General features: G+C 45.0%; 3 protein-coding genes across 3 annotated transcripts; all 3 read left to right on the top strand.

The window, feature by feature from the left end:
- The first annotated feature begins 22,974 nt into the window (after nt 1-22,974).
- Nucleotides 22,975-33,707, top strand: LOC128419624 (arylacetamide deacetylase-like 4). The gene is made up of 4 exons (XM_053400535.1): nt 22,975-23,403; nt 28,637-28,847; nt 31,481-31,544; nt 32,174-33,707. The coding sequence occupies exons 1-4, from the start codon at nt 23,227-23,229 to the stop codon at nt 32,943-32,945; spliced, it is 1,224 nt and encodes a 407-aa protein (XP_053256510.1). The 5' UTR covers nt 22,975-23,226; the 3' UTR covers nt 32,946-33,707.
- A 1,368-nt stretch (nt 33,708-35,075) lies between these two features.
- On the top strand, nt 35,076-48,368 carry LOC128419623 (arylacetamide deacetylase-like 3). Its single transcript, XM_053400534.1, has 4 exons — nt 35,076-35,822; nt 41,410-41,626; nt 42,967-43,030; nt 47,585-48,368. The coding sequence occupies exons 1-4, from the start codon at nt 35,646-35,648 to the stop codon at nt 48,357-48,359; spliced, it is 1,233 nt and encodes a 410-aa protein (XP_053256509.1). The 5' UTR covers nt 35,076-35,645; the 3' UTR covers nt 48,360-48,368.
- A 2,731-nt stretch (nt 48,369-51,099) lies between these two features.
- Nucleotides 51,100-56,051, top strand: CFAP107 (cilia and flagella associated protein 107). Its single transcript, XM_053400533.1, has 4 exons — nt 51,100-51,337; nt 53,337-53,450; nt 53,555-53,732; nt 55,785-56,051. Exons 1-4 carry the CDS (start codon nt 51,227-51,229, stop codon nt 55,979-55,981), a joined length of 600 nt encoding a protein of 199 aa, XP_053256508.1. The 5' UTR covers nt 51,100-51,226; the 3' UTR covers nt 55,982-56,051.
- The last annotated feature ends 11,414 nt before the right edge of the window (nt 56,052-67,465 follow it).

Raw genomic sequence — 67,465 nt, 5'->3', positions numbered from 1 at the left:
GCACATGTACACACACACACACACACACACACACACACGCACACAGCTCAACAAGTTTGTTCTGGCAGTTAGCATTGTCTGCTCCTTAGTTTCCAAAGGCTTCTTGGAACAAGAAGGTCTAAGCCTGCCAGCAGAAGGATAACAATGAGCAAACCGGTCTAAGAGCGTTTCGGGGAGGGAATTCTGCAACACAGGAGCAGCCTCAGAAAAAGCTTTCCTTTGTGTCACCACCCACTGTGCCTCTGATGTTGACTGGACTAAAAAAGGTGATCACCTGGGCAGGTTCATACAGGGAATCTTTAAGGTAGCATGGGATAAGCTATTCATCCATCAGTCCTAAGCCTGCCTTGAGCATCAGAGCCTACCTGCAAACGCTAATGTATAATCCAGTGGTTCTCAAAGTGTGTGGTATACCACACTGGTGTGGCAAGAGAGGATGGCAGGAATAATAATAACAACAATAATTTATTATTTATACCCCGCCCATCTGGCTGGGTTTCCCCAGCCACTCTGGGCGGCTTCCAACAAAATATTAAAATACAATAGTTTGTTAAACATTAAAAGCTTCCCTAAACAGGACTGCCTTCAGATGTCTTCTAAAAGTCTGGTAGCTGTTTTTCTCTTTGACATCTGGTGGGAGGGCGTTCCACAGGGCGAGTGCCTCTACCGAGAAGGCCCTCTGCCTGGTTCCCTGTAACTTGGCTTCTCGCAGTGAGGGAACCGCCAGAAGGCCCTCGGTGCTGGACCTCAGTGTCCGGGCAGAAGAAGGGGGTTGAAGAACGATCAAATAAACATTTAAATATTTCAGTGTAGTATAGTGTAGTATCAAAATAATTTTGTTTAGCTGAAGAATATGGAGAGATGCTGTATCTTTTCGAAATCAAACACTGCTAGGAGATTTTTCTTTTTGTTTCCAGGATATTTCTTACCAATAAAAAAATTGGTTTTGCATGAGCAAATTCTTATTCTGAAAGTGCGACCAACAGAAAAATGTTTGAGGACCACTGGTATAATCCTTTCATTCCTGCATTACAGGGACTTGGACTAGATGACTCTCAGGGTCTGCAATTCTGTGAACCTTTCTGCTTTCAGACAACAGTGTGAAGAAACAAATGCCTGCCTTTGCGAATTAAATTAAATTAGTTGCACCATTGTTTGGGAAACATATGTGGGACTAGCATTGGGAAATGCAATTTAAACCAGTGATTAATAGGATGAGTAAGATTGCTACTTTGTGGGAACTGTGGGTTCTTAACTGCTGCAACAAATGCAGCAAATGAATGGACTAATTTGCTTGTATATCCATAAACTCTTTATAATTCTTTAAACTGATCTTTTATCTTGCTTGATTTTATTTGTTTGTTTGTTTGTTTCCTGCTTTTTGTCTGGGATAGCTCAGTCAGTAGGGCATGAGACTTCATCTCAGGGTCACAGAATCGAGCCCCACGCTGGGCAAAAGATTCCTGCATTACAGGAGGTTGGACTAGATGACCTTGATGGTCCCTTCCGACTCAATGATTGTAAAATAATCCCAAAGTGGGTTACAATAAAGCAAAACGGGCCATATCCAACTCAGTCCTACTCAAACTGGACCCATCGCAATTACTCAAATGTGTTAAGCCAACGTGTATTTTCAAGTGTTAGGGATGCGGTTGGTGCTGTGGGTTAAACCACAGAGCCTAGGACTTGCTGATCAGAAGGTCGGTGGTTCGAATCCCCATGACGGGGTGAGCTTCCGTTGCTCGGTGCCTGCTCCTGCCAACCTAGCAGCTCAAAGTGCAAGTAGATAAATAGGTACCACTCCGGCAGGAAGGTAAACGGTATTTCCGTGTGCTGCTCTGGTTCGCCAGAAGGGGCTTAGTCATGCTGGCCACATGACCCGGAAGCTGTATGCCGGCTCCCTCGGCCAATAAAGCGAGATGAGTGCCACAACCCCAGAGTCGGCCACGACCGGACCTAATGGTCAGCGGTCCCTTTAGCTTTACTATTTTCAAGTGTTATTTTCTTCTTTGGATAATGTATATTTTTAACTACTGGTTTTCTTTATCTTTTTAAAAAAATGTTTTTATTAACAATTTCAACATAACAAATTATCAAAACATATCATATTCATTATTTTTCCCCTTTTTCCCACCCTTCTTCAAACCCCCCTCCCTCCCAATACTACCCTCAGCTTCTCTCTCTGATTTCTGAACACATATTATTCTCTGCATGTTATAAAATTATACATATCCTTACTGTTATCAACCAATAAATTTGTGTATGTTTATTCAAAACCTGCCAAGGAGTGCAATTCATTTTGTTGTCTTTTTAGATAAATTATAAAAAGCTCCCATTCTTACTTAAAGTCACAATTGTCCTTGTCCCACAATTTGTATGTCAATTTAGCCGGCTTTGAGTAGCTCATCAACTTTTCTTGCCACTGTTCTTTCATTGGGATTTCCTCATTCTTCCATCCTTGGGCTATCAAGACTCTTGCTGCTGTTGTCGCATACATAAATAAGTTATTTGTTTTTCTTGGGAGGTTTTGTCCTACAATCCCTAACAGATATGCTTCGGGGTTTTTTAACAAATGCCATTTTAAACATTTTTTTCCAACTCAAGCTACTGGTTTTCTTCATATTTGGAATCAGCTTGCTTTTAGCTTCTTGTGAGATATAATTTCCAAGTGTATTTTATGCTTAATGTAAAATATGCTTAGTGGTTTCAACAATCAAGCATGGTACAAATATTGTTAAATAGATAGCTGAACTTAAGTTACATGTGTCCATTCCTTTCAGTGGGTTGAAAGCATTTCTCTATAAGCAGGCCTTTGGGTAGTTAACATTCAATGGCCTTTTCAAATGCGGGGGGGGGGGGAGGAGAGAGAAGGATATTGGTTTGTTTTAGTTTTGGTTTTATTATGTATTTTGTGTTCTCGTTTTGTATTTTTATGTTGTGAACCACCCAGTGACCTTCAGATGAAGGACGACATACACATCATAATCGTAATCATAATCACAAACACAATCATAATCATATACAGTGGTACCTCGGGTTAAGTACTTAATTCGTTCCGGAGGTCTGTACTTAACCTGAAACTGTACTTAACCTGAAGCACCACTTTAGCTAATGGGGCCTCCTGCTGCCACCGCGCCGCCGGAGCACGATTTCTGTTCTCATCCTGAAGCAAAGTTCTTAACCCGAAGTACTATTTCTGGGCTAGCAGAGGCTGTAACCTGAAGCATATTGTCAGCGCTGCCCAAGGTCCCAGCTCACACAAGACCAACGCTGCTTCTTCCTCAAGTAAAAAAGTCTTTATTGAAGTTCAGTTTCATTTCCAGACGCGCAGCGTGCAACGCTACGTCTATACCTTAGACCGTCGAAGTCCCATCTGAATCTCCTCCCCCCTGACACCAGTTTAAGATTCTAGCCTTACTCCACCTCTTCCTCTGTTCCTTCCTTCTCTGGGCCCTCCTGCTAGTCGGAGTCTCAGCTCTCCTAGACTCCTCTGACGCTGAGTCCCCTGACTCTTCCCCCTCCCTCCTTCGGGCTTTAGGACCTGGCTCCCAATCCGGGTTTTCTGCTGTCCCGCGCTCCTCCACATTTGAACTTGGCGCGCGCGCGCAGCCTCCCACTTTCGTTACACTTGTGTCACTGCTCCCTCTTTCAGGGAGGCTAGCTGGACCTGGCCTTCCCTCCGTTTCCCTACTTCCCGATGGGGGCGTGGTTACCTCTGACTCATCTTCTCTCCCCACTGGAGGAGAAGCTGGTCCTGACTCATGTGACTCTTCCCCCCCACTGTGCTCTGGTGGGGGAACTGGTCCTGATCCTCTGCTGCTCCCTTGGGAGTCCCCTCTGGTCCCTTGTTTATGGAGCGTCCCCCCTGGGACCCCCCTCGCCCTTACCATAGGCGCCCCCTTCTGGGAATCTTCTGATTCGCTGGAGAAGCTCATGGAATCTCTCGGGTCACTGTCATATTCCCCTACGCTCCCCTCTGATTCCTCTCCTCCGCTCTCTATTTGTTCTCTCCCCTGCTCTTCTGCTCCTGAGCCTCTGACACATATGTAACCTGAAGCGTCTGTACCCCGAGGTACCACTGTAGATGATTTAATGCTCAGGTCTGTGTGATAGTACAATGCACCTCCAAACTTGGCAGCTAGTAAAAGTGTGCATGGTCAAACAGCCAGTTTGCCCTGTGCGGAGCTTCCTGTATACAGTGGTACCTCGGGTTAAGTACTTAATTCATTCCGGAGGTCCGTACTTAACCTGAAACTGTTCTTAACCTGAAGCACCACTTTAGCTAATGGGGCCTCCTGCTGCTGTTGCGCCACCGGAGCACGATTTCTGTTCTCATCCTGAAGCAAAGTTCTTAACCTGAAGCACTATTTCTGGGTTAGCGGAGTCTGTAACCTGAAGCGTATGTAACCTGAAGCGTATGTAACCTGAGGTACTACTGTATTTGAAAGTCTGGAGACAAAGAAATATTTGCCACTAGGTGCCGCTCCTTATATTCCGCCTACAAGCAAGCACGTGTGGGAACTACATTCTCATATTCAGGAAATGCAGAAATACAACACATGAATGGAGCCTGCGTTAATGACCACCTGGGGTCTACTCCCTCTCCTTTTCCACTGCCCTCCACAAGTTGGAGAACAACTGTAATGATAGTGTTTGTAGCTTATTGACACTCCCTTAGTGTTAAGGACTTGGAAATTTGGGGACTTCCCTTGCATCAACATGACCGGGCCAGTTCCTTAGGCAGTTAGCTTCCATTCTTGCAGAAGGTCTTTGAGGCTCCTCTGAATAAAGCTCTCTTTATAAACCTATTCCTCATTCTTGGTGCCTGTTATTGGACCCATGAACATTTGTTGGTACTAAAGGGTTAAGAGGTAACAAGTCGCTCTAATCACTGAGCAGCTGGAAGTCATTAAGCATCCAGGAATGTGAGTTAGTTTGTATAAATAGTCACTCAGTTTGTGGCCGGTGGGCTGATATGAGTTAGGTTTAGAGTAAAGTTTTCTTTATGCCGGAGATAAAAAGCATGTGTGCTTTATCGCCAGGGTTTTTTCTTTTGTAAATAAAGTTTTTTTCCTGAGTTCCAAAGTGCTTGCTCCAGGATTCTTCATTGAAAGGTACTGACTCTCCTGCCTTCTTAAACCGCTGCACGAAATTCTCTGCTGAGATAAAATTTATACTAAAAAGAATATACCAAGAGCTCAGGCCACAAGTTTCAATATAAGGAATAATTCCTACTCGAGAGTTGAAAAGAAAAACGTGTATATTCTGCTAAGAATAACAGTTTGAAGCTAATAGTAAATGTGGTGGGATGATGAGCTGCTTGTGCATAAAGTCCTAGTCCCTCAGAGTTTGGCTAAGTCCACAAACCTCTGTCTGTGACGGAGCTCCTTAAGCATGGCTCCATCAGTCACTCGTAGAATCGGACAGTGGGCGTTTACGGAACTTCTTCCAGCATAAAAGTTCCTTAACGGAAACGCGTCTTCTGGACTCTCGGCGTGACAGTTTCCGGCGAGGAGTGGGTGTCCCTATGGGAGGTCCTGAAACCTCCCCACTATTTTCGCTGGAAGTGTCTCTGAGCCCTCCCTCCGACTCACTTTCCCTTGGAACTCCTCCTCTCCCCCTGCTGGTTCCCTCCTCAGCTGATAAGTCTCTCTCAGCCTCTGTGAGCCCTTTCACCTCCTGCTTCTCCGATGGCAGTTCCCTGACAGTAAATTTAAACACAACGTGTAAGTACGATAGTTTTAAGGTAAAACGTTTAAGTACAGAAATAATGTAGTTTCAAATATGCAGTGATATAGTATAAAGGTACATAAAATACCAGTACACAACAATTATTTTATACAAGTCTCAATGGCAGTCAAAAGGAGTCCATATTATATAGAATCAGAATAAAGAATAAAGAATCAAATAGGGCCGAAAAGGAGTATCCGGAGTGTGAATCAGATGTACGACTCAGTAGTGGTGACCAGGACAGGGCCCTGTTTCGGAGTAAACGCCTTCTTCAGCTGGTAATATCAAATAATATGTCAAAATAAATCAGATTCTTCAATACCATAGATCATAAATATAATAAAGTATATACATTCTAAAGTGTATTAACACATATCATGATATTTGGTTCCATACCTCGGTTTTTTGAGGACTATAAATCTGTTGGAAGTCTGTATCATTTAATTCTTTTATGTTTCTTTTTTGACATGAGTCTAGAGATAAGGATTTACAAGAGTTATTATTTCCAGTCAAATTGTTTGTGAAAAACGGACATCAAATGGGTGTTTTCTCACCTTAGATAATGGAATGCTTCCAAGTTTTCTTGCGTTTCTCTGTGCGTTTTCCATTAGGGGGTGAGATAATTGTCTTATATGTGTGTCTGTGGAGGAGGAGGAGGATAGACCCTCCCTTCTTAAAGGTGTAAACAGAGAAGGGATTTAAAGTCCAAGGTTATCTATAGTGGTTTTTAAAGGAAAGAATTGTAGTCTTGATGTTCATTCAAGCCCTTGGGGAACATCGTTTCAAACAAATGAATATATCGTGCTTCCTGTTGTAACAATAGTCTATCAATATTTCTCCTGGTATATAAATCTACTTTAGGTTTCCAGATAATGAAGAAAACAAAATCATCCTCCGTATGTTTTTGCTGTATATAATGTTCCACCATTGGGGCTTCTAGCACTCTGTTACGGATCCGTGATCGATGTTCATTTGTGCGTAGTTTAATTGGTCTGGTGCTTTTGCCTATATATATCTTGTGGCATGGGCACATCCATGCATACACGCTATTCTTCGTGTTACAATTACTAAAATGTTCAATCTGAAACTTGAAGCCGGTCTGTATGTTGGTAAACTCCTTTACTTGTAGTGCGTATTTGCATACATTGCAACTACCACATTTGTAGTGGCCTTTAGTTGATACTTCCGGGTATGGAAGTTGGTCCGATTTCACCAAATAATTCCTCAGTGATTTTGTTCTTTTTAGACCAATTATAAGTGGTTTTTGGCATCCTGGGATGTTGGATAACAAATGCCAATGTTTATATATGAGTTTCTTAATGCTAGAAGTATGTGGTGTAAATTGCAGTGATGTGCAGATACGATCTTCTCTGGGTTTATCCGAGGTTTTTAAAGTAAGCAGGTATTTCCTGTTTTTCACTTCCGCTCTATCTTGAGCTGCAGCAAGAGTCCGTGATGTGTATCCTCGTTGTAATAAAGACTGTGTGAGTTGATAAGATTTATGGCGTTGGAAGCACACTGGACGTTTACTTAACATTAAACTAATTAAAGTTTAATGGACAGGTTATGGGTGTTTGTACGTCAAGAAGGAGATAAGGAGTGCAGTTCAGAGTGATTTATGAAAGGACTGGAGCGAAGGCAGAAGCGGTTGCCGACAACGAAAGCCTTCAAAGCAGCTTGAGTCCTGCAACGTGCCTAGAAAAAGTTTTAAACAGGCACTGCGCAGTTTGTACTCGCTGGAAGACGTCTTATTCCTCAAGGAGCCACCTCAGCAGCTGGGAGACGGTCTACAGGTGTGTGAGTATCGTTCCTAAGCCCCAGGGAGGATGGCAGAGTCCCAGGAAAGTTTTGCTGTCCCGTTTACGCGACTCAATGGGAAAAATTGGCAAGATTGGAAGGCAAGAGTAAGGGTTTGGTTGCAAGCAAAAGAGTTGTGGAGTTGTACTGAAGCACCGCCTTTGCAGGCAGCTGCAGACACGTCTGCAGAAGACAAAGCAGCAGCAGCAGCTTCACAGAAACGCGACAGGAAAGCCCAAGGTCTATTAGTTTTGGCAGTGGGACCAGAGCAAATGCCTTATGTTTCTGAGTTAAAGAACACGCATGAGGTCTGGACGGTTCTGCAGCGGCTAAATTCCAGAAACACTGCGGGGGCCAAGATCCATGCTACAAGATGTTTGTTTGATTTACGTCTCCAACCGGGAGCGTGTGTGAAAGAACATATTGCCAAAATGGTGTCTGCCTTTAATCAACTAAGACAGCTGGGCATTCCTTTCTCTATGGAGCAGCAGTCATACATATTGTTGTCTTCTCTTGATAAAAGCTATGAGACTCTGGCTTTGACTTTGGAGGCTATGCCTTCAGCTGAATTAACCCTTGAATACATTTCTTCTTGGCTTGCAGATGAACAGGATAAAAGGCAAAGAGAAAGAGGTTTGTCTTCAAAGGGGAGTTGTGCTGTGCCTAAGAGTGGGGATGCTGAGTTTGAGAACACAGTAAATGCTTTTGCAGCTAGACACTGTTTTCGCTGTGGTTCCTCTTCCCATTTAATCAGGAACTGCACACGTGAACCTGGTCAAGACAGCACCAAGGCCGTTACCCCTAGTTACCAGACAAGGAGTTCCAGGGGACGTCGAAGAAGAGGAGGAGGTCGTGGCTACTCCCACAGCACACAGCACATGGCTTCAGCAATGGCGTTGATGCAAGGGCGTGGCCAAGGCAGCAATCTATGCTGGTTGATCGACAGTGGTGCATCTCACCACCTGGTGGCGCCATCTAGTGTCCGTTTGCAGAATTGCAGACATTTGCAAACCCTTAAAGTTGTGACAATGGCAGATTCAACTAAACGTTCCTTAGAGACCGTAGGCACAGTGTTCTTGAATTATTTGCATACAGAAATTGATGCCTATGTGCTAAAGGGAATGAAGGGGTGTATTTTGTCTGTGTCAGAACTTGATAGAGATGGGTTTAAAACTGTGTTTGAAAATGGGATTTGCACTATTTCAAAGAATAACGTATCTCTTTTGCAGGTGGAATGCAGAAATGGGTTATATTATTTTGAGACAAGTCCAGATGAAGTTGAACAGGTTCATGCTGGTTGTGTGAACTCGCCTACCCATAATTCTTGTGTTCATTTATGGCACCGCTGTTTGGGACATATTAATTTTCAGTATGTTAAAAGGCAACCTGAATTATCAGAAGGGTGCAAAATGAACAAATGTACTAAGTATTTAGATTGTACTGCATGCAAAAGGGCGAAGGTTCATAGATGCAGCTATCCCAGTTCAGATAGGAAATCTGACAAAGTATTCCAACTTGTGCATATGGACCTATGTGGCCCAATGCCTGTTGCTAGCATGGGAGGTTCGAGGTATTCACTGTGTCTCTCGGATGACAAAGCAAAAGTCACATGGTTTTTTCCTCTCAAAACAAAAGCAGATACTGCAGAAACAGTTAAAAAATGGGTTCATGCAGTAGAACTTGAATTCGGTACTAGAGTACTTGCTTTTCAGACAGAGGGTCAGAATTTACCGGGTCTGTGTTGCAGAATTTCTTTAAGAAAAAGGGAATTAAGCATCGTCTGTCTACACCTTATTCCCCCCAAGAAGGAGGCGTAGCCGAATGTAAAAACAGGGTTCTGCAAGAGTTGGCAAACTCTATGTTGTTTGATTCTAAACTCCCTCAAAGTTACTGGGCGGAAGCCTGGCAGACGGCTACTCATATTCTGAACCGAGTATATAATTCGGTAATTGATACTACGCCATATTTTGCTTTATACGGGAAGAAGCCCAAAGTTAATTACTTTCGGGTGTTTGGATCTCAAGCCTATGTACTTATCCCAAAAGCGTTAAGGAAAAAGGGAAGTCCAAGGGCTAGGAAACTCATCTTTTGTGGGTACGAACCACACGCCAAATCTTGGAGGTTCGTGAACCCAGATGGGGATACTACAAGAGTGGTCATCAGTAGGAGCGCTGAATTTTGTGAGCAATCCGGATGGACTCACTTACATGCTAACCCTGACATTTTGAGAGATGATTTAGGCATTTATGCTGAGAATGAAAGTCCAGAGGGTGGTGAGCCAGAAGGGGATGGTGCACATGGTTCAGATGCAGATTCTGACCAGGCACAAGGTTCTTCTCCTAAGGTAGGAAAGCCAGAATCTAGGAGTGTTCCAACATCGCCAGTCAGTAGGCCTAGCAGACAGCAAAAGCGAAGCAGGTCACCTGCAACACCAAGCCCAAGGGAGGTATCTAAACAGAGGTCTTTATCCCTAGGGGCGCACCCAGATATAAAGTCTGAAACAGATTCTGACAGCCAACGGTCAGAGGGGGCACAAGAGGAACAATTGCGCAGATCAAAACGTGCCACAAAGGGCAAACCACCAGAGCGGTTTAAGGTGACAAGTGTATACGTAAATATGGCACAGTGTGAGCTAGATAGCTATATAGAGGTACAACAGCTTCCAAGCTCAGAAGCCGTAAAGTGGCAGGAAGCAATGGAAAAGGTGATGGCTTCAATGAAGTCTCTTGGTGTGTTTACAAGTACAGAGCTTCCAAAAGGGCAACAAGCTGTAGGTTGTCGATGGGTATATCGTTTAAAGCCCACAACTACTGAGGAGTTGCAATATAAAGCCCGACTAGTTGCAAAAGGATTTTCGCAGCGCAAAGGTGTTCACTATTCTCAAATCTATGCCCCTACTTCAAGACCAGAGTCATTAAGAATGCTTTTAGCCTCTTCAGCTAAGAAGGGAAATAAGCTGTTTCATTTTGATGTCAATGTGGCTTATTTAAATGCAGACTTACAGGAGGAAGTCTACATGACACCACCACCAGGTTTTGAAGGAGACAAGCCAAACCAGGTCTGGCGCCTACACAAATCCATTTATGGGTTGAAACAGTCCGCCCGTAATTGGAATTCCTGCTTAAACGATGCTCTAGAGAGCATGGGGTTCAGAAAGAGCGCAGCAGATGCGTGTCTTTATCTAAAAGACTCTGGATGTGAACAAGAAGCAGTTTTGATATTTGTTGACGATTTATTATACAGTGGAAAGAACGATAAACTTGCACAACATTTTGCCACAAAGCTTGGAGAAAAGTTTCAGATAAAATCACTAGGCACTGTATCTGTTTATCTAGGAGTTAAAATTCAGCAAGATGAAAATGGGAACTATTGGCTCAGCCAAGAAGCTAAGATCCAGCAGTTGCTGGAAAGGTTTAAAATGGACGACTGTGCTGGTGTTAAAACCCCAATGGAGTTAAGTTACACAAAGGATGCTCAAGCCGAGCAACAGGCAGAGTTCAGTAATCCCGGGGTTTACCAGTCAGCGATAGGCAGTCTACTCCACATTGCACAGTGGACTCAGCCCGATATAACATATGCTGTCAACATGCTGTGTAGACAAGCTGAAAAACCATCAATGCATGCTTGGCAAGGAGTAAAAAGAGTTTTAAGGTATCTCCAAACTACCAAAAGGTTTTGCTTAAAACTATCAGCAGAGGGCAGCACACAACTTGAATGTTGGGCCGACAGCAGTTGGGCAGATGCTGGACCAGATAGAAAATCAGTGTCAGGAATGGCGATAAAATTTGGAAATGCACTAATTGGTTGGAGATCAAGAAAGCAATCACTTATAGCTTTAAGTTCAACTGAATCTGAGTTCAATGCATTATCAGATGTATGTAGAGAACTGGAATTTTATAAGTAACTGGTACAAGAATTGTTTGGAGAATGTTCCCTACCTATCAGAGTGTGGGAAGACAATCAACCTTGTATTAAACTAGCTAAATCAGGTCAATTCAAGGCACTCACAAAACACTTGGATATCCGTTATCAAAATGTATGCCGAAGTGTAAAACAAGGTTTAATTGAACTAAAGTATTGTCCAAGCAAAGAAAATCTCGCAGACGGTTTTACAAAAGCTTTGAGTCCGCAATCTCATAAATATTTCTGTTCAGGTTTAAATTTGAATTAAGGTTGGTACAGCTCAGTGTTACGAGCGAGAGGGGGTGTTGGTACTAAAGGGTTAAGAGGTAACAAGTCGCTCTAATCACTGAGCAGCTGGAAGTCATTAAGCATCCAGGAATGTGAGTTAGTTTGTATAAATAGTCAGTTCACTCAGTTTGTGGCCGGTGGGCTGATATGAGTTAGGTTTAGAGTAAAGTTTTCTTTATGCCGGAGATAAAAGCATGTGTGCTTTATCGCCAGGGTTTTCTTTTGTAAATAAAGTTTTTTCCTGAGTTCCAAAGTGCTTGCTCCAGGATTCTTCATTGAAAGGTACTGACTCTCCTGCCTTCTTAAACCGCTGCACGAAATTCTCTGCTGAGATAAGATTTATGGCGTTGGAAGCGCACTGGACATTTACTTAACATTAAACTAATTAAAGTTTAATGGACATAATTTCCAAGTGTATTTTATGCTTAATGTAAAATATGCTTAGTGGTTTCAACAATCAAGCATGGTACAAATCTTGTTAAATAGATAGCTGAACTTAAGTTACATGTGTCCATTCCTTTCAGTGGGTTGAAAGCATTTCTCTATAAGCAGGCCTTTGGGTAGTTAACATTCAATGGCCTTTTCAAATGCGGGGGGGGGGGAGGAGAGAGAAGGATATTGGTTTGTTTTAGTTTTGGTTTTATTATGTATTTTGTGTTCTCGTTTTGTATATTTATGTTGTGAACCACCCAGTGACCTTCAGATGAAGGACGACATACACATCATAATCGTAATCATAATCACAAACACTATCATAATCATATACAGTGGTACCTCGGGTTAAGTACTTAATTCGTTCCGGAGGTCTGTACTTAACCTGAAACTGTACTTAACCTGAAGCACCACTTTAGCTAATGGGGCCTCCTGCTGCCGCCGCGCTGCCGGAGCATGATTTCTGTTCTCATCTTGAAGCAAAGTTCTTAACCTAAAGTACTATTTCTGGGTTAGCGGAGGCTGTAACCTGAAGCACATGTAACCTGAAGCGTCTGTACCCTGAGGTACCACTGTAGATGATTTAATGCTCAGGTCTGTGTGATAGTACAATGCACCTCCAAACTTGGCAGCTAGTAAAAGTGTGCATGGTCAAACAGCCAGTTTGCCCTGTGCGGAGCTTCCTGTATACAGTGGTACCTCAGGTTAAGTACTTAATTCATTCCGGAGGTCCGTACTTAACCTGAAACTGTTCTTAACCTGAAGCACCACTTTAGCTAATGGGGCCTCCTGCTGCTGTTGCGCCACCGGAGCACGATTTCTGTTCTCATCCTGAAGCAAAGTTCTTAACCTGAAGCACTATTTCTGGGTTAGCGGAGTCTGTAACCTGAAGCGTATGTAACCTGAAGCGTATGTAACCTGAGGTACTACTGTATTTGAAAGTCTGGAGACAAAGAAATATTTGCCACTAGGTGCCGCTCCTTATATTCCGCCTACAAGCAAGCACGTGTGGGAACTACATTCTCATATTCAGGAAATGCAGAAATACAACACATGAATGGAGCCTTCGTTAATGACCACCTGGGGTCTACTCCCTCTCCTTTTCCACTGCCCTCCACAAGTTGGAGAACAACTGTAATGATAGTGTTCGTAACTTACTGACACTCCCTTAGTGTTAAGGAGTTGGAAATTTGGGGACTTCCCTTGCATCAACATGACCGGGCCAGTTCCTTAGGCAGTTAGCTTCCATTCTTGCAGAAGGTCTTTGAGGCTCCTCTGAATAAAGCTCTCTTTATAAACCTATTCCTCATTCTTGGTGCCTGTTATTGGACCCATGAACATTCCATGGTGTCAGAAGGTGGAGAATAAGGGTTGCATTAACCGGCAGCCAGTTTCTGGTTGCAGAGCTACAAATAGAAGATAAGAAGCTGCAGCAGCCATGCCCAGTAATAAAGCATTCATAGATACTGTCAGGTCTTTGCAAACATGGGAATATTGTAGCCTTGCTCCAGCCTACAAGTTTCAAGGGCTATTGGACATAACTGGAAAAAGTCTGGACAAAGGTTTGAACTGCACCTGGCAGCAGCAAAATGGTTGAGACCATATCCTTCATGTGGTGGGAGAGGAGGCTCTAAACATCTATCAAAAGGTCTATCAAAACTGAGACCAGCAAATATCAAAGTTACTGGTTATTGTGCAACACATATTCCAATACTGGCGAGATGCATTGCAAGTACAAAAATGCCACATACAACTTGTTCCTTATTGTACTGAAGAAAGTGATACCCATCCTAGGTCCAGCAGCCTGTGGAAGATTAAATGTGGAAAAACACGTATTTGCATTACAGGACCATACTGAGCAAGGGTATGAGATTCTTATAGCTGAATACCAGGACTTGTTTGTTGGTTAGGCTGCTTGCCAGGTGAACACTCCACCCAGATTAATAAGGCATTGCGCTCCAGTTGCCCAGCCATGCAGGAAAGTGCTATTTGCTCTTCAAGACAAAACTACAAACTGAGATGGTTGTTGTTGTTGTTGTTAAAATTTGTATACCGCCCTTCATCCATAGAGCTCAGGGCAGTTCACAGGGTAAGAGAACTTGGAAGTAATTAAGAAAATAAATGAACCAATTGGCTGGTTGAGACTTGTGGGAAAAGCATAATGGCCACATGTGCATTTGCTGAGATTCAAGAGATCTCAACAAGGCAATCGTAAGAGAACTCTTTGAACTGCCAACTAGAGAGGAGATAATGATGCAGTTTGCAAATGCACTTTTTTAAAAATGCAAACTGGGTGCCTTTTCAGGATCCTGGCAACTGAAGTTAACAGCTCATAATTATGGGCAGTATAGATTTTTATTATTGTCATTTGGATTTGCACCCAAAGTCTATCATAAAACCATACATATTCTCTATGAGCACATCACTGGGGTGGCTATCTTTGTGGAGGCCATTATCATTTGGAGTGCAATTAAGGAAGAGCATGATCAACAGCTCTAGGTAAAGGTAAAGGGACCCCTGGCCATTAGGTCCAGTCGTGGCCGACTCTGGGGTTGCGGCGCTCATCTCGCTTTATTGGCTGAGGGAGCCGGCATACAGCTTCTGGGTCATGTGGCCAGCATGACTAAGCCGCTTCTGGCAAAGCAGAGCAGCGCACGGAAACGCCGTTTACCTTCCCACTGGAGCGGTACCTATTTATCTACTTGCACTTTGACATGCTTTCAAACTGTTAGGTTGGCAGGAGCAGGGACCGAGCAACGGGAGCTCACCCCGTCGCAGGGATTCAAACCGCCGACCTTCTGATCGGCAAGTCCTAGGCTTTGTGGTTTAACCCACGTCCCTGCAACTAAGTACAACTAATGAAGAGCATGATGTTTGGCAACCAGTAGGTGCTGAAACTCAATATGCACAGATTGAGAAAGAGCTACTTAGTATATTGTTTTCCTGTGAAAGATTTACTGGATATATATTAATGCCCAGCGACTGTGGAAACAGATCACAATTCTCTCACAGCTTTCTTCCACAATCCCTTGAATACTGTCCACTATGGATCCAACAAATGATGCTCAAGCTGCAGAAGTATCACTTAGAGGTGACTTGCACAGCAGGGGGGGAAATTGCTCACTGCAGGCGCACTTCCAAGAGAAGAAGAGTTTGGATTTGATATCCCGCTTTATCACTACCCAAAGGAGTCTCAAAGCGGCTAACATTCTCCTTTCCCTTCCTCCCCCACAACAAACACTCTGTGAGTTGAGTGAGGCTGAGAGAATTCAGAGAAGAGTGACTAGCCCAAGGTCACCCAGCAGCTGCATGTGGAGGAGCAGGGAAGCGAACCCGGTTCACCACATTATGTGTCCACTGCTCTTAACCACTACACCACACTGGCTCAGGTACGGTCACACAGCCTACCATACGGCAGTGATGAAATTCAGAGAAGAGTGACTAGCCCAAGCTCACCCAGCAGCTGCATGTGGAGGAGTGGAGACGCAAACCCGGTTCCCCAGATTACGAGACTACCACTCTTAACCACTACATCACACTGGCTGTGCCTTCCACTGAACTAGTAGAAAACAAGAGGCAGGAATGGGAGCTCATGTAGATATGTTTATTGCTTCCCTTCCTGTGGCAAATGAAAAATTATAACAACTCAATGAGGAAACCGATAAAGACCCATCACTGTAGATCCGGAAACATGTGCGATTTGAGATTCCTCAAATTGCGGCCATGAACTCACAGTGATAGATGACATTGTCTTCAATTGAAACTTAAGTGGTGATAACTAGTAGCTTGTGTAAAGAAATGTTACAACTAATCCGTGAGAGTCATTGTGGCATTAGGAGGTGCACGAGAGGTGATGTATTAGCCTAGGATTAAGAAGGAAATAGCAGCCATTGTAGGAGGTTGTTCCACCTGCTTAAAGTGCAACTCACAGCAACAAGCAGAGATAGATGATGAATTGGGGCCTACTAGAAGATAGGAACTGACTTATTCTCATGGTATTCCAAGGACTACCTGATAGTCACAGATCTCTCCAGAAATATGCACACTGCAAAGTACCAGCACTTAATCAGTGAATGCCAGCCAACCAGATGCATGCCCTCCGACATTTCTCCAAAGAAAATAGGAATGTCCTATTCCATAATAATTCCACTCTGGGTGACTTCCAACATATATAAAAACATAATAAAACATTAAACATTTTTTTTAAAAAAACTTCCCTATACAGGGCTGCTTTCAGATGGCTTCAAAATGTTGTATAGTTATGTATCTCCATGACTCGGGGGTCACATAACTCCATACCCTCCAGTGAAAATAGGGATGTCCTACCATACCCTCCACCATTTCTCTGATGAAAATAAGGATGCCCTAAGGCAAAGGGGAACATTCCAGTATCAAATGAGAAGCCAGGACAGCTTTTGTAAATCCAAGAGTGACCCTGGAAAATAAGGACACTTGGAGGGTCTGCAGTTGCCTTCTTGACAGCATGAAAGCAAGACATCAGCTCTATGCGCAATGTAAGCTCTGTGCTTCTGTAGTTTGGAAGGAGAACAGGAAAAAACGCACATCTGGCAACCAATGCGCCCCTTTGGTTTCCAATAGTACACGGGTACCAATGTTTACGTGATTCTGACCAAACTAAACCCCCTAGAGCACAGTATATGGCAGGAGGCTTAGTCTGGTCAGAACTGAGTACAGTGGTTCCTTGGTTGTCAAACGGTTTGGCTCCCGAACAAACTGGCTCCTGAACGTCGCAAACCCGGAAGTGAGTGTTCCAGTTTGCGATTGTTTTTTGGAAGCCAAACATCCGACGCAGCTTCCATGGCTTCCGATTGAGTGTAGGAAGCTCCTGCAGCCAATCAGAAGCTGCACCTTGGTTTTTGAACAGTTCGGGGAGTCAAACGGATTAAGTTTGACAACCAAAGTTCCACTGTATACTTTTAGAGTTAACACTAAATACATTACTTCTAGTAAATGAACCTCCATTGCTGCTAGAGGGCTGTGAACATTTGTGCCCTGGGCTTCTTAGACTCGTCTATCCATGTACCATTTGAAACCAAAGGGGCACATTGATTGCCAGATGTGAAATATGCAGTATACTGTCTCCGATAGTAAAAGTAGTACCCTTGTCCAGTAGGCGGCAGTCATTGTCGCTACTAGCCACTCATCCTATCACTTATTTCCCCTTTATCTTTCCTTTTCTCCCCATCAGCCCATTGCTTTAAGTTTTGTATGACTGTATTTTTTTCATTGACGGAATAGGCTTGTTTTGTTTTGGTTTGTTTTCAAAGAAAATCTGTGGATCCTTATTATTAACAGGCTGTTGAAGGATGATTGCTCAAACTATACAGATATAGAAGGAAAGGTTTTTCAAATTCAAATTTTATTAAACGGTCACAGACCAGATTAACTCGTACAGCTAGTCAGCAAAGCATAACACCGGAAAAAACAAAGGACAATTTCAATACAGATTAGGCCATAACAGCAATTTAAAATTTGACAGCATAAATAAAATTAAGTATTTGCCTTCGTCTGCATATTGGCATTGGAAAGCTCTTGTTCCTGCGCCTAATAGCGGCTACACAGAATTTGGCAACATTGATCGTAATTTCAGGAACCTTATCTTCTACCAAGGCTCTCATACGTTGGAGTTCTGGTTCATTTTTAAGCTTTTGTAGAACTGGGGCAATAAGGGTCAGGCGTAGATCCTCGTAGTAACTACAGTGCAGCAATACATGCAGACTTGTTTCCACTTCCGATGAGCCACATGGGCAAACACGTGACTCATATGGTTTGCCCTCATATCTGCCTAGCAGCAGGGCAGAGGGCAAAACGTTAAATCTGGCCAGGGTAAAGGAGTGTCTGTACTTAGGTATTTGTAAATCAGCCAGATAATTTGCGGGTGAGAACCCTCTCCCAAAGTCTCTAATTGTGGCATGTTTCTCCATTTTGCCCATATGACATTGCAGCTCTATGTCCCTAATGCGTTGAAGCACTTGACTTCTGGGAAGGAAAGGTTTGATAAGAGAATATACGGATACTGAAGACTGGAGGAGGATCGCAGAGGATCAACTGTAGGGGGAGCTCTTTGTGCTGCACCAAGGTCCAACTTGGACCCTGAAGTCCAAGGCTCAGATGGTGTGGGCCTCCCAGATGCATCAGGTAGGACACTGTGGGAAGCAGGATGCCTATGTAGTTTGGTCTTTGATGTTATTAAGCAGGGTAGCTCTTGGACTCATAAGTCATCTGCACTAAGCCTTTGAGAAAATGCCCTTAGGTGGCTCCTTGAACAGTTGCATAATTGGAAGCTAAACCTGCTGGGGCTCATTTGGAGGTGAGTGATGGCGGATGTGCATTGTATTCTTCCATTCACTCCCAACGTCCCTGCAATGTCACTGAAATGCATGTATATTCCGGCATCACAAAGATTATAAACACTAATATTAATTATTACAATTTTATGAATGCAGGAATCATGTTTCAGACAAGTCCCGAGGCAACCTGCAAGCATGCAATAAAAACAACTTAAATAAGTTTAAGAATAGTATGAACAAAATCTAAGATTGGCTTTAAAAAACAACACAAGGAAACACTCAAGGCAGAGACCTAATCTCTCTCTCTCTCTCTCTCTCTCTCTCTCTCTCTCTCTCTCTCTCACACACACACACACACACACACACACACACACACACACCACACTGATGGAAAAGATAAATGATCTACATTTGTTTCCAGAAAGATCAGATAGTGGATCTCGAGAAGGATGCTGTTCCATTAGGGTTGTCAGGTCATGATCATCCTGAGAATTCAGGGCCTAAACCTGAAACCTGGGAGTTGCTGTGGGCAACAGAGGCAGCAGAACCTAACTCCTGCTGCCGCTCTTCACATATTCTGCTCACTTCTGCCACCCTGCCCTAGATGCACAGTCAGACTCATAACCCCATCCTCGCTTTGAGCCTAGCTCAGTTCTTTTCCTTTCTCTGCACTCCCTCTGAGCCCTAGAGTCAGAGGTTAATTGGGAAAAGGGAGGAGGGCAGACTCCCTGGAGTATCTATGCAATAATTTGCAGAGGCGGAGGTTAATTGGGAAAGAGAGTCTATGCAGTAATCTGCAGTTGACGCCTGCCAGGCTGAAGCTACATGCACAGTCTACTTATTTTTTTTAAAATGGCATTATCATCCACTTGGAGAGTCAAGCCCTCCACCTGCGACCTGGAAAGGGACAGGCTAATTTTGAGACTTCAGCTCAGTCCTGGAGGTCTGGCAACCCTATGTTCCATAACACAGAGGAATGGGAGTGGTTGTGGCGTGGACTTTTTCTATTTAAGGGACTGTGTTACAAGCATATGCTTTTGGGGACCACAGTCCACTTTCTCAGTTAACACTAAATACATTACTTCTGGGCTTCTTAGACTCGTCTATCCATGTACCATTTGAAACCAAAGGGGCACATTGATTGCCAGATGTGAAATATGCAGTATACTGTCTCCGATAGTAAAAGTAGTACCCTTGTCCAGTAGGCGGCAGTCATTGTCGCTACTAGCCACTCATCCTATCACTTATTTCCCCTTTATCTTTCCTTTTCTCCCCATCAGCCCATTGCTTTAAGTTTTGTATGACTGTATTTTTTTCATTGACGGAATAGGCTTGTTTTGTTTTGGTTTGTTTTCAAAGAAAATCTGTGGATCCTTATTATTAACAGGCTGTTGAAGGATGATTGCTCAAACTATACAGATATAGAAGGAAAGGTTTTTCAAATTCAAATTTTATTAAACGGTCACAGACCAGATTAACTCGTACAGCTAGTCAGCAAAGCATAACACCGGAAAAAACAAAGGACAATTTCAATACAGATTAGGCCATAACAGCAATTTAAAATTTGACAGCATAAATAAAATTAAGTATTTGCCTTCGTCTGCATATTGGCATTGGAAAGCTCTTGTTCCTGCGCCTAATAGCGGCTACACAGAATTTGGCAACATTGATCGTAATTTCAGGAACCTTATCTTCTACCAAGGCTCTCATACGTTGGAGTTCTGGTTCATTTTTAAGCTTTTGTAGAACTGGGGCAATAAGGGTCAGGCGTAGATCCTCGTAGTAACTACAGTGCAGCAATACATGCAGACTTGTTTCCACTTCCGATGAGCCACATGGGCAAACACGTGACTCATATGGTTTGCCCTCATATCTGCCTAGCAGCAGGGCAGAGGGCAAAACGTTAAATCTGGCCAGGGTAAAGGAGTGTCTGTACTTAGGTATTTGTAAATCAGCCAGATAATTTGCGGGTGAGAACCCTCTCCCAAAGTCTCTAATTGTGGCATGTTTCTCCATTTTGCCCATATGACATTGCAGCTCTATGTCCCTAATGCGTTGAAGCACTTGACTTCTGGGAAGGAAAGGTTTGATAAGAGAATATACGGATACTGAAGACTGGAGGAGGATCGCAGAGGATCAACTGTAGGGGGAGCTCTTTGTGCTGCACCAAGGTCCAACTTGGACCCTGAAGTCCAAGGCTCAGATGGTGTGGGCCTCCCAGATGCATCAGGTAGGACACTGTGGGAAGCAGGATGCCTATGTAGTTTGGTCTTTGATGTTATTAAGCAGGGTAGCTCTTGGACTCATAAGTCATCTGCACTAAGCCTTTGAGAAAATGCCCTTAGGTGGCTCCTTGAACAGTTGCATAATTGGAAGCTAAACCTGCTGGGGCTCATTTGGAGGTGAGTGATGGCGGATGTGCATTGTATTCTTCCATTCACTCCCAACGTCCCTGCAATGTCACTGAAATGCATGTATATTCCGGCATCACAAAGATTATAAACACTAATATTAATTATTACAATTTTATGAATGCAGGAATCATGTTTCAGACAAGTCCCGAGGCAACCTGCAAGCATGCAATAAAAACAACTTAAATAAGTTTAAGAATAGTATGAACAAAATCTAAGATTGGCTTTAAAAAACAACACAAGGAAACACTCAAGGCAGAGACCTAATCTCTCTCTCTCTCTCTCTCTCTCTCTCTCTCTCTCTCTCTCTCTCACACACACACACACACACACACACACACACACACACACACCACACTGATGGAAAAGATAAATGATCTACATTTGTTTCCAGAAAGATCAGATAGTGGATCTCGAGAAGGATGCTGTTCCATTAGGGTTGTCAGGTCATGATCATCCTGAGAATTCAGGGCCTAAACCTGAAACCTGGGAGTTGCTGTGGGCAACAGAGGCAGCAGAACCTAACTCCTGCTGCCGCTCTTCACATATTCTGCTCACTTCTGCCACCCTGCCCTAGATGCACAGTCAGACTCATAACCCCATCCTCGCTTTGAGCCTAGCTCAGTTCTTTTCCTTTCTCTGCACTCCCTCTGAGCCCTAGAGTCAGAGGTTAATTGGGAAAAGGGAGGAGGGCAGACTCCCTGGAGTATCTATGCAATAATTTGCAGAGGCGGAGGTTAATTGGGAAAGAGAGTCTATGCAGTAATCTGCAGTTGACGCCTGCCAGGCTGAAGCTACATGCACAGTCTACTTATTTTTTTTAAAATGGCATTATCATCCACTTGGAGAGTCAAGCCCTCCACCTGCGACCTGGAAAGGGACAGGCTAATTTTGAGACTTCAGCTCAGTCCTGGAGGTCTGGCAACCCTATGTTCCATAACACAGAGGAATGGGAGTGGTTGTGGCGTGGACTTTTTCTATTTAAGGGACTGTGTTACAAGCATATGCTTTTGGGGACCACAGTCCACTTTCTCAGATCCATAGAATGCCATCCTAAATTGGCAAGTACATGAATGTGGCCCTCTTGGCTTCTCTGTGTGGCCCTTCAAACTTTCTCCAGACCACACATCTCACCAGCTCTGTTCCAGGTCCTCCATGAGTGACTAAACTATGTCTCTGTACTGTGGAAATTCCTCTTCCATTTGTTTGTTTGTTTGTTTTCTGTCCTTTGCCCTAACATCAGAGGGCGGTTTACAGCATAAAATGTAATATTATCTTCTCAAACAAGGTTGCAAGTCCTTGCCTTTCCCCATAATCTAAATTACCCCTGGAGCTGGTTCTAGCTCGGTTCATGCCAAAAAGGCAGGCATAAACTGCTGTTAGCTCCAAGAGGGTGGAGAGATTGCAGCTGTGCAGCTCAAACTCTAATTTGGACCCAAAACATGAAAACAAAGAGGTGCATGCTCTGTTGGGTGCTATAAAACTTGAGGGATCTAAAGGAGCCTTCCTCAGAGGCAACATTAGACACAGGTTATATTTGGAAATTTAATAAATTGTTATTTTTAAAATGCATTTAAATACATTTTAAGTTTAATATTTTTTAAAAAAGATATTTATTGGAATTTTCAAAAAACAAAGAAAAAAAAACAATTAAACACACATACAATTTACATTTCTTACTTTCAATAACAAATTTCCTTGACTTCCCCACACCTCCCCTTCTTGTATTCCAATTCCAATTTTTAGCTCAGCTAAAAATTTTAGACACAGATCCCCTACCGTGTACTTCAGCCACATAAATCCAGGTGTTGGTTGTCTTGCTCATTACAGAAATTAGGAGAGGGTTCTGCCCCTTTGCACCACTTGCTCCACCCTTCCGCATCCATTTCTGCAATCGCCCTTGGCATTGCGATGCCTTTGAGGTGAGTAACCTGGAGACATGCTTGTGTTTAGCAAGGTGTTCCTGGACCACTTCCATTGGCAGAGAGGCACTGGAATTTGCTCTTTCCCAAAAGAAAGCAACAGCACATGGATCACAGGACACGTGAGCCGGGATCAAAACAGTCATGTTTTCCTAACCTTCCTCAGTTGCCCATTTCTTCGACAGGGCTTGCACAACCTTAAAAGAACTCTAGCGGCTCGTTGGCCAACTTCTATTTTCAGACGCTCTTGGGCTTCCTGTGTGTTTGCTGCAACTGGAGCCTAAAAAAAGCCCAGCCACCCTCAGATACTACTACAGTGTTCCAAACAGTATGCAGCTTATAACATTGGGAAACTGCAGACACCGGAGATAACAAGCATCTGGAACCAGGAGATAACAAACAACTGGAAGCACCCGACCAACATTGGAGAACATGCTGCTAATCTTCAACTTTTTTGTGATTCTCCTGCAAATACTGATCATTTCCTTTGCCCTGCTGATCACTTGGGCCATTTACTGTGATCTCTCCAAGTCTGAGATTCCTCCTGGCATTGACCAGCCTATGAAGCTTCGCATTCTTAACTGGTTCTTGATCCTTGCATCATTCCTGGTAAGTTTTTCGTGTGTTTTTTAACGATGGAACCTTTTTGTTTTTAAATTGCCTCTGTGATTAGGAATATAGCAAGCTGCCTTAGAATCACAGAATTGTAGAGCTGGAAGGGACCCCAAGGGCCATCTAGTCCACCCCCTGCAATGCAGGAATAGTGAGTCAGACCATTGGACTATTTTGCTCGGTATGCTCCACATTGACTGGAAGGGTCTCTTCCAGGTTTCAGGCAGGAATCTTTCTCAGCCCTACCTGGAAGCGCCAGGGATTGAACTTGGGACTTCCTGCACACAAGGGTGATGCTTTAACACTAAGCTATAGTCTGACTGAAGCTCGCATCCATTAGGATATCAGGGTTGCATGTTATATGGAACAGGAATGGACCTTTAAAGCCCTAAAAGGCCTCGGTCCAGTATATCTGAAGAAGCGTCTCCACCCCATCGTTCTACCCGGACACTGAGGTCCAGCACTGAGGGCCTTCTGGTGGTTCCCTCACTGCGAGAAGCCAGGTTACAGGGAACCAGGCAGAGGGCCTTCTCAGTAGTGGCGCCCGCCCTGTGGAACACCCTCCCATCAGATGTCAACTACCAGACTTTTAGAAGACATCTGAAGGCAGCCCTGTTTAGGGAAGCTTTTAATGTTTGATGTATTACAGTATTTTAATATATATTTTTGGAAGCCGACCAGAGTGGCTGGGGAAGCCCAGCCAGATGGGTGGGGTATAAATAATAAATTATTGATGATGATGATGATGATGATGATGATGATGATGATGATGATGGACTCCAGCTCCCACGAGAGCCAGCGGAGAACATGGGCACTGAAGCCCAACAACAGGTGGAGGTCTCAAGCCCCCCATCCCTAATACACGACAACTCTTTTAACTTCTTGCAAGTCAGTTTGGAAAGAGAGATGGTTTGGTATGAAGCTGTTTCCTATGTCTATAGAATACCCATAGCCCAGTAGCTCAACAACTGCTTTGCATGCAGAAGGTCCCAAGTTCAATCCCAACCATCCCCAGGTTGGACTGGGCTTGGGAATGTCCCCTGCCTGGAGAGCCACCACCAATCAGTGTAGATACTGATGAGCCAGATAGACCAGTGGTCCGACTTAGTATAACAGAGCTTCCTGTTTTCAGATGGAATTAAATATGATAGGAAGAGGAAGTATGTAGGCTGAATGAAATAAATATGTAAATACAGTTGTGCATGCGATCTTCCCTGGCATAATCTTGCAACTCATTGTAGAGTATTTGTGCTGCACAAAGAAGGTCCCAGATTCATACCCCAGCTTCTCCCACGGCCAAAACAGGTGCAGGCAATAGTGAACTAGGTCACAAAAGCAGCATCCCATGTGTCAATAGGAGGTCATAAAAATTGCATGGCGCAGAGAAAGCGGATAGGGGAAAGATTTATCCCCTTCTCCCATAACACTAGAACTCATGGACCTCCAAGAAAGCTGAATGTTAGGAGATTCTGGACAGATAAAGGAAAGCACTTCTTCACGCAGTGTATAGTTAAGCTATGATACTGCCTCCCACAGGAGGCAGTGATGGCTACTAACTTGGATGGCTTTAGAATAAGATTAGACAGATTCATGGAGGATAAGACTGTCACTGGCTACTAGCCACAGTGTCTATGTTTTGCCTCAATGGCCAGAGGCAATAATGCTTCTGAGTACCAGTTTCTGGAAACCACAGGAGGGGAGGATGCTCTTGAATGCTCCTGTGTGTTCAAGTTTCCTTCAGGTCCACCATGGTGAGGCCAAGGTGCCGGACTAGATGGGCTCTTCTTATGTATGCCTGTTGACGATGTGGCTTTCTGGGCTCCATCAAGCGGGGAAAAGGGTGACGTATGAGTTCAAAGAATCCATCCTTCCTGATTATACCCCAGCACAAAGGACCATGGCAGGGACTGTGGAGCAGATGGAAGGTTTGGTTCAGAAAGAAGCTACGGAGGAAACGGCAGCCCTAGCAAGGACTGCAGTGGGCAGTCTTGCTTTCCTAGGTTGATGGTTCCCTTGAGCCAGAGAGGAAACTACTGATGAAAGAGGTAGTGGTGGCAGGAAGAGAGCATGGCTGGAGAGCTGGAAGGTTGGAGAGGCTACGGCCGAAGGGGTGCTACAAAGGCCAGCCCTGTTCCATATATAGTGGTACCTCGGGTTACAGACGCTTCAGGTTACAGACTCCGCTAACCCGGAAGTAGTACCTCAGGTTAAGAACTTTGCTTCAGGATGAGAACAGAAATCGCGCAGCGGCAGCGGGAGGCCCCATTAGCTAAAGTGGTACCTCAGGTTAAGAAGAGTTTCAGGTTAAGAACGGACCTTCAGAATGAATTAAGTTCTTAACCAGAGGTACCACTGTAGAGAAGCCAACTAGACTCAACGGCCTTGGTCCTGTATACCTGAAGGAGCGTCTCCACCCCCATCGTTCAACCCGGACACTGATATCCAGTGCTGAGGACCTTCTGGTGGTTCCCTCATTGCGAGAAGTGAGGTTACAGGGAACCAGACAGAGGGCCTTCTCAGTAGTGGCGCCCGCCCTGTGGAATGCCCTCCCTTCAGATGTGAAGGAAATAAGCAGCTATCTTATCTTTAAAAGATATCTGAAGGCAGCCCTGTTTAGGGAAGTTTTTAATATTTAATGCTGTATTGTTTTTAACACTCAATTGGAAGCCACCCAGAGTGGCTTGGGAAACTCAGCCAGATGGGCTTGGTATAAATAATAATTATTATTATTATTATTATTATTATTATTATTATTATTATTATTATTATTATATAACAGGGACAACGTGACAGTGTCCTCCATGGGACTTGGGGGCCACCCCCAAACACAGCACTTTTGGGGGCAATAGTAGATTATGGTTCACATTGTGTTTTTGCGTCTTCCCTGCTTCTTCAGTCGTGTTCTTGTGGGTGCTTTCAGGAACTACAGCCCCAGGAGATATAAGGCTTTCACCAAAGTACTGACCAGCACAAACAGAGCTTCCAGTGCAGCACAGTCTAAACAAACCAAGTTTACACATAGGGAGGCAGTGTGTGTCCACACACCAGAAGTAAGGGAAAGGTCAATATCACAGGGTGCCACGCAAGGTATAACACACCAGAGCAGAGTGACTAGACTCGGAAATGAGACAGAGACCCGTGTTGCTTCCAGAACCAGGAAGGCATTATATACCCCGGCCTCCTGACAGGATAACAAAAGAAGAGCCTGATGGAACAGGCCAATGGTCTAGCATCCTGTACACCCAGATGCCTGTGGGAAACCAGCAAGTGACATTCGAGCACAAGAGCCTCTGCCCTTCTTTCGCTTCCCAGCAATTGGTATTCAGAAGCTTTGCTGCCTCCAACTGTGGTGGCAGAGCATAGCCATTGACAGATTTATCCTCCATGAATTTGTCTAATCCTCTTTGAGAGCCACCCATGGCTGCTTGCAGTGCAGAAGTATCAGGTAGGCCTGGGGCCTGGGCGATGTACTGATATATGAAGGGCAGACCATGAAGGCTGCTTCACCCGGTGGTATATTGCAGGCGAAACCGCCTCCACTCCTGAGTCCCTCAGCTACCAGTGTCACTTTCAACACCGGGCCGCTGGTAGCAGAGGGACTCAGGAGCAGCGGCTGCTTCACCTGAAAGTTACGGCCGGGTGAAGCCGCCATCGTTCTGCCCCTCACACCGCAGAGGGAGGAGCAAGCTGTATCGCCAGGCTGATACAGCTTGTTCCTCCCTCCGCTGTTTTAAACTGCTCTCACCTGCCAGCTAAGCAAGCCCTGTGTGGTGTAGTGGTTAAGAGCAGTAGACTCGTAGTCTGGTGAACCGGATTCGCGACTCTGCTCCTTCACATGCAGCTGCTGGGTGACCTTGGGCCAGTCACACTTCTCTGAAGTCTCTCAGCCTCACTCACCTCACAGAGTGTTTGCTGTGGGGGAGGAAGGGAAAGGAGAATGTTAGCCGCTTTGAGACTCCTTCAGGTAGTGATAATGTTGGCTATCAAAGCCAAACTCTTCTTCTTCTGATGCCTCGCATGCAAGCTGGAGAGGCATGGGGCATGCTCAGTTGGGGGGTGAAACCAGTTTCATGCTCAGCTGGGGGGCAGGAGCCTTCCCTCCCCCTAGCTGAGCCTCAGAAAGAAGTCCCGAGGTCCCTGCGGGGGACTCGCTTAGCTGGGAGGAGTGAGCCCTCCCACTCCCCAGCTGAACCTCGCAAACAAGTTGCATTGTCCCGGCCCACGAGGCACTGTGGTGAAAAGTGCCTCAGCTCCCATAGTGAGAGCTGTGGCAGTTTCACCTAGCACCTCTTGGGCTGGGGCCATTGCAGCTTGTAGTTTCAGCCTCGCAGTGTATCACCAGACCACAATGCTTGGCTGATGATACATCATGATGTTGAAAACCTGACATCTCCCAGCCCTAGTGTCAGGGATTGCTTACTTACGAAGAGACACCTCACTCACAAGTAGACTCAGTGTTGGCCTCAGGGGGCCCTACCTGCTCCTCAGTATCCTCAGACTGTGAGGTGTCTTGTTCATCCGCTAAGAACTCAGAATCTGGCACTCTGCTAGGGCTATACATGACAATGATAGAAATAGGGAATATAATCATCATCATAATAAATTTTATTTGTATCCTGCCCTCCCCAGCCAAAGCCAGGCTCAGAGCAGCTAGCATCATATAAAGAAGAAGAAGAAGAGTTTGGATTTGATACCCCGCCTTTCACTCCCTTTAAGGAGTCTCAAAGCGGCTAACATTCTCCTTTCCCTTCCTCCCCCACAACAAACACTCTGTGAGGTGAGTGGGGCTGAGAGACTTCAAAGAAGCGTGACTGGCCCAAGGTCACCCAGCAGCTGCATGTGGAGGAGCGGAGACGCGAACAAGACAAGACAATATGCATAATACAATATGCAATATGCAAATAAAACAACATTTATTAAAATAATATAGAATAGCATTAAATATTAGCATGTCAAGATTTAACAGAAATCCACTCCTAACAGTTACAATAATGGGAGAATGATAGCAGTTGCTGGAAACCCCAGGAGGGGAGAGGGCTCTTGTGCTCAGTTACCTCTTGAGGGCTTCCCAGAAGAGACATCTGGTTGGCCACTATGAGAACAGGATGCTGTGCTAGATGGTGCCGTTGGACTCTTCTTAGGAGAATGGAAACATCCAGCACAGGAGAGAACACGCTCTTTGGAATTCATATCACCTCCTCTCCTCTCACTGTATTTTTCTTCCAAACAGGGGAAGATTCTGGAGACTCTCCACCTGTGCACTGAGATTCACTTCTACCGCTACATCCTAGAAGGAAAGAGAATGGGGGAGGACCCCAAGCTTGACATGAGGGACCTGGTGTTTGAGGACATCCCAGTAAGGGTTTACCAGCCACGGGGCCCAAGAGAAAGAAGAGGAGTCATCTACTTCCATGGAGGATCTTGGATGTTCGGCAGCATCAGTAAGACATCCTGAAAAGTCAGCCACTTCCTCTTGAGGAAGGCATGGAGCAGAGGTGTTGATGGGTGTGGCCTGGGGAAGAGGGTATCTCACCTGAGATAGCCAAGGGTCAAATAGAAAGGACTTGAGGGCTTCATTTTGTCCATGGACCTGAGGATCCATAACTCCATCTCCCTGAAATGCAACATTATAATAGTTCTCATCCTTATTAGACAGTCTTCATTTATTTCTATTTAGGATGATAGATGATGATGGTAATAATAACTAATTATTTATTTTTATTCATAATTATATTGTAACATGGGGACAATTTTCAAGGCTAGGGAGGAAATGGTTAAACTTCTCTTTCCCCACATGCTGTGGGATGGCATTTTTTGTATTACTTAAAAAGAAGCTAGTCATGGTTACTAATAATGAAATAAATGTAATACCTAGATCGTCACCAAGATAAATACTGTCTGTAGCATTGAGAAACAACTGAATTTGTCATGGATCAAATTTGCTTTTCCTATTTGATTTGCTATTCAGGTCAAAATCAGATCTCTGAAATCTGATGCTCTGCCCCCGGCCCCATCAGTAATCTAAAAAAAAAGCTATATTTTTTTCCTGCAGAAGTGAATGAAAGTTGCAGGCAAATTTGCCCTTATAGACTGAAACTGGATAAACTGCAAGCAAATCCATCCTGGTTTTTTATTTTTATTTTTTTAGCAGTTTTTCTACAAGGAAAGATTTGACCATTTTGGTGTGGGCAGTCAGTCAAAAAAACCGGAGACATGAAGCCAAAGAACAAGGGAGATGGTCCTCCAATGGATGAGAAAAGGAGCAGGTGGAAATAATTTTCAGCAGGGGAAATGGCTCAACAGGAAAGAAGTTACTCCACTGTGTTGGTTGTTGACGTCAAAAAGTAACCTTAGCCAGGGAATCAGTAGTACATACAGCTGGTTCCACATGTCAACAACATCATTGTTTATCAGTACCAGTTTGAACTGCTTGTTTTTTAGCAAATAAGATAGAACCACCTACACAACTGCCCACCTAACAGTTCAAAAGCACGTCAAAGTTCAAGTAGATAAATAGGTACCGCTCCAGCGGGAAGGTAAATGGCATTTCCGTGCACAGCTCTGGTTTGCCAGTAGCGGCTTAGTCATGCTGGCCACATGACCCGGAAGCTGTACGCTGGCTCCCTCGGCCAGTAAAGCGAGATGAGCGCCGCAACCCCAGAGTCGTCTGTGACTGGACCTAACAGTCAGAGGTCCCTTTACCTACACAGAACTTTAAAAAACAACAACAACAACACAACCTCACATTTGACCTTAAGCTTTGAGCTGCAACCTTAAGGGACAAAAATCAAGTCTGGGGCTCTACCTCTGGGACCAACCTCTGATTTGTCTGTGGCAATTTCCTCTGCAGCACTTGAGGGAGGATAGAGCAGTTGGGCTAGATGAAATGAGAAAGATTTTTGTAGTAATTGAGGGATGAATGCTGTTCTGGTTGTGGATTTCTGTCCATCTAACTCAGTGTTGGTACCTGTGATGGTTGGTGTCTATTGGGACTGGTACGGTGGAAAGCAGGGAGGCCAACAGTAGCCAAAGCCAATGACAGGCAGACTCAACTAATTCTAGTTTTGTCTCCATCCTCCTCCTCCTCTTCCTCCTTGCAAGGGAAACAATGAGACCAAGAAGGAGAAAGGTGATAGTCAGCGCTACTGGCTGAGATCAGACTGAGGATGAGTTTCTCATGCTACACACACACACACACACAGAGAGAGAGAGAGAGAGAGAGAGAGAGAGAGAGAGCGAGAGCGCTGTCCTTATGGATGATTAGAGGGGGGAAAGTCTTCATGCCTTCAGATCCCAGAAGAGCTACAAGTGTTGTTTGTCTGTTTCCCCTTCTTCTTCTTAACTTTATTTTTCAGTTTCTACAAATACATATAACAGATCATCTCCATATACCCCTATGCAACAAGTAACATTCCAGGTGTATATGATGTAAATAATGCAACCAAACATTCAGCTTGCAAATAGTTTAGAACAGATTACATCAGTTGGGTATCTTCCTACTCTCCATCTTAACAGATTGTCCCAGAGTGAGCTGGGAATAGCTGGTGGTGAGGAGCTCACCTTGTCCTTTCAGGTGTACTGAAAAATGCATAACATATAGTTAGGGGTGGGGGTGGGGAGCCTGGAATGGTCCTTGTGTCTCTGAGCATTCTAAGATGCTTTGTTGGTTTCCTCATAAAGGGCTATAAATGAATAATCTTGAAGTGCTCAGGTGCACAAAGACCAAAGGTGAATCATATTTAGCTCATTTGGCAGATCATTAAATTCTTAACCTTAGAGTTGTGAGCAGGGCCATCTTAAGTATATCTATGGGCAAGACACCCCTGGTTGAACAAAATGTTGAAGAAAAGATTCCTGCATTGCAGGGCTTGGACTAGACGAGCCTCGTGGTCCTTTCTAACTCTACCATTCTATGATTCTACTATTTTGAAACTGTATGGAACATGTTTGTTGCTTTGGTTGTTCTAATTGGAATCATTTGCCTTCATAACACCTGTATTAATCCCAACTTTCTGCTAGGATGAGACGGCCTCCAGAACTCTTCTAACATGGCCCACACATCTTGTCTTTCCAGATTCCTATGACCACCTTTGCCGCTACATTGCCAAAGAAAGTGATTCGGTGGTGCTTTCTGTTGGGTAAGTAAACAGACCCTGGGAACTGACTAATAGCGTTATACTGCTGAATTTGCTAAATGCTGCAGGGATTCCACCACTGGCACCTGCCTGGTCACACATTCAGTGGACAGAATGTGGAGTTCCCAACTGGCATCACTTAATGGTGGACCCCAGCAGAAGGCTATCTCTTCCCAACTAAAACACACCCAGCCCAATGCAAAGTAAATTCAGATTGCAGTGCCTGATGGGGAAATGGCTATGAGTTTGGGGTTGGATCCTATTCAGAGTAGGCCCATTAATGTTAATGACCATGAGTAATTTAGACTTATTAATTGTAATAGGTCTACTCAGAGCGGAACCTAGCTGGCTACAACCTTTCATTATGAGCAGGCATAGGCAAACTCAGCCCTCCAGGTGTTTTGGGACTACAATTCCCATCACCCCTGACCACTGGTCCTGATAGCTAGGGATCATGGGAGTTGTAGTCCCAAAACATCTGGAGGGCCGAGTTTGCCTATGCCTGATTATGAGCCACGTATGGTTGAAATCATGTGAGTTAAATGTGTGTAAGAAGTGATCCTATCGTGCTGTTATTTTGGTTTGTTTATTCTGGCCAGATTTGTCTTATATACAAATAAATCATATCCCAGGTATCATTTGGCCCCTGAGGAGAAATATCCATCCCAGTATAAGGACTGCCTAACTGCCAGCATACATTTTATGAAAACCGCCAAAGATTATGGAGTCGACCCGGCCTGCATCGTCATCAGTGGAGACAGCGCCGGAGGGAATATTGCCGCCTCTGTCTGCCAGGCATTAGTGACCAGATCTGGTATCCCAAGGCCATTTGCTCAGATTCTGATCTATCCTGGCCTCCAAGCGATAGATTTCAACCTGCCTTCGTACCAGCAAAACCGAGCCGTCCCCATCTTGTACCGGGAGAACGTCATTGGCGCAGCCTTGCAGTATCTCAATAAGGACTTGTCAGTGGTAGAAAGAATTATGCAGGGCTGCCATGTTCCCAGAGACATAAGAATGAGATTTGGGAAGTGGATCAGCTCGGAAAACATCCCCAGTGAGTTTAAGGTCAGAGGCTACAAGCCACCTACAGCCGTTTCCTATGAGGACAACCTCTACGAAGTGGTGAAACAAGCTCTAGAGCCAACTTTCTCTCCGCTCATGGTAGATGACGTTGTGGTCGGCCAACTTCCAAAAACATGCATCGTAACTTGTGAGTATGATGTTCTACGGGACGATGGCATCCTCTACAAGAAACGACTGGAGGACAATAGGGTACCGGTCACCTGGTACCACATTGAAAATGGATTTCATGGGGTGATAAGTCTATTTGATGGATTTCTATCATTTCCTTCTGGGAAAAAGGGGGTAGACAACATTATAACATTTCTAAAAGACTTATGAGCATTAAAAAAAAAAATCATGATTTGTGTCTCTGACTGCTTATGATCAACAGCAACTATCTTATTTATCTTTGAATAGAGATGAAAGGATCTGCTCATTTTGGCTTCTCCCATATTTTTAACTGCACTTCACACCATTTCTGCTTCAGGTGGTGGTTTTAAACAATGGCAGAAGTTATGAGGAACGCAGAGATGCAGGGATACTTTTCTTATTGTAAAACGTGCTCTACAGATATTTAAAAATAAGACAGCTCCTGCTTGCAGGCTTGCAACCTTAAAAAAGTGATATAAAAGGATAAAGGAATGAGGAGGGAAGAGGAAAGCAAGCACTGGGAGCAGCTCTCCCTTCACTGCCCAGTGGATGCAAGAAGGGTTGGTTTCTACTGTGCCCTGATGTTTTTCTGGGAAGAAGAGGCTCAGCTGTTCACCTCCAGCCCGAAGAACCTTTTGGACAGCCTTGCTGCCATGGGCATTATGTGAACTTGCCTTTTAATGAACCAAATGAAAGATTTTGAATCATGGGGATGGGGAGTGTGTGTGTACGAATTTGGCAGCACTTGGTTGTTATTTTGTTAATGCGGTTGGCGTTGTTTCATAGATGATGAATGCCATAGTACTTTGTGAATCCTATAATTTGACTTTTTACAATTGCGCTGTTTAGCTTATTTTTTTGTTGTTGTTTCGTCGATGGTGTTCTATGGGAGGCAATTGCTTTACTCATGCCGTTAATTGTGCTGTATTTGTGTTGTTATTGTTATTTATTGTTTGTAAGCTGCTTTGTGATTCATTGGAATGAGAAGCATATAACAAACAAATAAATAAAAGAAATCAGTGCCCCTGGGTCACCAGGCTGTTGGTACCAGGGTCCAGAATATGTCTCCCTGAATTTCAGCAGCCCTGGGGAACTCGTATGCTATGATAAGACTTTTTGAGAGAACTTATGGAGTGGTTTACTAAACACACATATAGGGGGCAGGACTGTGCCCACTAGTCTCCCCCTCCTTCAACACACATTTGTGCCAGTGGCAGACTTTGTTCTTTAACATTTCAGCAGCACCTTGTGCAAAGCTAAAATTCAGCACCCCGATGCCTCTAGTCTTCTGTTCTGCTCCATTCACTGCATTATAGCTGTGAAGCCCTGCAGCGCCCTCTAGTGTTGGATCCCAGTACAGCAGAGCCAGTCGCACCAAAACCTGCTTCTGTTTGTGCATAAAGGTAAAGGTAAAGGTACCCCTGCCCGTACGGGCCAGTCTTGGCAGACTCTAGGGTTGTGCGCTCATCTCACTCTAAAGGCCGGGAGCCAGCGCTGTCCACAGACACTTCCGGGTCACGTGGCCAGCTTGACAAAGCTGCTCTGGCGAGCCAGCGCAGCACACAGAAACGCCGTTTACCTTCCCGCTAGTAAGCGGTCCCTATTTATCTACTTGCACCCGGGAGTGCTTTCGAACTGCTAGGTTGGCAGGCGCTGGGACCGAGCAGCGGGAGCGCACCCCGCTGCGGGGATTCGAACCGCCGACCATGCGATCGGCAAGTCCTAGGCGCTGAGGTTTTACCCACAGCGCCACCCGCGTCTGTTTGTGCATACCTTCTTAAAAAAACCCTACACACATTCTGAAAGTACTGAGGGCTTGACCAGTGACTGTGATCCTGTCTTCCTACACACAGAGAGAGAGACAGAGAGAGAGAGTGTGTGTGTTTAGTTTCAGAAAATGATTGTGTAGCATCTACATGGTTCTTGGTTCAAAACCCACCCACAACTCCAAATTTGTTGCATGTGTTTTTGTACATTTCAAGCATTCCAAAAAGTTGATGCGATGAACTTTGGAGAAGCTGTACCAGTTCTTCTACTACAACAAGGCATCCTTTATGACAGGAGTGGGCAACCTGGACTCCAACTCCCATCAGCCCCAGCAAGAGGGCTTTATTTAGCAGGGGTCAAAGACCCAGTTTGGCACCCCACCCCATGCGCATTTACGCGCGCGCGCACACACAAACACAGGTTGGGAGCGTCAATGGCGCCCCTCTGGAGCCTTCGTCCGGGACAAAAAATCAGGGTAACCCTCCCCCCCCTCGCCCCGGCCCTCCCCGCAGGTACGGCTCCGCCAGCAAGTATGGCCAACCGTCAGGGATGGTGGGAGTTGTGGTCCAATTGCACTTGGAGAGCCACAGGTTTTCCACCTCCGCTGGAGCTGTGTGGAGACTCCTAGATTTAATCATTCTCTCCACCCAATGAGGTGCAACAGAGACGAAATACTTGGCCCGGCCAGCTCCTGAGCCTAAGTTAGTTTCACTTCGCCGTGCCTTCTGCTGCGCTTCCTGTTCGAGTGTCTCAATAGTCTGTTAACCTGTTCAGCAACCTTGAGGACGCGAAAACCTTTCGCTGGTTCTTTCTTTGCATGCGCAACAACACTTAAAACCTGCTCGGCTTGCTTGGGAAAGGGGAGGGGGCGTTTGAATTTCTGGGGGTGGCAATCGAATCCTGCGAGGCTTCGGTCGGTCTCTCTGCTGCTCTGAAGGAACCCGGGCTCGCCTTTCGTTCCCTCTCGCGCGTGGGAGGGGATTAGGGACGCTCCTTCCAGCTGCCTGCAACCTGAGTATCGCAGCCACGGGAGAAAGCAGGAAATAAGCTACAGCCCAAGCCAAGTTCGGTGAGAAGGAAAATCCAAGGGCGAAAGCAGGCGCTCTTCCGAGCCGCAGCGACATGGGCTTCCTGCACGCGTTTCTGGTGCTCCTGGTGGCTGCCCTCTTGGCAGCGTTCCTCTTGCTGGCTCTGGGAAGCATTTATTTCGATTACGCCAACTCGGAGATCCCTCCCGGAGTCGAGCACCCGGCCAAGTTGCGAATCATTCACGCCACGCTGATTGGGGCGTCTGTCCTGGTGAGTGGATCGCAGCGCCCCATCCAAAGGCGAGGTTGTAACTTGCGGGAAACCCACGAACTTAAACGCCTCCCCATTCGCCACGCGCCATTGCGCTCTCCTCCTGATTTTAACCTGTTTCTATCCGACATCGCGAATGGTAAAGTGGGCGCCCCCCTGTCGGAGAGGGAGAGATCTAACGAGAGACGAATTATTGGGCAGGAGGAGGGGAAAGGAAAGGAACGAGCTTGGCAGTGTTTAAAAACGCAACCCAGAAAAGTTTTGGTCTGGTGCTGAATGACTGGCCAGGATTAATCCTCCAGGTTCAACGTAGCTGCTTGGCGCTAACATTTCACTGAACTTTCTGTAGTGACTTGAGTGAGACTCTGGTCACATCCACGCTGCACGTGACTTCCCCCCAAAGTATCCTGAGAAGTAGGGATGCGGGTGGCGCTGTGGGTTAAACCACAGAGCCTAGGACCTGCCGATCAGAAGGTCGGCGGTTCGAATCCCCGCGACGGGGTAAGGTCCCGTTGCTCGTTCCCTGCTCCTGCCAACCTAGCAGTTCGAAAGCACAAAAGTGCAAGTAGATAAATAGGTACCGCTCTGGCGGGAAGGTAAACGGCATTTCTGTGCGCTGCTCTGGTTCGCCAGAAGCGGCTTAGTCATGCTGGCCACATGACCCGGAAGCTGTATGCCAGCTCCCTCGGCCAATAAAGCGAGATGAGTGCTGCAACCCCAGAGTCGGCCACGACTGGACCTAATGATCAGGGGTCCCTTTACCTTTATCCTGAGAAGTGCAGTTTGCTGGGACTTGTAGCTCTGTAAGGAGCAAACTACACTTCCCAGGATTCCTTGGGGGAACCCGTGTGCTTTAAACAGTCTGGATGTGACAGCTATCTCTCTCTGTGTGTGTGTGTGTGTGTGTGTGTGAGAGAGAGAGAGAGAGAGAGAGAGAGAGAAAGCTTTAAAAATTATTAATGGTGTTTGACAGAACCTCTGGAACATTTTCATCCAAAGGCCAATTACTGCCTGCTGTGGGAGCAGTAATGTTTGTAGCAGGCTCACAGGCAGACTTCGAATGCATAAATGAAAGAATGAGAAAGAAGAAACTTTGTGAGAAAGAAAGTCAACACAGATTTTTTTAAAAAAAAATTATGCAATTACACAAGACCTTTATATCGTGCCCGTCTTTCATTCTGGAGCCCAGGGATCCTAAACATTAACAGATGAAACAGCTGTGCTGAAGTAAAACGGAAGTTAAACTCTCAAAGTCGGCATGGCCAGAACTGCTGCAATAATATCAATAAAATTGCACTCCAAGGAAATGGTCTATCTCATGGCAGTCCAAAACTCTGGCCTGATAAAATGGTTTAATGTCGCCTCTTAAAACATATCTGAGGTGAGCACAGACTGAAGGGAGCTCCATTGGCAAGGTGCCACCACAGAAATGGTATGCGGTGAGGTGAAGGAGGCATGTTCAATCTTTTCCTGCTCCCTCTCTTTCCTGCTGAAGCACACCCACCCACACCTGGGCTGCTGTTTGCCCTTGAAAGTGTTGTTTACTACATACTGCCCTTTCAGGAGCAGATAACAGTTAATAGGCAGGCAGATTTCCTCCAGGCAATTAGTGTAGGCCCTGTGCCAGATTTGGAGAGGGATTCTGCACCTCTGTGGTAGCTGCTACCCAGTGTTAAGGTGGGAATCAGAAAGGTGGCACCAGAGCTATTGTGAGGGGGGAGGGTGTTTAAGAAGGATATTGACAAACTGGAATGTGTGCAGAGGAGGGCAAGCAAGATGATCGAGGGTCTGGAAAGCAAGCCCCCGATGAGGAACAGTTGAGGGAGTTGGGGATGTTTAGCCTGGTAAAGAGGAGACTGAGAGGTGATAGGAGAGCTGTCCTCAAAATATCTGAAGAGCTGTGGCATGGAAGATGGAGCAAGCTGGCTTCCTAGTGGCGCAGCAATAAAACTGCTAGCACATTTGCAAAGTTAAGCAGGGTCCGGTATGGTTTCAAATTGGATGGGGGACCGAGGGTTGAGATGCAGGTATTGCGGAGGTGTCTGTGTGTCTGTGTGTTGGACTAGATGACCACCAAGATCCCAGCAGGTTGGTAGGACCCAAACCGGTGGATTCAAATTATAATGAAAGAGTTTCCTACGAACCATTCTGATGATAAGAGCTGTTTGACAGTGGAACTGACTCCCTCGGAGAATGGTGGACTCTCTCTTTCATTGGAGGTTGGGTGGCTACCTAGAGGGGGTTTTGTTGAATTTATTTGCATTGCAGGGTGGGACTGGATGACCCTGGGGGGGAGGTCCCTTCCAGCTCCACAGTTCTACAATTGTGCAGTTCTATGGAGCCAATGAATTCAACTTTTGCTGAGTTCAACAAGGACAACACTGAGATTAGGGTGGTGGCGGCGAGGAAGTTGATAAGCGGGCAGAACAGGCAGGCAGGCAGGCAGGCAGGGACTCGCTGAGGTTGGTGGAGCAGGGCCTCATTCCCGCCAGTGGATAAGCCTCCATTGCCACAGTTGCTTTTTCTTCAAAGCAATCAGTTGAAGCATGCCTTCCATAAAGCTAGTTTGTTCATCTAGCCCAGCGGTTCCCCAAAGGGGCAGTGGGATTACCTGGGCGGGGGTCGGGGGGTTGCTAAGAAGCAAGAGGGATGTAGTGTAGGTGCCAATGACTTTCAAAAGCTCGATTGAGTTCATCAATGTTGCCGAATTAATTAAATAGTTTTAATTTGATATTGGATAAATGTGCAATTAGCTGTTACTGTTTTGAATTTTGTTGCGTTGTCACCTTCCTTAGGAGGTTGCACAAACTGCTGTTATGAATAAAGCTTGTTATAGGGTAGGGTACCGGTTGGGAACCAGTGGTCAAGTTCATTAGGTCTATATGCCATACACATCATAACTAAAACTCCCAATATCAGCCCTAGCACAAATGGCCAGTGGCCAGGGCTGATGGGACGTTTGGCACCAGCTTGCTGCAGGAGTTGCTGGAAGGAGGCGTACAAGACACCATCCCACCATCTTAGAGACTCCACTCTAGATTTGTGTAGGGTTTACTGCATCGGTAGGTAAACTAAGGCCCTGGGCCGGATCCGGCCCAATCGCCTTCTAAATCCGGCCTGAGGACGGACCAGGAATCAGTGTGTTTTTACCTAAGTAGAATGTGTCCTTTTATTTAAAATGCATCTCTGGGTTATTTGTGGAGCATAGGAATTCATTCATTCCCCCCCAAAAGATATAGTCCTGCCCCCCACAAGATCTGAGGGACAGTGGACCAGCTCCCTGCTGGAAAATTTTGCTGGCCCCTGGTTTACTGCTTAGCCTGTTCTTCTCCCAAATATATCCCAAGGCAGCAGAGGTTTAGGATCAGAGATTTGCTTCTCCTAGATGGGCTAGGTTTTTCTTCTTCTTAATATTCTTTATTGAAAAATAGGGGGGGGGAATTATACATATATATATATATATATATATATATATATATATATGATGAAAAGAATAACAATTGTTAATACACACCCATGTAAATAAATAAATAAGACAAAAGAAAAGAAAAAAGCATTTACAAGGTTGTTATTGTATTTATCCTAAATGTAACCTAATGTCAAAATAAATTATTTGAATATCTTGAACTGGCAAAAATGACAGAGACAATTAGGAGACAGCCAAACCAAAAATTAAAAAAAGAGTGGGAAACTTATAAAGAATTTTTTTCAAAAAACAAAAACAGTGTCCTCAAGTCAAAAGCTGGACATGCTTTGATTAAGTTTTCGCAAATTAAAAGAAATATTGTAAGTATAACATTCAAATAATGAAAGAAAGGGGAAAATGGTCAAAGAAGCAGTTTAACAAAAAGATAAGACAGACCCGCTTTGTTTTTGTTTTTTTGTTTTTTTTGCCAATAAATTTTTATTGATATTACATATATATACATATAGACATATACCAAATCCATTACATAGCTTGCACATATTATATCCGTTCCATAAATCATATGTATAATACACAGTTGAATTGGGCTCTGCCGAGCCTTGGACTTCCCTCCACTCCTTTGGTAAGTATCAAATAAGTTTTATGGTCACGTATTTTATCTCTTTTGCATAGTAATCATTTACTGTTAGAGTTATTCCAACCCCACCAGTGTCATCTGAAATTTAGTTCCAATATACATCAAATATTTGTTCCAATTATCATGAAATTTCTGTTCGTCTTGATCCCTTAATCTTCCTGTTATTCTAGCCAGCTCGGCATAGTTTATCACTTTAACCTGCCAGTCATTTATAGTGGGTATTACCTCCGTTTTCCAGTTTTGTGCTAACATAATTCTTGCGGCTGTTGTGGCGTATAAAAATAATGCTTTATCTTCTTTTTTAATTTCTTTGCCCATCATTCCTAGCAGAAAAGCTTCGGGCTTTTTGAGAAAAGTGTATTTAATTATTTTTTTAAGCTCGTTATAGATCGATTCCCAAAAGCCTTTCACTTTGCTGCATGACCACCACATATGGTAGAAGTCTCCTTCTACCTCCCCACATTTCCAGCATCTTTTGTTCTTCAATCTATAGATCTTAGCTAGCTTCACTGGTGTATGATACCACCTGTAGATCATTTTCCACAGGTTTTCCCTTAATGCCGTACACGCCGTGAACTTCATAGTAACATTCCACAATTCCAGCCATCTCTCAAAGTCAATGTTATAGCCAATGTCTATCGCCCATTTAGTAATGACCTCCTCCCTTTGAGGAAGACGGAAGTCTATTGGGAAGGATAATTGGGAATTAAGAATATGGTGGTGTAAGGGTTTGGGGGGGGGTTGTAAGAACTTAGGGATTTATGGATGTAGGTATGTTTTTCCTTTTGTTATTATTTTATTTTGTTAATTTTTGTGTGTGTTTGTTATTTAAGAAAACTAATAAAAAGCATATTAATAAAAGGAATCTTCTCTTATATCATTACTCTTCACATCCACCACACAGGGCCAGATTTAGGTTTGATGAGGCCCTAAGCTACTGAAGGTAATGGGGCCCTTTATATGTCCAGCTGTCCTTTGTCAACAAGAAATTGTCACTATTTTTTGTGTTGAATATATGCTATATGGTAATTTATGGACCTCATATGTATCTAAAGCCATTTGCACATGCAGAATGTAGGCACCCAACATATAGAAATGAGCAAACCAGTGATATTTTGGGAACAGGCTAGCAGGCAGGGCCCATAACTTACATCATAGGAGCCTACACAACACAAAACACTGTTGCTGTATGTAGGTTTTATTTTATTTGTTTTTTATCTTATATTTTGGAAATGTACATCCAGAGGTTTTTTCCCTTTATATTTTTTGGGGGCTCCCAAGAGAGTGGGCCCCAAGCTATAGCTTGTTTAGCTTATATCTAAATCCGGCACATCCACCATGTAACCCATAATGTTATAATTTTGAAATGATTTCCCCTGTCCTCGTGCCCCAGCATGTTTCATCCAATCTGGGTAGCACTATGATCCTTAGATTTTGCACATCTAAATAGTTGTTTGGATGATCTTGCCACGAGTTAATTCCTATATGACTTTTGTTTCTTCTCCATGTCCCCCTCTCAAAAGGGAAGGATCTTGGAAAACCTACATATCTGCACACAAATCCAGTTTGTGCGGATTGTGCGAAACAGCCGGAAACTGGGGAAAGAAAACGCACTCTTCATTAAAGACGCAAAGTTTAAGCATGTGCCTGTCCGGATTTACCAACCGAAGGCTCCCTCTGCTGGCAGAAGGAGGGGGATCGTGTTCTTTCATGGAGGCGGCTGGGTGTTTGGAAGCATCCGTGAGTTATGTCCAAACTTAATCTGCGTCAACATCTGAATGAAGTAGGGTAACGCATACACAGAGAGCATTTGTAGAGGGATCTCCTCTGAATTAAGACCCAGTTCATAATAAGGTTTCTCCTCAAAATCATCAGCCATCTAACCACACCAAAGCATCCACAAAAATATCTCAAGCCAAAGGGGGCTTTCTGGAGTCAGGATGTGCCTTAACAATCCTAAGGGCTGCAGCCATCATTTATTGACAAGTTTCAAAGTAGTTGTTGATTCCTGTGCATTGTTGTTGTTGCTGCTGCTGTTCTGTTCTGTTCTGTTCTGTTCTGTTTTGTTTTATTTTGTTTTGTTTTGTTTTGTTTTGTTTCCCCGCCATCCCTCCAACAAGCTCAAGTTGACCTGCACAATTCTCCCTGCAATTATATCTTCCCAACAACCTTGTGAGATAGGTTAGACCAGTGTTTCTCAAACTTGGGACTCTAGCTATTGTTGGATGCTGGGAGTTGTAGTCCAACAACAGCTGCAGACCCAAGTTTGAGAAACACTGCTTTAGAGCATGGGGTGGGAAACATTTTACTCTCTTGATGTTGCTGAACTCTAACTCCCGTCAGCCCCAGCTGGCATTACCAAAGGTGATGAGGGACGATTAAGTCCAGCAACATCTGGAGGACCAAAGGTTCCCCATCCTAGCTTTAGAGAAACAACATCAACCTTCTAGTCCTCATGGGCTCTAGAGGAAAAACTTTCAAATCTTTTTGAAGAGACTTAAAAATCGGAAGGGGGTAGGTCAAGGCTTTCCAGTATGAGGCTGGAGCTTTGCATCTTGGACCACTTTTCAGTGGGGTTATATTTATTTATTTGTTCCGCTTGTAATTAACCTGCTAATTTAGCCCACCTTAACTCTCTGTTCTTCTGGAAAGTAATGGACAAAAATCTTTTGGGAGACGGGGCAGTGATCTGCATTTTGAAACTAGAAGAAACTGTAGGTTTGGGATTTATATGGTTTACAATAATGCAATTCTGTAATTTTACTGTTCTCCCATCCACTCCCTATTGGCCAAAGGGGATGGAGTCTGACTGGGGCAGGCCCTGATGGGATCTGTGCCTCCTCCCCTCCCTCTCTTCCTTATCATGGTGAAAAACATACTTATTTTCCCTATTTTGTTGAATGAATATATTGCAATAACATACCCAGGGAGTTGGTTCTCTGTTAATTTTGTTGGCATATATTTTTGGTGGTGATGAGGTTCTTCTCATTAACTGTTGCACCTGGGAGGTACATAATCAAACCATCACATCTTACTAATGATTAAATACATGGATAACTATGGGAATATTATTGTTTCAGAAACCCATGAAAATATCTGCCGCTATTTGGCCCGAGAGAGTGAATCCGTGGTTGTGTCTGTGGAGTAAGTCAATGTTTTCCACCCCCCCACCCCACCCCACCCAGCCCCCTGTGATTGTGTTGGACTCAACCGCAGCATGGCAAAATGTTAAGAGCACCTCACTTGCCAGCTGGAGAAGGAAGCCTAATTGTGTGGTTGCCCCGTGAGCCGCAACTTACCCTGGCTCTCTGATCACTGAGCAAGTCGGGTAACCCACTGTACATACATGAGAGGCTACTTTATACCATGCCAGACTTTTGTCTATCTAGCTCAGCATTGCTCACCTCAGGGACAGAGCACCCTTTGCAGCCCAAGGGGAACATTCCCTTTGTGGACCACCTTCCGGGTCTGCGTGCCCATGGAGCAGTGGCATAGCATGGGTTGCCAGCGCCCAGGGCCATGCGGAACAATGGAGTGGGAAGGAGGGAAACAGACGGAGCATGCATGAGCATTCAACTGCCTAATAGCATCTGTGTCAATGCCCCTGTGGCCCCCTCCCATGCTATGCCACTGCCATGGAGGGTAAGCCCATGTGCCTAAATGGCATATAGGGGGAAATGGGGCCCTGCACCACCAACCTTGGTCTTGATTCCTCCAAGCCCTGCTGCCTTATTATTTACAATCCAGTGCCATCTTATCAGGAGGTCCATTCCACACAATGTAGGAAGCAGGTTATTGGTATTGTGGCATCTACCTCCTCTTGTTAAATATTACAGGTGCTGTGAAGATATTCCTCCTGCAAGAAGCCTTTTGAGAGCCTGCATCTGTATTGCAGCTGCTCTTAGGATGTTTTTGTCGGGATCCAAGCCATGAGTCAGAGCCTCCAGCTCAGCTCTTAGTCCAGAGGAATTTGGCCACCCTCCAGGTGCCCGGCTTGAATCCTTAAGACCTCCTGCCAGCGTCTGCCGGCAAGATCAAAGGAGGTCTCTTCGGCGATTCTCCTCAACGTGAAGAGAACACACCACCACTCCCCCTCCCATCTCCAGGGGAGACCCAAAAACCTTGAAATGGCTAGCAACTCTCTGTTGTGTCTTTGTCTCTGACTTAGACACAGCTCCAACCTGTCCTCGGTTGTTTACAACAGCAACACATGCAACAGCTAAGTTAGCAAACTCTTTTGAGTACCTCTTGGGTGGTTGACCCTTTGTAACTCTCTCAGACCTACGTATGAGGTGCTGATCCTCTCTGCTCACTGGTCCAGTCTCAGGACCTTTTGGAGAACTAGTTCCAATGGTAAACAGTGGTTCATCCTTCAGTTGTGAAGGCCTATCTATTGTGTGAGACTTCCTCTCAATGACTGTGACAACTGAGCTCTCCGAGCTATCAGTGTCATCACTTTCTGTACAGCTGAAATCAGTGAAATCATCATCATCTGAATCGTCCTCAGTGGGAAATGTGTGTACTATCACTCTCTCCTGTTCAGGAGCATTCTCTAGAAATTTTGTGAGAATCACCTGACCAGATTCAGACAAAATTACTCTGTAGAGACCCTTTTCATACCCCACAAAAATGCCTCTGGCATTCTTTACTCCACCTGGAGCTTCTGTTCTCACATGAGACCCAAAAACCTTGAAATGGGTAACAGAAGGTTTTCTGTGGAACAGTTTCTCAAAAGGAGAACTTCCCAACTCTTTTGAAACCTTTCTCACTTTCGTATAACAAAACGACATTAGAGACTCGGCCCAGTACTCATGTGGCAGATGTGAACTTAGCAATTGCGCTTCCATCCCCTTTTGCAATTCTCTGTTCACCCGTACACAGACACCCCTGTTCCACGCTTCCGCTGAAACAGCAATCTTGTGTCTGACCCCCTTCTTCTGCAGGAACCTTTGGAAATCCTGTAAAAGAAAAATCTGCTTCTCATCTGTGAATAGACAATCAATGTTAGCATCATGCATACTCTTAACTTTGTCACAAAACTCCTGAAACCTCTCCAAGGCTTCCTTTGGCTTTCTCAACACATAAACCCAGACATAGTTAGAGAAATGATCCACACACACAAGATAATATCTTGCATTGCCTCTAGATGGTTCTAGAGGACCAATCACATCAGCATACACCCGCTGAAACGCCCTGTTGACTCCGGTCTTCTTCTTGCTCACACCTGCAAGAGAAACTAGGTTAGACACAGATGAATTACATTCCATGTAATCACTTTGTGCAAAAGTCAACAAATATAGTCCATCCTTCTCCCTGGCCGAAAGATATAACTCTCCATCTTTGTAGATCTCGCAGCTCTCAGCATCGTAGCACAGTTTCAGTCCTCTCTTTGCAATCTGCGAAACACTCAGCAGATTGAACTTCAATTCAGGAACCAAGTAAACATTGTTTATTGTCAAGTCCAGACTCTTAAGATAGACAGTCCCCACGCCGGCCGCTTCTAGCTCCTGACCATTGGCCTGTGTCACAGTGAAGCTTTGCTTCTTAAACGATGAAAAGAGTTCTTTGTGTGGAGACATATGAACCGTCGCTGCAGTGTCGATAATAAACGCGTTCCCAACATCTGGCGTGGTTCCTTTCGCCATCAAAGCCTTTGCAGGTTCCACCATAGGCTTGGTATGACCTTTGCCTGACGCCTCAGGCTTTGCTGAGCGGCCCTTCGCTCCTTTTGGCTGACGTGGCTTCTTGCAGCTCCGCTGAAGATGCCCAGCCTGTCCAAACTGTAACACTGCACAGCATTTAAAGCTACAGCATCCTTTCCAGTAGCCTCATCGGTGGGGGAATTAGAACTCCGTTCCTCCCTCCCCCTGTCCTTTTCTTCCAGTGCAGCTTGCCGGCTGTGTTCATCTAGAACCACGGCACTCAGGGGCACTCCCCCCTTCTTGGCATCCATGCTGAATCCAAGGGCAGCTTTACACTCAATCTCAAGCCAGCTTTCACTTTCCAAGCCAGTAAACCTCCAAAAGTCTTTGTTTACTGCTTCACTGGCAGGCAAAACTTTTGGGCTGTTATTTCAAAACCCTTGCACAGCTGCGCAGATACACTTTCGATTTCCCAGGCTCTTTTTAGGTCACTCAGTAACTGGCAGACGTTGCCTAGCAACCTGCTCAGGACGGAACTCCTTATCTAAACCACAGGAATTCCTGGTATGCAAGCTTGCCCTCAGAGCTTGTTTTTTTCAAACGCAGCTCTTCCTTGTGAACCAGAAAATAAGCCTTTCTGCGTTCATTCTCACTCCCCCAAAATGCAGCATACCTTTTTTTGGGGGGGGCTCCGTTGCCTTGAAACACACTCCTCTCGGTGTCCAGCTGTCTGTTTCAGCTTCTGGCTGCAGGCAGACGCTTTCTTTATCTCCTTAGGTGCAGAGGATGGCAACGATTCATCGACCTCTCACCTCTCATGCAGATTCTGATAGATCAGATATCCATCGGTCTGCTACCAGTTGTCGGGATCCAAGCCATGAGTCAGAGCCTCCAGCTCAGCTCTTAGTCCAGAGGAATTTGGCCACCCTCCAGGTGCCCGGCTTGAATCCTTAAGACCTCCTGCCAGCGTCTGCCGGCAAGATCAAAGGAGGTCTCTTCGGCGATTCTCCTCAACGTGAAGAGAACACACCACCACTCCCCCTCCCATCTCCAGGGGGGGGAATGAGACAGACAGAAATATATCTACATGTCTTTATTTCTGTCTTTCAGCAGTACAGAGAAACATGTCTGTACACTTTGCTTCCCAGTGCAGAGAGAGAATAAACTCCACCCATGTACTTCCAGTACAGGGTCATGTGCTGCTCTGAGGTAACATCCGGCTCTCAGAGCACTTTACAGACAGTCCCAGTTTCCCACGGGACAATCCAATATCACCCACATCCTGTTTACCATTCCAGCCACCTGGTGCTTGCTTCTGCATTGCTCCTTTTTCGTAACAGTTTTAATTGCTTTTTTCATTTGTGTGCTGGCCGCCCTTAGCTTCTTTGGGAGGTAGGGTAGAATATATTTTTATAGATGATCGATAGATGATAGATAGATAGATAAAGGTAAAGGGACCCCTGACCATTAGGTCCAGTCGTGACCGACTCTGGGGTTGCGGCACTCATCTCGCTTTATTGGCCAAGGGAGCCGGCGTACAGCTTCCGGGTCATGTGGCCAGCATGACTAAGCCGCTTCTGGCGAACCAGAGCAGCACATGGAAACGCCGTTTACCTTCCCGCCTGAGCGGTACCTATTTATCTACTTGCACTGGCGTGCTTTCGAACTGTTAGGTGGGCAGGAGCTGGGACCGAACAACGGGAGCTCACCCCGTCGCAGGGATTCGAACCGCCGACCTTCTGATCTGCAAGCCCTAGGTTCTGTGGTTTAACCCACAGGGCCACCCGCGTCCCTTTTTAGATAGATGATAGATAGATAGTAGGTATGGTTTGTCTGCTTCCTCCTTAATCTCAGCATTGTTCCTGAAGAACTCAGCAGACAGGAGATAAAGGGAAAGAGTAGAATTAGTTGTCTGTCATTGGCTCTGGCTCCACCTGCTGGTGGGCTTCCTGCCTTTCACCCTATGGGGACTGGCCGTTATTTGATCATTCAAAAGCAGCAGCATCATACACAATCTCAGATAGAAATGATTTACTGTGGATTGATTTTGCCTTAGGTACCGTCTGGCTCCTGAGCACAAGTATCCAGCGCCGCTCAACGACTGTCTTGCTGCCACCACCCACTTTCTGGAGACTGCAGAAGACTATGGTGTGGACAACACCCGTGTCATCATTGCTGGCGACAGCGCGGGTGGCTGCATGGCTGCCTGTATCTCCCAGAGTTTAGTGAATAGACCAAGCCTTGCAAAAGTGCGTGCACAGATCCTCATTTACCCGGGCCTCCAGGCTGTAGACTTCAACTTGCCTTCATACCAGCAAAACCACGCCGTGCCCATTTTATTCAGGGAACGGGCTGCTTTTTACATATTGCAACACGTGAATGGGGAAGCTTCGCTCCTTGAAGATATTTTGGAAGGCTCTCATGTTCCAGTGGACCTCAGATTGAAGTACAAGAAATGGCTGAGTGCAGAAAACATCCCGAGCGAATTTAAAACCAGAGGCTACAAGCCCGTGGCGACAGTTCCCTGTGATGATGAAGTCTACAACAAAGTGAAGGTCCTAAGTTCTTCAGAGTGTTCGCCCCTTCTTGCCGACAATGCCATTGTCTGCCTGCTTCCCGAGACCTGCATCGTGACCTGTGAATACGACGTCCTGAGGGATGATGGATTACTCTACAAGAAAAGATTGGAGGACAATGGCATAGCAGTGACTTGGTACCACATTGAAAGTGGGTTCCACGGGATTCTAACCTTCTTCGACAGAGACTGGTTGAATTTCCCTTCTGGTAAAAGAGGGCTGGACAAGATAGTCAATTTTATAAAGAGCTTATAAAACCAAAAAGCATATTTCTAAATCGGGGGTCTCCGACCATTTTGGACCGGCGGGAACATCCTGAACTTTAAGAGAGTGCTGGGGCACCAGTCATAAAACAGCTACCATGGTGGGGCTATGATATGACGCTAAATGGCTGCTAGGGGGTATGGCATAATGAAAAATGGCTGCTGTGGGGTGCATGGCATAACACAGAGAGAGACAAACACACCCAACCTTATGCTTACAATGGGAATTGAGCTATGTTCTGCTGGAAATCACGCACACACCCTGATGCCATCATGGTCTAATAACCACAGGGAGTTTTTCTCAGTATTGAGAACAATATACCTATTGAGAACAATATATGCTGGCTAAGCTACAAGATCTTGGAGAAGGAGTCTGGTAGGGCAAGAGTTAACATCCCCCTGCCTTAAAGAGAGCTCATATGTACATGTTAAGCAGTTTAATAAATTGTTCTGTGCACACGTATGTTCATGTGGCAACCCTAATACAGTGGTACCTCGGGTTACATACGCTTCAGGTTACAGACTCCGCTAACCCAGAAATACCCGGGTTAAGAACTTTGCTTCAGGATGACCCGGGTTAAGAACTTTGCTTCAGGATGGGAACAGAAACTGTGCTCCAGCGGCACGACAGCAGCAGGAGGCTCCATTAGCTAAAGTGGTGCTTCAGGTTAAGAACAGTTTCAGGTTAAGAATGGACCTCTAGAACGAATTAAGTTCTTAACCCGAGGTACCACTGTAGTGCCTATGGTCCAAGGTTGTTGAACCCTTTTTAAAAAAAATCTTCATATGGATGATATTCAGGAAAAGAAGCAACCTCAATAAATGTTTGAATGTTGCCAATTTAAGGACAAGGTAATTGGGAAACAGATTTGTGTCTTTCGGCTTTTTGTGCCAACCTTTTTTTCTGTAGGGGATCAGTCCTGTGACCATTCTTGGCAAACCATTCCTACAAACCCTCAAATGTTTAGATGCTTTTTTAGAGGAGCAAGACTGGAGTCTGTACCCAGTATCCCTGGGGAGCAACTGGAGTCCCAAATCCCTGGGAGGGTTCCCTACCCCGCCCCACAATTTAACAAAATTAGAGTGGTGGTCAGAATGTTGGACTAGTATCAGGGACATCAGAGTTCACATCCCCATTCCACCATCCACTCAGTCATGAAGATATTACATGATGTTAGACCAAGGAGAAAGGGGATAGAGACCTTGTGTCACTGGGAGGAGGCCAAGCAGGGAGCCCAGTGCGACGTGGCTTCCTATCTCATGCTCAGGTGAAGCCAGCCATTGAACCACACTGTGCTCAGCCTCCTCTGCCTGCTCGTCATCAAGGGGGCCCAGCCCTCTACCAGAAAATATTGGGGGGGAGCAAAGACCCCACTAGGCATTGTCAGGAGCTTGTCCTACACTCGAGTAGGACCCTGGTAGAGACACATGCCCGACTGGCATGTTCTCTCCCTCCTGGTTGTTCGTTCGGGAGCTTTAAAAGCTTTCTTCAGCCCAAACATCACAGCGACCGATGCCAACAGACATCGGCACACTTAGGGATCTGCAGAGTGTTCGCAGTGTGCGTAACAGACCTCAGCAACTCAGCATTTTGGCTAATCTATTTACATATAAACGTACACGGAGCACTGCAACATGGCTCCCTCTCTCTCTAGCATCAGACAGCAAAGAGAGAGAAAACAAAGGACAATAGTCCCACTTCACGGAACACAGTAACACAAACATCCTGTCTCCGTCACTTCCCACTGTGGAGTCAAAACATACACCGTCACATGAAAGACAACAATCCAATGACTGCAATCACAGAGCATGAATTCTAACAGGCGTTGGTATACCTGCATTCTGACCACCTGGTCCAAAACAATAGCCAGGTGGACATATCAGATTGTATCCGATGTTAGCACCACTCACAGCAGACCCACAGGAGTTAGCAGATTTGACATACCATAGATCTTTTCATTTCAATGGGTAAACTCTGAGCAGGACTTAGTTGGATACAACCCATTTTGTACCAACCGAAGCTTCTGAGACATCTTCAAAGGTAGCCCCACACTAAATGCTTTGCAGTAGTCTACCTTGGCTAGTAACAAATGCATAAATAAAGGAGGCCAAAACCAGACAGTGTAGTTAGAGTTACAGTTGGACTACTAGCCTAAGTTGGGTAGGGGGTGGGGAGAGTGAGCGCCTAGCCACCACTGCAGCTGCCTGGGCTTCCCTAGAGGGCAAGATAGGTTTGCTTTGGCACATTGTGCTATTTGTGGTAGTGCTGTCCACCACTAGGTAGAGCATGCTAATGGAAAATGAGGGAATCTGGCTCCCTAAATAAATTTCAACAACACGGCCAGATTTTTAATACTGTGTGTAGATCGCAGTCTCTTGGGAGTTGGACATGCCTGCTGTACACATTTAGCTAAGTGTAAGTTCCAGGTTAACCCAATGGGAGTAGTTTCTGAGCAGGCATGCATAGGATGGTGCCCTTTTCTGTGCAAACCCAGACATCTTCACAGTGGTCAGATTGCAATGGTAATCTGCATGTTGATGGATTCCAATTCCACCAGCCCCAGCCTATCATGCCTCTTGATTTGGATTCCTCATCTTTGGGTGGGGTAAGCAGCAAGCATTATCCCCTTATTCTGCGTCCATTCACAAACACGTGTTTTGTTGCCTTCAGTGGAATAGTAGAATTGATTTCACCACGGTAGAATCCCTTGTTGCCTGGAGTGTTACCATGGGGATGGTCAACAATAGGCAACCCGAGACCAAGGAACATCAGAGGTTAAATGTCCTGCTCTGCACATACAGAGATGGAAGTCTAGGACCTTTCGAGTTCACTCTTTGCCAAAGCATGTGAACGGGACCATGTTTACTCAGTGTAGAGATGCACAGGAATGGTACACTCCCGGCTGGAAGGTCGAACCCAAATATTCTACTAAAGTACTTATTGGAAACTGGCTGGAAGAAAGAAAAAAGGTAGGTTTGGGAAGGGAAGAAAGAAAGGGAACTAAATCCCAGGTGGTTACAGTAGAGAGGGAAGGGAGAAGATGGTAATGAAGCATCACCCCACCCCCAACACCTATAACATGGGATAAAATTGATGGGACACATTAATTTCCTGGTCCATTTCTAGGAACAGATCAAAGGGCTTGCATTCCTATAAAGAATACCTGAAGTATACCTGAAGGAGTGTCTCCACCTCCATCGTTCTGCCAGGACATTGAGGTCCAATGCTGAGGGCCTTCTGGTGGTTCCCTCACTGCGAGAAGCCAAGTTACAGAGAACCAGGCAGAGGGCCTTCTCTGTAGTGGCACCCGCCCAGTGGAACGCCCTCCCCTCAGATGTCAAAGGAAAAAACAACTACTAGACTTTTAGAAGACATCTGAAGGCAGCCCTGTTTAGGGAAGCTTTTGATGTTTAATAGACTATTGTATTTTAATATTCTGTTGGAAGCTGCCCAGAGTGGCTGGGGAAACCCAGCCAGATGGGCAGTGTGTAAATAAATTATTATTATTATTATTATTATTATTATTATTATTATTATTATTATTATCATCATCATCATCATCATCATCATCATTAAGCTCTGTGTGGTTTAGGAACCAAGTACTGCAGCTTGACGCAGGCAGAAAGTCCCAGGTTCAATCATTGGTCTCTCCAGGTAGGGCTTAGGAGATAACTTTCTCTGAAACCCTGGGAAGCCACTGCTGGTCAGTGTAGACAATACTGCGGTAGATGGACCCATGGTCTGACTCAGGATGAGTTGGTAGAGCAGATGCTTGGCATGAAGGAGGCGTTCCTAGCATCTCCAGGCAAAACTGGGAATGTCCCCCATCTGAAACCACAGAGAGCTGCTTCCAGTCAGTGTGTACTCTGCCTATCTGACTCAACTGCCCCAGCCCACTCTGGGTGGCTTCCAGGAGAATATACAAAAACACAGCAGAACAACACGAATTAAAAGCATCCCAATAAAGGGCTGCCTTCAGATGTCTACAGATGGTTGTATGATTATGTACACAATTCTGAACTACATGGACCAATGGGGTGAATTAGTCCAAAACAACTTCCTGCATGACTGTATAAATTTCTCAGGGACCATTATGTTAGAGGTGAGGTGGGTGTGACTACTGGCAGGGTCTTCTCAATGGAGACCCCTGGATCTGACAGTTCTCTTCCCAGAGGGGCAACCAGGGCTTGTTGGCACCACATGAAAACCCTTTTGAAAACACCAGTCATTTTGGATCTCTGGTAATTTTGAAAGCCAGGTTTTATCTGATTGTGTTATTTTGTTTTTGCGAGAATTTGTGTATAACTTTACTTGGATTATCTTGGACTTTCTGTTGGGAGTTGCTCTGAAAATTGGGCTTTCCAGCTTATATCGTGGGGTGGTAATATGATAGAGGTGTATAAACATTTGCATGGTGTTTATGCATCCGATTATGCACAATACCAGAACTTGGAGAGACCCAGCGAATTTGTGAATGTCGGAGATCGAGGACAATAGGAAGCACTTCTTCAGAGCTAAATGATGGAATTCACTCGCAGAAGATGGGTGGCTTTAAGAAAGGATTAGACCAGGGTTTCCCAACCTTGGGTCTCTAGCTGTTTTTGGACTACAACTCCCATCATCCCTAGCTAGCAGGACCAATGGTCAGGGAATGATGGGAGTTGTAGTCCAAAACAGCTGGAGACCTGAGGTTGGGGAGCACAGGGTTAGACAGACTTCAGAAGTTGATGAACTACAACTTCCACTATCTCTTTGCTGACTGGGGTTTATGGAGCTTGGAGTCTTATTACATCTAGAGAGTCACATGCTAGCCCCCACGCTAGTCCAAGAAGATATGGAGGCCCATTTGTTCCTTACCCCTGCTGTGGAATCTGAGAGGGTCAGAATTTTGCTCCAGGACTCCAAGGTGCTTGAATAAACCATGCTTGCTTCCCAAAGAGTGACTGCCACTTGTCTGCATTTTCATAGTTCATACGTGACCATGAGGGAACCGGCGAAAGCACCTACGACCGAGATTATGTTCGTTACCCAGCTCAGATTCCAGACCGAATGGTGATGAAAAGAATTATGAAGCAGCTGGATGTAAGTAATAGGGAGGGCGGGAAGACAGATCCAGGTCTGGGGCTGCATGTCTCCAAAAGCAGGATGGATTCTTGTGCTAACGCTCAGCATGTGTTATACTTTAGGGCCTGCCAAAGAAGTACATATTGACCCACCACGAAGAACCGAGACACCATCACTTGGTATCGCAATATGACGATCAATATAATAGGCACGGCTACAACCCTTTGCTGCCTCCACTTCGCAAATGGAATAGACACAAAATGGCTTGGATCCCAGAGAAGACAGACTACCCGCTTGTTGGTATGTGGTAGCATCTCAAGAAAAGGAAAAAGAGACAAGGCAACCTTGAAGGTTGACAATAGGGGAGGTTGCTCTCATCATGCATACCGACCCATCATTTATTATATGGTCCTGTTAACCTATTAACATCCCATTGACCCATTAACATCCCAAGTATCTATTCCATGGGGATCCTGTGTGAATACTGTAGGAACAGAATCCAGATGTTGATGGCCTCCAACTCTGATAATGGTCAATAGTCAGAGATGAAGGGAGCTGTAGTTCAGCAACATCTGAACTAAGTTCACACAGCTTCCCCATCCCTGAATTAAAAGAATATTGTAACTAGCAAACCTGTGGCCCTCCAGATGTCATTGGACGACAGTCCCAGCCAGCATGACCAATGGGCAGGGATGTTGGCATCTGTAGTCTAGCAACATTCCGAGAGTTACAGGTTCCATCTCTTCTACATGCTGTTTGGATTGCCCATCCCTTCCTCTCATTAAGGCCTTTGGTTTATTCCATCATCATCATAATGCCGAGAAAGTCATCCAAACACACAGATTTTTATTTTTATTTTTGCCCTATGCATCACAATGCTTGCAATATTCTCCTCACTTATGTTTCTGCCCGGATAATTCATTGGTTAGATACTTTGTTTGGAAAGATTTATATGCTGCTTAAGCAAAGCAAAGCAAAGCATGAAGCAGTTTACATTAGTGGGGTAGGAGAGCTGAAAATAATGTCAATATATTTCACATCTGGCAAACAATGTATCCTTTTGGTTTCAGATGGTACCTGGGTAGGCAAGGCTAAAAAGCCCAGGACACAAATGTTCACAGCCCTCTAGCATCTATGGTGGTTCATTTACCAGAAGTAATGCATTTAGCATTATCTCTGGAAGTGATTCTGACCAAATGAAGCCTCCTAGAGCATAATACAGTGGTACCTCGGGTTAAGTACTTAATTCGTTCCGGAGGTCTGTTTTTAACCTGAAACTGTTCTTAACCTGAAGCACCACTTTAGTTAATGGAGCCTCCTGCTGCTACCGCACCACAGGAGCATGATTTCTGTTCTCATCCTGAAGCAAAGTTCTTAACCCGAAGTACTATTTCTGGGTTAGCAGAGTCTGTAACCTGAAGTGTCTGTAACCTGAAGCGTATGTAACCCGAGGTACCACTGTATGCATCAGGGGCTTAATATCAACAGTCTGGGAGTCCCAAAGAGTTGGTGCTGCCAGACTGAAGCACTGATTCATTACAAGTGCAGAACGGACATTATGTGACACTTGTAAATGTGCCAGTTGCGCAGATGGAAGTGGTTGAGTGGGCAGATATAGGGTAAGGAGATAATTCAAGTAAACCTCTCCCAAGCTGTCGAGGGCTTGAATTTCAAATTTTGAATGGCTAGGTCTTGTTTCTGAATTGCTAAATCAGTAAATCACATCAGGGGGGGGAAACGTCGCACAAATCACATCGAAGTTGTTTCCAGCATTTCACCTAACCTAAGGCCCAGGGGCTAAGCCCAGAAATAAATAAACTGCAAACTTTCTGCAAGACCATCATCCCAGGAAGCTCAGTAACAAAACAGAGAAGAAGGATAAGCCAATGAAAACAGGTGGGTCTCTAAGGCCACCTGGTATGAATTCTAAAGTTGTGGGCTACTGCAAAGATAGCCCTGTCCTGAATGCCTGTCATGAGTAGCAGGCAAATGAGAAGAGCCTCTGTCACTGATCTTAACATGCAGGCAAGCTGCTCTGGGTGCAGGGGACCTTTCAAATAAGTACCTCCAGCCCTAGAGCAAGGGTGGAGAAACTCAGGTCCAAGGTCCTCTCTACCTGGCCTTCATGACTCTCTCCAGGTCACACCTCCTCCTTAGTCACCCCACTTTCCCCAGACCACACCCTCTCACCTGCCTTGCTTTGCATCCTCCTTGAGCATTTTTGCCTGGCTGTAACGTGGTCCTTGAATTCTGATGATGATTTGCCTGTGCAGAAGATCCAGAGGAATGGATGACTGTGTGTAGAAACTAGTACAGTTTCTCTGCCCACTTTTGCCTTTGTCCTCATTTCAGAACCACCTACCAACTATGGGCTTTTCGAGCACATTGTGAAAAAATGGGGCCAGAACGTGCCTGGAGTGATGAACAGCGTCTACATGGTCTCCTACGTCAAGCCGCCTAGTACAGCCTATAGCGCTCGCCGGCGGCCTGTCACATTTCACACCCTTGAGGCCAGTGTTCCACAGTGGCTGCCACGAAGTTCTGTTTAGTCTCTCTGAAAGGGTGCAGACCATCCATGTTTCGGCGCAGAGTTGAATTAAATGTTGTATCTTTACCCAACCAGCTGCAACAATCAGTGCTTTGTGTCAAGTTGTAAGGGTTTGGATAGAATCATGGAACTGCAGAGTTGGGTCAACTAGTCCAATTTCCTGCAATGCAGGAATCTCAACTAAAGCATTCATGATAGGTGGCCATCCAAACTATGCTTAAAAACCTCCAAGGAATACCAAGTCATCTGCAAAGGCTTTCACTTTATATTCCTTCCAACCAACTGAAATTCCTTTTATTTTTTTCATTTTTCCTTATAGTCCTTAGAAAGACTTCCAGTACCGATATGAATAATAATGGTGATTATAATGGTAATTTCAATATTTTCTGTTATTATTTACTATCAATTTTGCTTTTTGATCAGAATATATTGCTTTTATTCCTTTTATAAATGATTGTCCAATGCCCATTAATTCCAAATTTTTTAATCAGAAATTTCCAAGATATATTATCAAAGGCCTTTTCTTCATCCACAAAAACTAATATCGCTTGCTTTTCATTCCTGGCCATCAAATATTCAATTATATTCACGACATTCCTTATATTATCTTTCATCTGTTGGCCAGGAAGAAAGCCTGCTTGGTCCTTGTACTGTCAGAACATTCTTCCTAATATTTAGTCAGAATCTCCTTTCTTGTCACTTGATTCCATTGGTTCAGGTCCTAGCCTCCAGAGCAGGAGAAAACAATGTTGGTGGCAGTCATTTAGCTAATTGAAGATGGATATTGTATCTACTCTCGGTCTCCTCTTTTCCAGGCTAAACATGCCTCTTATTTGCAACAGGCCCCAGATCTTCTGCTGCTTTCCCTGCTTTTTTCCCCCTCATCTGCATTTGCAGATTGTATGCAAATTTGGGCCATGAGCCTGGGCCACTGAGCCCTTGAAGTAACTATCACTTCCCTGGTGGACCTGCTTATGACAGCTTCATTGCCAAAGCAAGGGTCAAGGAGTTAGAGCACACCCACCCCACCATCACATGTATGTCCATGGCCAAGTAAACCCTACTCAGAGTAGACCCACTGGCCCAAAGAGAGGTGCCTCCTATAGGCACCATTCGCCTGGGGAGCTTGTAGCCAGGTCTGCTGCAACAAACAGCTGTGTAAGCCTTTGGGAGGCAGAGACGCGAGAGGCCATCAGAGGAGGGAGGGAAGGAAAGAGGGACAGAGGCCAGTGTTGTCCATGGCACCCCTGACCATCATGCAAGGCACCCCAGGCTGCCACGGCACACTGGTTGAAAACCACTGCTTGAGGCAGAGTGTGCCGATGCGGTTAAGCTAGCACTTGCAACTTGACTGATCTCAAGGTCTCCCAGGATGCAGTAACCACGACACCCCCCTGGCTTTTAGGTTTATTCAGCAAGCCCTAAACTACCTGCGCCCAATGTACCTTAATTATCTGCTATTCTACATGCTGCACTTTGATCACTGACATCTTCTGGTGGGGCACTTTCATTGGTCATCCCATGGCCCTGAGATTTGGCAGGCCTCCACCAGGAACCAAGCCTTTGGAGCGCCAGACTGCCCCCTGCAGAACATCCCACCAGTAGAAATCCTGCCAGAATTAGTCCTGCTTTCTTTGAGATATCTTTACAAGCCTGTACCTGTTCAGATAGGCCCTTTGGGAGGCTTTTGTAGTTGTTACACAAACCATTCTTAACTGATGGTTTGGCAGTATTACATCTTTACGTTTTACGCCACCTTGGTTTTGCATATTCTTTATTTAAATGAATACAAAAATAACTCTTTAGGCTGGACTCGAACCAGACGACCTTCTTCAAGCAGAGAGACGGTCCTCTCTAAAGGCAGAACACAGGGCCACCCTAATGCAAATAAGGTATGCATTCAAGGTGAATGAAAGTCACCGCGTTCCTGCCAATTCTCTGGCTCTCAGTGCAACTTGCAAACAAACCTTTCTGTGCCCTTGGCTTCAGCAGACCTTTATACACCCTTGGCTTTGAAGGTGTGTACATCGCCCAGCGCTCTGGGAAGCACATTACGTACACAAAAGCAGTTGGAGATGCACTGAGCCAGCAGGTTTTGCCTTTGCTTTGTAGAAAATGAGGACACAACCTTCAAATTAAGGCTGCCAGCCACCTGGTGGTGTGTGTGTTTGTGCGTGTGATAGAAATTACCTGGCCTTTACCTTTAAGTGCTGATGGAGCTGCAAAAACCTACAGCTGACGTGTTTCATGGGATGCAGATAAAGCTTGCCGTTTGCTAACATTTGTAGGTCAAGCCATGGTTGAAAAGCACAGAGGCCGAACACCAAGTTCTCTAAGGAAACCTTGCTGTTTTGTTTATTTGCAACAAAGGAAGCTGCCTTATACCGAATCAGCTCCACCTAGTTCAGTATTTGTCTCCACTGGCTGGCAGGGGTGTCTCCTGGCCCTACCTGGGGATGCCAAGATTGAACATGGGAACTTCTGCCTGAAAAGCGGGTGCTGTGCCCTGATTTTCTAGTACAACAGCTATAGCACAGCGCATCCCCTAGCAGGGGTCCTGAACCTCTTACCATGCTGAAGTCTTACAGGTACAGTTCCAGTGACAGGTAGGTAGCCGTGTTGGTCTGCCGTAGTCAAAACAAAATAAAAATAAAAATTTCTTCCAGTAGCACCTTAAGTAAAGGACCCCTGTCCATTAGGTCCAGTCGTGACCGACTCTGGGGTTGCGGCGCTCATGTCACTTTATTGGCCGAGGGAGCCGACGTACAGCTTCTGGGTCATGTGGCCAGCATGACTAAGCCACTTCTGGCGAACCAGAGCAGTGCACGGAAACGCCGTTTACCTTCCCGCCAGAGCGGTACCTATTTATCTACTTGCACTTTGACGTGCTTTCGAACTGCTAGGTTGGCAGGAGCAGGGACCGAGCAACAGGAGCTCACCCCGTCGCGGGGATTTGAACTGCTGACCTTCTGATCGGCAAGTCCTAGGCTCTGTGGTTTAACCCACAGCGCCACCCGCATCCCGTAGTAGCACCTTAGAGACCAACTAAGTTTGTTATTGGTATGAGCTTTCGTGTGCATGCACACTTCTTCAGATACAGTTCCACTCCTCCAATGGGAAAAGAGAGTTAGTCTTTCTTTTTCTTTTTTTGCTCCTTTTACAGAAGTTAAGTCACAAGACGGTCCTGCCCAGGGTGGGAGCAGGGGAGACAGAATAAAGCAACTGACAACACTGAATATTCCTACTTAAATTATAAACCAACATAGGTGAACTTTGTGCAATTCTCTGGTTCTCTTTGTTGGTGAAGTGTTCGTGTCCACTCGAAACAGAATCCCCAGCCCCAGATGTGCTACTCATAGTCCTGTTAACTTAGGAAAGTCAGGATCTGCCTTATACCAATTCAGACCATTGCTTATCCAACTCAGTATTTTCTACACTGCAACCAGCGTGGTGTAGTGGTTAAGAGCGGTAGACCCGTAATCTGGTGAACCGGGTTCGCGTCTCCACTCCTCCACATGCAGCTGCTGGGTGACCTTGGGCTAGTCACACTTCTCTGAAGTCTCTCAGCCCCACTCACCTCACAGAGTGTTTGTTGTGGGGGAGGAAGGGAAAGGAGAATGTTAGCCGCTTTGAGACTCCTTCGGGTAGTGATAAAGCGGGATATCAAATCCAACCCTGTATGATTTCAGAGTAGCATCTGTCCCAGCCCTGCCACGAGATGCTGGGATTGAACCTGGGAGTGCCTGTGTGCAAAGGCAGCTGCCTACATTTCTGAGGACTAAGCAATTGATTAAATAACTGATTTTCCTACTCCCAAAGTGCAGCTTTCCCCATCACTGACATTGAGTTAATGGGAAACTGCACCATTTGAACTTTGGCCTGCATCCAGCTGTCAACAGGAAGCGCAGCCAGGAGATGGAGCAGCCATGTCCTTAATGAAGCACAGTGTACCTTTTACACTAATTAGCAAGCTTCTTTTTCTGGGATCTGGATACTTCGCACAGGCTGGCTCGACAGTTTTTATTTATAGGAGAAGTGTCACCGAGCCACCTCTCCCAAACAGCATGTGCACACCTCCTATCGTCTCGTTGCTGCAGGCAGCATGATGCTCCACTTAGAACCCAACAAGATGGTGCTTTGATGATGCTCTTTGTTCTATTTCCCCTCACCTGACTCTGTCACAGCTGCTAAGAAGCCCGAGCTGCGTTTCCCACCAAAGCTGTTATCGCCTGGAAGGTGTTAAAAAAGAAAGACTAAGATTAAAACAAACACTGAAATAGCTCACCAGCTACATGGGAAGATGTCTTTTCTTCTTTTTTTAAAAAAAGAGGATTAGACAATTCCACAGAGGGTAGTGCTAGTAGCGGCTACTAGCCACAGAGTGTTATGGACTGGCTGGACGATGAGGAATGGCGGGAGGCTGCAGCCAGAAAACCCTTCAGGGAAGTCTCAGAAGAGGAAGAGGAAGAACCAGGGGAGTGGTGGTGGGACAAGGAGGACAGGTCAGAGGATGAAGTGAGGGCAGAATGGATGGGTACTGAAAAAGCAACAGGCTAGAGTGAGAGAGAGGAAGAAGAGGTAGAGAGCACTGCAGACACAGGACAGGCAGCTGAGGAGGTGATGGGTACTGAGGCTGCAACAGATTCACAGGAGCCTGCCAGTCCTACTGTATTCAGCTCCCCTTCTCCCTTCTCTTCAAGGGCACAGAGAGCTTTGCAGAGCAAAGAGCACAGGGTCCCCCTCCCCAATGGAGTTCAAGACTGCTGGGAAAGCCACAGCTATGAGTTGCTGTGCTGACCAGCAGCTGAACCAGTCCTGACCCAGAAAGGGGCTGTGTTCTACCTCCACTTTCTGAGGCAGCACATGTCCCTGAATATCAGCTGGTGGGCTTCACAAACAGAGAGAGGAGTGGTCCAGATATTGGGGAGGGGTGCATTATCCCCATTGCCTGTTTTTAAGTGGTGGTTCTTGCTTTTAATCAATCAACATATACGTTTTGAAGGGGGGAGGATTGTCATGGTCAGACCACTTGGGGACTTTGGGGAGTCCTGATCTCTGAGGTCATTGTCTTGGACTCCACAGAAGACGTGCATTGTGGGCCCATTTCTGGCTGAGATCAGACGGGCTCTGTCCCTGTTGAACTTTTGGTGTGTGGTGAAGACTTTATTTATTTCAGCAGGCATTTTAAGAAAGCTTTTCTAACTTTATTATTAATTTCAACTGAATTATCTCATTCATATACCCTCCAACAGTTCTTCAATGAAAATAGGGATGTCCTAAGGGAAAACAGGATATTCTGGGGTCTAATCAGAAACAGGGGTGGCTTCTTTTTTAAAAAAAATATTTTATTTAGGATTTTCTTGTTTTACAGAAGTGTAATGCCTCATATTTTTTTCCCCATGTAACATTTTTACAAATCCGTTTCGTTTGTTGAGGCATTAGGGGGAGAAGAAAAAAAAGGGGGGGAAGAAAGGGGGTGGAGGGAGGGAAGATGGATGGGGGTGGGGTCAGGTGGTGGTGTTTCTATTATGCTTAGTGTATGTAGAGTTTGGTGTCAGCGTTGTTTGTGTTGTTCACTTGTGTTCCTTTGGTGGTGAGAGAGTTTGGGGTTGGCGTAGGGCGTGATTGTTTGTTTGTGATTGGCTGCGGTGATCTTTGTTTTCGTGTGTGAGTGAGGTGGGTGGGTGTTTTGGATCAGGTTAGCCATATTGATTTGTATGCTGTTGGTGGATTATTGTCATTGTCTTGTTGGGCTGTGTATGTGATAAAGAGGAGCCATACCGGGGTGAAGGTGTCTTCTTCTGTTTGTCCCCGTGTCAGTTTCAGTTTATTAGTTAATTTTTCCAGTAGGGCTGTTTCCCATACTATTTGGTACCATTGGTCCATGCTTACTCCTGACAGGTCTCTCCAGTGTCTGGTTATGGTGTTTCTGGCTGCTGAAAGTAGGTGGGTTATGAGTTCTTTGTGGTGTAAATGGGCGTTGTTGTCTTGGAAGATGTTTAGTAGGGCCAATTCTGGGGTGATATCTAATACTTGTTTAGTTATTTTACATATTTCTCGTATGGCTGTTGCCCAGAATAGTTGGATTTTGGGACATTCCCACCACATGTGGAGGTATGTGCCTGTGGAGGTGCACCCTCTCCAGCATTTTGGTGAGGTTCCTGGGCGTATTAGCGCTAGTTTCCTTGGTGTTAGGTACCACCTGTAGGTGAGTTTCAGTGTGAGTTCTTTTCTTTTCGTTGATATGGATTTAAAGGGAGGTTTAGACCACATTCTGGTCCATTGCGTGGGGTTAATCTCATAGCCTATGTCATTCTCCCATTGTTTTTTGATTGCGTCTAGGGGGTTTGTGGGATTTTGGAGTAGTATTTTGTATATTGCGGATACCGTCCCTTTACTGTTTCCCTTTGTTGTTAGGAGGAGGTTTTCGAAGGTTGTCAGGGGCCTAGTTGCTGCTAATTTTACTGTTGGGTTGTTTAAGAGGGCATGTAGTTGGTGTTGTGTTAGCCAGGGCATTTGGGTGTCTTCTAGTTTGTCTTGTATTTCTTGTGTTGACAAAGATCTGGATCCCCCCAACCCAACTCCGCAGTTGGCAGAGAAAACTACACTCTTTTATCTTCTCACATAAAAAACCAAGAATAAGCCCCAAATGCCTGCACCTCCCCACCTCAGAAGGAGGATGGGGAATCCCCAACATAGAAGCATATTACATTGCCAACCAAATACGACATATAATCCCATATATACTCAAAGATGAGACAAAACAATGGGTACACCTAGAGAGGGACACAATTGAAAATACCTGCACCACAGCATACCCACTCCTCCCAAACAAACTAAAGAAAATTCCCACAACACTCAACAGGTACACACAGACCATGCTCAAAGCATGGAAAACACAAATAGGCAAACTATCCCCAACCCCATCCCCACTAATCCCCCTGGCGTACCACCCATTATTCCACCATGCAGCACAAAACCTCCAGATAAAAACCTGGCGAACCAAAGGCTTATATCGCCTAATAGACTTTTATAAAAATAACAGGGGTGGCTTCTATAAATCTAGGACTGTCCCTGGAAAATAGGGAAACTTGGAGGATATCTCTCTACAATCATTGTATGCCACTTAGAAGCTGTAGTGTTAACCAGTATAAAATTTGTTGAAATGATATAACTGCGGCCAGGATGATTATAGCAAAAAATTGGAAGGGAGAAAAAACTCCTTCAATAAGAGAATGGGAAATAAGATTTTGTGAATATATAGAATCAGCGAGACTTACAGCAGGGGTAAGAGGCCAATCAAAAATTAAAAACTGATAGAAGAGTGGACGTGCATGAAGGAATACATCAAAAAACATTGTTCTGGTATCAATATATCAATATCAATATATCAATATGCAATGAATGAAACTTATAGAGTAAAAAATTGAGAAGAAATGGGTATAAGATGAGATAGTCAAAAATAAGATTGATAACATAGCGAAAAAAAGAAAAGAAACAAAGGAAGCCACATATTTGTTGTTGTTGTTTAGTCGTTTAGTTGTGTCTGACTCTTCGTGACCCCATGGACCAGAGAACCCCAGGCACTTCTGTCTTCCACTGCCTCCTGCAGTTTGGTCAAACTCATGCTGGTAGCTTCGAGAACACCATCCAACCATCTCGTCCTCTGTCGTCCCCTTCTCCTTGTGCCCTCCATCTTTCCCAACATCAGGGTCTTTTCCAGGGAGTCTTCTCTTCTCATCAGGTGGCCAAAGTATTGGAGCCTCAGCTTCACGATCTGTCCTTCCAGTGAGCACTCAGGGCTGATTTCCTTAAGAATGGAGAGGTTTGATCTTCTTGCAGTCCATGGGACTCTCAAGAGTCTCCTCCAGCACCATAATTAAAAAGCATCAATTCTTTGGCGATCAGCCTTCTTTATGGTCCAGCTTTCACTTCCATACATCACTACTGGGAAAACCATAGCTTTTACTATACGGACCTTTGTTGGCAAGGTGATGTCTCTACTTTTTAAGATGCTGTCTAGGTTTGTCATTGCTTTTCTCCCAAGAAGCAGGCGTCTTTTAATTTCGTGGCTGCTGTCACCATATGCAGTGATCATGGAGCCCAAGAAAGTAAAATCTCTCACTACCTCCATTTCTTCCCCTTCTATTTGCCAGGAGGTGATGGGACCAGTGGCCATGATCTTCGTTTTTTTGATGTTGAGCTTCAGACCATATTTTGCGCTCTGCTCTTTCACCCTCAATAAAAGGTTCTTTAATTCCTCCTCACTTTCTGCCATCAAGGTTGTGTCATCTGCATATCTGAGGTTGTTGATATTTCTTCCGGCAATCTTAATTCCAGCTTGGGATTCATCCAGCTCAGCCTTTCGCATGATGTATTCTGCGTATAAATTAAATAAGCAGGGAGACAAAATACAGCCTTGTCGTACGCCTTTCCCAATTTTGAACCAATCAGTTGTTCCATATCCAGTTCTAACTGTAGCTTCTTGTCCCACATAGAGATTTCTCAGGAGACAGATGAGGTGATCAGGCACTCCCATTTCTTTAAGAACTTGCCATAGTTTGCTGTGGTCGACACAGTCAAAGGCTTTTGCATAGTCAATGAAGCAGAAGTAAATGTCTTTCTGGAACTCTCTAGCTTTCTCCATAATCCAGTGCATGTTTGCAATTTGGTCTCTGGTTCCTCTGCCTCTTCTAAATCCAGCTTGCACTTCTGGGAGTTCTCGGTCCACATACTGCTTGAGCCTTCCTTGCAGAATTTTAAGCATAACCTTGTTAGCGTGTGAAATGAGTGCAATTGTGCGGTAGTTGCATTCTTTGGCACTGCCCTTCTTTGGGATTGGGATGTAGACTGATCTTCTCCAATCCTCTGGCCACTGCTGAGTTTTCCAAACTTGCTGGCATATTGAGTGTAGCACCTTAACAGCATCATCTTTTAAAATTTTAAATAGTTCAGCTGGAATACCATCACTTCCACTGGCCTTGTTATTTGCAGTGCTTTCTAAGGCCCATTTGATTTCACTCTCCAGGATGTCTGGCTCAAGGTCAGCAACCACACTACCTGGGGTGTACGAGCCATCCATATCTTTCTGGTATAATTCCTCTGTGTATTCTTGCCACCTCTTCTTGATGTCTTCTGTTTCTGTTAGGTCCTTACCACTTTTGTCCTTTATTATGGTAATCTTTGTATGAAATGTTCCTTTCATATCTCCAATTTTCTTGAACAGATCTCTGGTTCTTCCCATTCTGTTGTTTTCCTCTATTTCTTTGCATTGCTCGTTTAAGAAGGCCTTCTTGTCTCTCCTTGCTATTTTTTGGAAATCTGCATTCAATTTCCTGTATCTTACACTATCTCCCTCACATTTTGCTTGCCTTCTCTCCCCCGCTATTTGTAAGGCCTCGTTGGACAGCCACTTTGCTTTCTTGCATTTCTTTTTCATTGGGATGGTTTTCGTTGCTGCCTCCTGTATAATGTTGCGAGCCTCCATCCATAGTTCTTCAGGCACTCTGTCCAGCAAATCTAAATCCTTAAACCTGTTCCTCACTTCCACTGTGTATTCATAAGGGATTTGGTTTAGATTGTATCTTACCGGCCCAGTGGTTTTTCCTACTTTCTTCAGTTTAAGCTTGAATTTTGCTATAAGAAGCTGATGATCTGAGCCACAGTCAGCTCCAGGTCTTGTTTTTGCTGACTGTATAGAGCTTCTCCATCTTTGGCTGCAGAGAATATAATCAATCTGATTTTGATGCTGCCCATCTGGTGATGTCCATGTGTAGAGTTGTCTCTTGTGTTGTTGGAAAAGCATGGTTGTGATGACCAGTTTGTTCTCTTGACAGAACTCTATTAGCCTTTGCCCTGCTTCGTTTTGATCTCCAAGGCCAAACTTGCCAGTTGTTCCTTTTAGCTCTTGATTTCCTACTTTAGCATTCCAATCTCCTATAATGAGAAGAACATCCTTCTTTGGTGTCACTTCTATAAGGTCTTGTAAGTCTTCATAGAATTGGTCAATTTCAGTTTCTTCAGCACCAGTAGTTGGTGCATAAACTTGGATTACTGTGATGTTAAAAGGTCTGCCTTGGATTCGTATCGAGATCATTCTATCATTTTTGAGATTGAATCCCAGTACAGCTTTCGCCACTCTTTTGTTGACTATGAGGGCCACTCCATTTCTTTTATGGGTTTCTTGCCCACAGTAGTAGATATGATAGTCATCCGAACTGAATTCGCCCATTCCCGTCCATTTTAGTTCACTGATGCCCAGGATATCAATATTTATTCTTGCCATCTCATTTTTGACCACATCCAACTTACCCAGGTTCATGGTTCTTACATTCCAGTTTCCTATGCAATATTTTTCTTTACAGCATTGGACTTTCCTTTCGCTTCCAGGCATATCCGCAACTGAGCGTCCTTTCGGCTTTGGCCCAGCCGCTTCATCAGCTCTGGATCTACTTGAACTTGTCCTCCGCTCTTCCCCAGTAGCATGTTGGACGCCTTCCGACCTGAGGGGCTCATCTTCCAGAGTCATAACTTTTATATGCCTGTTGTCTTTGTCCATGGAGTTTTCTTGGCAGGGATACTGGAGTGGCTTGCCGGTTCCTCCTCCAGGTGGATCACGTTTGGTCAAAACTCTCCACTATGACCTGTCCATCTTGGATGCCCTGCTCGGCATAGTTCATAGCCTCTCTGAGTTATTCAAGCCCCTTCGCCACGGCAAGGCAGTGATCCATGAAGGGGAAGCCACATATACAGAAGTCAAAATTTATGTCTGTATTTTTAGTTTGTATGTTTGTTGGGGTTGCGGCGCTCATCTCGCTTTATTGGCCAAGGGAGCCAGCGTACAGCTTCCGGGTCATGTGACCAGCATGAGGTCTATGTATCTATGCATTATAAGTTTGTTTAGTGTTCTGGTTTGTGTTTGTAAGTATTGCATTTATCAATAAAAGTTTTTTTGTTTTTTTTTAAAAAAGAAATTATATAACTTAAGGGTTGTGTCCAATGTTAGTCCTACTCAGAGCAGGCTTATTAAAAATAATTTCAGGGGGTCTTCTCCAGGTAAGACTTAGTTGGACACAACCCTAAATAACTGCATTTAATTAGAGAGGGGGGGGAGAGAGTTTCTTTTTTTGGAAAAAGAAAGACATGCTTCTTTTTTGTAGATGGATGGGGCAGATGTTAAACAATCCATGCAGGTGCCTGGTCATGTTTGGTTGCATTACAAATCCTGCACTAACCTGATCTAATGTGCAGCTGTTTCTCCGTGTCTGCCCGATTAACCTATTAAGAATGGAATTTAACCACAGGCATCATTTCTGCATAGCTGCTGGTTAATTTATTGGCAAATTAAACACACAGTCCTTTCTCTCCAACCAGCCCACAGCAGGGTGTGCGCTCGTGTTACAGCAACAATCGCCTTGAAATGTAACTCCAGGACTTTCTGCAGAAATGATTCATATATGAGCTCACCACTGAGGTGTCCCTCAGA

Source organism: Podarcis raffonei, chromosome 8 (genome assembly GCF_027172205.1).
Source record: "Podarcis raffonei isolate rPodRaf1 chromosome 8, rPodRaf1.pri, whole genome shotgun sequence".
Lineage (NCBI taxonomy): Eukaryota > Metazoa > Chordata > Lepidosauria > Squamata > Lacertidae > Podarcis > Podarcis raffonei.
The sequence above is the reverse complement of the archived record's forward strand: the minus strand, read 5'-3'. Positions and strand labels throughout refer to the sequence as shown.

What these genes read in the sequence shown, in the direction of transcription:
- LOC128419624 (XM_053400535.1), top strand. Translation starts at nt 23,227, where the DNA reads ATGCTGCTAATCTTCAACTTTTTTGTGATTCTCCTGCAAATACTGATC. An exon ending in TTGGATGTTCGGCAGCATCA is followed by an intron (nt 28,848 to 31,480) that starts GTAAGACATCCT and finishes TTGTCTTTCCAG; the next exon opens with ATTCCTATGACCACCTTTGC. An exon ending in TCGGTGGTGCTTTCTGTTGG is followed by an intron (nt 31,545 to 32,173) that starts GTAAGTAAACAG and finishes ATCATATCCCAG; the next exon opens with GTATCATTTGGCCCCTGAGG.
- LOC128419623 (XM_053400534.1), top strand. Translation starts at nt 35,646, where the DNA reads ATGGGCTTCCTGCACGCGTTTCTGGTGCTCCTGGTGGCTGCCCTCTTG. An exon ending in CTGGGTGTTTGGAAGCATCC is followed by an intron (nt 41,627 to 42,966) that starts GTGAGTTATGTC and finishes TTATTGTTTCAG; the next exon opens with AAACCCATGAAAATATCTGC. An exon ending in TCCGTGGTTGTGTCTGTGGA is followed by an intron (nt 43,031 to 47,584) that starts GTAAGTCAATGT and finishes ATTTTGCCTTAG; the next exon opens with GTACCGTCTGGCTCCTGAGC.
- CFAP107 (XM_053400533.1), top strand. Translation starts at nt 51,227, where the DNA reads ATGTTTACTCAGTGTAGAGATGCACAGGAATGGTACACTCCCGGCTGG. An exon ending in GGCTGGAAGAAAGAAAAAAG is followed by an intron (nt 51,338 to 53,336) that starts GTAGGTTTGGGA and finishes GCATTTTCATAG; the next exon opens with TTCATACGTGACCATGAGGG. An exon ending in GAATTATGAAGCAGCTGGAT is followed by an intron (nt 53,451 to 53,554) that starts GTAAGTAATAGG and finishes GTTATACTTTAG; the next exon opens with GGCCTGCCAAAGAAGTACAT.